This window comes from Amblyomma americanum, chromosome 9 (genome assembly GCF_052857255.1).
Source record: "Amblyomma americanum isolate KBUSLIRL-KWMA chromosome 9, ASM5285725v1, whole genome shotgun sequence".
Lineage (NCBI taxonomy): Eukaryota > Metazoa > Arthropoda > Arachnida > Ixodida > Ixodidae > Amblyomma > Amblyomma americanum.
Window position 1 is genome coordinate 152,470,135 of NC_135505.1, and position 71,621 is coordinate 152,541,755.

Consider the following 71,621-nt stretch of genomic DNA (forward strand, 5'->3'; position numbering starts at 1 on the left):
TATGTTCTCCAGCGACTGCCGCTATCACCAGATCGGTCTGATACAGCGAGCTCAGCTGACGGCAGCATCCAGCGCAGCCCCGGAATAGGGGCAACCGACCGTTGCGGAGATGGACTCATCTGAACCGCATAAAAGCACTTGCGCTAGAGCTCAATAACGTTATCCTACCTACCTACCTACATATTTAACGTGCACTGGCATCGCACAGCACAGGGGCGCCTTAGCGTTTCGCCTCCATCGAAACGCGGCCGCCGTGGTCGGGTTCGAACCCGGGTACTCCTGCTGAGTAGACGAGCGCAAAAATCACTGAGCCACCGCGGCGGGTACGTTAAAGATCCTCAGGTGGTCGAAATTATTCCAGAGCCCTCTACTACGGCACCTCTTTCCTCCTTTCTTCTCTCAGTCCCTCTTTTATCACTTCCCTTACGGCGCGATTCAGGTGTCCGCAGAGATGTGACAGATACTGCGCCATTTTCCTTTCCCCAACAACCAATTTCATTTCATTTTTTTTTCTCAACACACGAACGGGCGCATTAGAGCTGCGCTCTAAAAATACAAAAGCAAATTTCAAACTTTGGCATGGACAGTGGCGAAAGCGCACATCAGGACAGCAAGGGCGCTCAACTCATCGGAGAGCTCAACCGTCCTGGGACACGACGCACTTGCTTCAACCCAGGCCGCGTGCCTCCGAATTGTCAGCAGCTGCCGGTACTCTGGACAACAACGCTAATTGGAGTGCCACAACCACACACCTCGTTTTCTTGCAGTTCTAGATTTTTGTTCTCTGAAGCGAAATGCCTGCTTCAGTGCTCAAAAGCGCGTTCAACATTGTCGCCCTGAAATTTCTTCCGCGACAACGCGGGCGGAAGCAGGTGCGAGCTCCTAAGCTGCAATCAACGCCAGACATGGAGCTCAAAGCCAGCGAACAAAACCCCGCAGCCCGGACGCACTTTTCCTTTTTTTTTTTGCTCTTACTCTACCGACAGCTGACCAGATCCACAGGTGCGGTGTCCGTAATTGGCGCGCTCTTGCTGTTTGACAGCGGCGATGACCTTGCAGGAGTCTGAATAACCCCAGCGAATGAAGGAGCGAGGAGGCGCGCCTCGATGCCCACTTCTTGCCAGAACGAATGCAGCAGCTGCTTGTTAGCCCTTGGTTTTGGCGTCGGCCGTTTAAGTTCCCATTCAGAGCGTGTACTTTTTCGAGAGCACCAACGCGAGCTGATGGCTTACAGAGCTGAAGACGAAAGCGGGCAATGAATTTGGGAGGGATGTGCAATATGCGGAGCATAAAGAAAAAAAACACACATTGTTGCGCTGTAGGGGTACGGAGTGGCCACCATGCCAAGTGGGAAAACAAGCGTTGTTGGCAGGCCTAAAAGCACTGATGTGGTTTACAACCTCGCTGGAATAGTTGGTGCCGGCTGAGGGAGGACGGAGAGAGAGAAAGGAATTTTAATGAAAGGAAAGGAGTAGAGGTCGGCCGGTGGTGACATGACCCTGGCCTGCTACTCAACACTGGGGAAAGGGGAGGAACGGCAAAGAACGGAAATGAAGGTTGATGATGGCATAATACAATGAGTTTCATGGGTGATGTCCACACGCACACACTGGCTGGCACTCGCATCGCGGCGAGTAGACGCACGTGAAATTCCTGTCTTGAACAAACACATGTGCCAACACATGTTGGAGTAGGGGCTGCATGAAAACAAAAATGTGCACTCTCACGCATGTCAGACCGTAAACCGTGTAGGCGGTCACAGACGGGTATCCAGGCCAGTTTCACATAAAAACTTGAGCACGCCCTTCGTCATACGCCACCAATCAGCACCTTTCACCCTGGAAGAGTTTCTTCAGAGAGAGGGCGAGAGTCCAGTTGTCTCACGGTCACTTCCAGCGTTCTCCTCCCATTGGTGTAGTTCGGGCACTCGTAAAGGTGTCCAATGGTCTCTGCAGTGTGGCACTGTACGCAATTTGGGTCAGTTTCTATTCCAATCTTGTGAAGGTGTAGTGTTTAATAAATCCCTTGACGACGTATTACCCTAAGATGGCAGCTGAAATCGTGAGCTGGCGTCAAGCTTAGAGGTGCGGTCTTGTTAATGGCTCGCATCGTTCCAGTGCCACAGCATTGCGGCTTGCATTAAATGCGCCAGCAAGGCTCCATTGTCCGATCTGGAAAAGACTATTTTAATGAAAGCACCATCATCATGTGCTAGCCGAGCCTCGGCATCAGCACGCTCGTTTCTCGCTCTGCCGCAGTGGCCGGTATCCAATGAAGCTTTATGATATGTCCACGTTGAGAAGCCTCAGCTAACAAAAGCACAATCTGTTGAACCAGCTGCTCGCATGTCCTCGGTTTAAAGTAAGTTTGTATGACCTGTAATGCCGATCTCGAGTCGCAGAATATAGTCCATTGGTACGCTGACATGTCACCAATATAACGGACGGCCTCTCGTATGGCCGCCAATTCGGTTGCCGTAGATGACATTTTATGCATAAGCCGAATAAGGCATTTTCTGGCACTATCACCGCTGCAGCTGAAGAGGTGGTCGCCACGGATCCGTCCACAAAAACATGCATGGGAGTCACCAGCGCCAGCTGTTTCAGACCGACTGTTTGATGTGCGTCTTCTTTGTTTTTCCTGGGATGGATGTACGTATATACGGTTTCGGTACTGCCCAAAGTGGCACCTCCGCAATCTGGTGTGGCATGTAGTGCGTGAGCACCGCATTGCACTGCATCCAGAGCGCTTTGGAAAAGGCTTAATCTGGACGCACAGCACTAATATTGGTCAGGAGTTGATTTTGCGATGCCTGGTCAGATGCCGCAAATGCGCACGAAGTGGCTCCTGTTGAAAATAAATTCGTGCTGGGCAGCCGCGGGCTTCGTAAAATGTGCCCCATGTAAAAGTTTGGCATAATAATAATAATTGGCTTTTGGGGAATCGAAATGGCGCAGTATCTGTCTCATATATCGTTGGACACCAGAACCGTGCCGTAAGGGAAGGAAGTAAGGAGGGAGTGAAAGAAGAAAGAGGTGCCGTAGTGGAGGGCTCCGGAATAATTTCGACCACCTGGGGATCTTTAACGTGCACTGAAATCGCACACAGCACACGGGCGCCTTAGCGTTTCACCTTCACAGAAATGTGGCCGCCGCGGTCGGGTTCGAACCCGCGTCTTTCGGGTCAGCAGCCGAACGTTCTAACCACTGAACCACCGCGGCGGGTGATTTGTGAATTGTCATTTATACAAAAGCACTCAGGCACCGCTGTTCGTGGTATTTTTTTTGTAGTGACTCCTTTTTTCTTCATTATTTTGCAGGCCATTATTGAAAAGACAATGCATACAAGCTTCCACAGAAAAAAACTGAATACCACACCTGCCAACTTACCATGGCTCCATTGCTTCATGCTCGCAACCCAGAAAAATGCATGTGCAGTGATCCCAGTGCATTGTGTCTGTGTACAAAGTGGGATCGAAATGGTTTGATGTAGTTGCTTGATATAAATTTAAAGGAAAATGGGCACTGTCCTCAAAGCAGAAATGTTTGTTTATTGTACTTGTTTCGTAAACAATATAAATCTTTCCACAGGAATGACAACAGGTTTTGGAAAAAAGAGGGAATAACACCTGACATTCACAGCCGTCAAGCAGAGCTTCCGATCTGTGTACTCTTGTGATAAGCTCTTAGTAGTAGTAGTAGTATTAGAAACGCATTATTTGGACACTATAAGTTAAGTTTTGCATGGCAGATCCAAAAATACTCTTAAAGCACGAGCCTGTGCGCTTTCAAGCGCACGCAGGCCTGATAGTCTGACACCCGAGAGAACGGGTGCACTGTATCTGAGAAGACCGACTACCAGTGTCTGGTACACGTGAAGTAATGATCGCTCAGAGGATTTCCATGCCATGCACCGCACAGTGCTTGCAAGGTGTCGAGCTTTTTCTTGACCAAAGAAATGTGCTTCATCCAGAACAGGTCACGGTCTATCGTAACACCTGAGAATTTGTGATGTGTTACGTGTGGGACAATCTGCCTGTCGATTGTGACCGGATATACGACGCCATTAACTTGCGTGTGAAAGCCAAAATTACGCTTTTAGTTGCTGGCGAAAGTTCAAGCCCCTGGCGGCGCAAGTACGCAGACGCAATGGAAACCGAACGCTGCAACCTTGGTTTGCACTTGGGGACGCGTGACACTTGATGTCCGTATGCAAATGTCGTCTGCGTAGGCGGGTATCGAAACAGTGTTCGGTGCGAGTAGGACGGGGTTAGTTCCGGACCAATAGGGACAGCTGGCGGCATTATTTTGGCTGATGCTGGCGTACTCGTAAGCTATATGCATGCAGTTAGCGTCGTGGGCCTTGTCTTAAAACTGCTGTGTTGCACGTCGCTCGGTATTCCGATTGCTCCCTATCCCATAACCAGTTGAAAATTCTGAATGCTTGCGGCTTGATGCAACTATTTCTTGGCAACACAATACCAGGTATGTCACAACTTCCTTTATGTATTCCGCATTACTTAACTGTGACGTGGCGTTTTAAATAAACTGCATATACTCGCGCGGAGTGTTTCGCTTACCTAGCTGCGTGTCCTGGCAGCGACGTCAGGCACGTGAGCACTCAACTGCTCGCTGTCTTCGCAAGGAGCGAAATTCACAACTCTCGCTAAAAACACTATACTGGCCTGTAGACTTCGTCGATGACATTTGTGCTGCCTGGTGTGCCTAGCTGGGAGGCGATGACACCAGGCATCAGCGCTTATTCGCAGTGCATGCACTCACTTACCGAGACTGCGTCCCACTCGCTTTGCATCACATACTTCCTTGCGCCCAAGGGTCCTCCTGTGTCTCCTTAACACCGTTGTGCAATGTATGGCACAGCACGTACACACCACGCGCGTCGACTGGAGCTACCGCGACCAAAACGCATCCCATACACACCGCGGTAATAACTGGTTGCGGGACAATTATCGGTGGCAGCGATCGCTTGTGGCGATCCATCACCTGCCCCACGGGGGGGGATGTTGGTGTAGAGGGGAGTTGCGACGGAGTTTGTCTCCAGCACGAGCCACTGCCCCTCCTTTCCGTCACACCCCTCGCTACTCCCGCACCGCTGAAGCACCGAGCCGCGGGCTTGTACCGTATTTGCAGGCGCTGTAGCCGCTGCATCTGGTTGCGCCCAAGACCATGGTTTTTGGTCTGCAATACCAACTGCTCGCGCACGGAAATGTAGTGGACACTGTTGAATATTTTCCACACGCGGAAAGCACACGTGATGAAAACACAGGGGTTGCAGTCAGATTGTATGTCAGCCGTCATAAGTTAGTGGTGTGAAATGTAGCCGAAATTCGGCAGAGACACTTGAGACTACATGTGTGGGAGTGCAGAAGCATTACTTTCCCTGGGCACAGTGACACCCACGCACACACGCCTATGATGCCACCCGGAACGCTGTACGACGAACGGTCACATCATATTTTTGATACAAAATTGATTTTTGCGGAAAGGAAGTGGACCCGCCGCGGTGGTTCAGTGGTTAGAGCGCTCGGCTACTGATCCGGAGTTCCCGGGTTCGAACCCGACTGCGGCGGCTGCGTTTTTATGGAGGCAAAACGCTAAGGCGCCCGTGTGCTGTGCGATGCGATGTCAGGGCACGTTAAAGATCCTCAGGTGGTCGGAATTATTCTGGAGCCCTCCACTACGGGCACCTCTTCCTTTGTTCTTTCACACCCTCCTATATCCCTTCCCTTACGGCGCGGTTCAGGTGTCCAACGATATATGAGACAGATACTGCGCCATTTCCTTTCCCCAAACACCAATTATTATTATTATTATTATTATTATTATTATTATTATTATTATTATTATTATTATTAGGAAAGGAAGTGGTACAGTAAATCTCTCACGTTTCGGTGTACTCCTCAAGAGCGCCTTTAAGGGAAGAGGTAGAGAGTATGAGAAGGCATACAGTTGAAGGTGTGTATATCGTCGGTTCGGATCCCTGTCACAAGCTAGTCTCCAATTTGACCAACGCATGTTAGCTGTATGCAACGAGAAATCGTATGAGTATACATAGAAGAACTACATGCACCCATATGACTGCCTGAAATTGCGGTGTTCGGCTTGCTGTGTGCGTTATGTGGCCGCTTGGTGACGTCACCCTTTTTCCTTGTCATCGCTGGGATTTTCTGCACCACCTGTGTGTACACACACTCATGCGTGTACATGCACTCACACCTCCGCCGGCTTTCTTTGTAATTGTGCTAGTAATGCTTTCGCATTAAAAGAAGTTCAGCGCCGTCTTTGCAAGCAGACTAGAATTTTCAGTGGGTTAGTAGCGTAGCGCACCATTAAATCTGGTGCCATGACAACAACAAAATTATTTTAGTCGCCATAGTCATGTTCTAGAAACGCAGACGGTGGATAGGCATATACATGCTGCATGGACGCAGCGTGACTATGCGTATATCTTTTACCATGTGAGAGTTGAAACCGTATATACCTGAACTCCTTGTTTTATGGCGTACAGAGTTGTGGTTAGAGGTCTCTTAAATGTAGGCTGCGTGTAGTGTTTGCGTCTAAGCGTTTTCTTCATTGTCGGTTGAAATAATAAAAATAATAATATAACTGGTTTTTCGGGGAAAGGAAATGGCGCAGTATCTGTCTCATACATCGTTGGACACCTGAACCGCGCCGTAAGGGAAGGGATAAAGGAGGGAGTGAAAGTAGAAAGGAAGGAAGGGGTGCCGTAGTGGAGGGCTCCGGAATAATTTCGACCACCTGGGGATCTTTAACGTACGCTGACATCGCACAGCACACGGGCGCCTTAGCGTTTTTCCTCCATAAAACGCAGCCGCCGCAGTCGGGTTCGAACCCGGGAACTCCGGATCAGTAGTCTATCGGTTGAAATAATAATAATAATAATTGGTTTTGGAGGAAAGGAAACGGCGCAGTATTTGTCTCATATATCGTTGGACACCTGAACCACGCCGTAAGGGAAGGAATAAGGAGCGAGTGAAAGAAGAAAGAAAGGGGTGCCGTAGTGGAGGGCTCCGGAATAATTTCGACCACCTGGGGATCTTTAACGTGCACTGAAATCGCACAGCACACGGGCGCCTTAGCGTTTTTCCTCCGTAAAAACACAGCCGCCGCGGTCGGGTTCGAACCCGAGAACTCCAGATCAGTAGTCGAGCGTCCTAACCACTGAGCCACCGCGGCGGGTCTCTGTCGGTTGAAAGAATTTACTTTCCATGCTAATCGCGTGAAATGGGGCTGTTTGGAGATGTTGCCCGCAGCTCATTTCTTGAATTATGTTTTGGAGAGAAAAGCTCCACTTCCCGCATGCAAAGCTCAAGGTCAAATGTCGCTTGGATTTGGCCTCTTACTGGAGGCTCACCGCAGGTGCGGCTGTGACGTTAATACCGGTGACGTGACTTGTCGCAGCTGTTACCGCTCGTTCCGACGCTCCGACAGCTCGCTCTCGCCAATTGTGTCACGTGACTACCCACGTGATTCGATCGTGCTGAGCCAGCGCTCGCCGCCTAGACACCGCAGAGACGCGGAGCCAGAACCGGGCACCGTGACGAGTTCTTCGACTGAGCATCGGAGGCTGCTTCTAGGGACCCCTACTACAGAGAGCGTTGGCTAGAGATAAGTCGCGAAAGCGGGCTTGTCCAGTTGATGAAGACCGGGAGGTACGTCCAGGGAAGGCAACGAGAGTATCTCAAGCTGGAAAGGGTGCCCCGCCGCGGTGGCTCAGTGGTTAGGGCGCTCGACTACTGATCCGAAGTTCCCGGGCTCGAACCCGACCGTGGCGGCTGCGTTTTTATGGAGGAAAAACGCTAAGGCGCCCGTGTGCTGTGCGATGTCAGTGCACGTTAAAGATCCCCAGGTGGTCGAAATTATTCCGGAGCCCTCTACTACGGCACCTCTTCTTCCTTTCTTCTGTGACTCCCTCCTTTATCCCTTCCCTTACGGCGCGGTTCAGGTGTCCAACGATATATGAGACAGATACTGCGCCATTTCCTTTCCCCCCAAAACCAATTATTATTATTATTAAGCTGGAAAGGGCAGCGGATGCTGCCAACGTCGACTTCGGCCGCTGGTTTGGTTGCCTTTCGCTCTGTATAGCCGGGATGAGCCGAGTAATTGAGCCACAGCTATTTTATCGCGGCAGCGTTAAGGAGCTCGTGTAGCAGAAAAGCCGGCGTCGGCGGCGTTGGCCGTGAGCGAAAAATCGTCCTCCTCGCACTCCTCCTCGCAATGTACCCCACTGCCCCAACAGATAGAACGCCGCCGTTGCCCGACCAGAGTTGAGCCCTGCTGGGTGGCTAGTCCTGCCAGAGGGAGGCTAGCCGGCGCTCCCTCCCCCTCGAGCTCTGCACTATGTGGTTTGCCTCTCCGCGCGTCCATTCCACCGTATGTAGCACAGCGAAATGGGCTAGGCATCGCGCCGAACGGGGAATGGCGTTCCGTGGACTCCCTGGCAGTGCTACAACACGCTGTCGCGTTCCACTCTTAAAGACGAAGCTTAAGCGTCCTCCAATTTTTTTACTGAATGTGCAACCTACACTCGAGGCCACGTATCATTCGTTATTGTTAAAGGCATCTGCGAAAATTTCGATCATTTCGGAGTGCTTTAACGAGCACCGAAATTATTTGGAAATATCGGCTCTCTCTCATTTCTCCTTTACCCAGCGGCCACTGTGAGTGAGTGTCGAATCCGAGAGTTTCTGCCCAGCTGCTGCGGCGGCCATCTCTTCTGCCTTGAAGAAAGACATCTTGCTAAAGCCCATATCAGGTGCCCCTACGCACTACGTTCCACTATCTGCGTTCAAGCAAGCTGCAGCAGTATTACCGCACTACTTACATCTTTTATTAGGCAGTGTATAGTTTTGAAATGTCGCTCTGCATGAGACATTCTTCAATCAGACAAATGTCTCTCTCTTATTGACTAGCAAGCAAAAGGCAATCCGTCAAAAGTGTTCTGCGCTTCTACCACGGAAAGCCCTGTTTTGCCCACTCAGGCTTTTAACGTCCACCAGGGTCGTCCAGTACATCAGGTTTAATTGAGAGGCAACTGTAGAATATTGTAATGTGCTGTTATGAAAATATTGAACGTAATTGTTCGTTATTCCGAGGCGCAGCCAAATCTTTGTTTTAAAGTTTGTCCGCCTCTCGCATCGAGTTTGGCTAAGACAACCATAGATGAAAAATTGCGAACGTTTTGGCAGAGCAAAATCGTTAACAGCAAAAAAGAAAAAAATAGTGCAAGCCTTCCGAGTAGAGATCTGCGGAGATATTGACTACTATAATGGAATCTAGCGATATATAAAAAAAAGCTGCGCTTATGAACCATTTCCAGTTTAAAATGCGATTGCCCAGAATTTCTGGTTATGAGAAGATTACAATTCAGCAGCAGGCTTGGGGAAGAATGTTTGATGTGTCCAGGAGGAGGATGAGGAAAGGCAGGGAGGTTGAACCAGAAGAATAACCGGTTTACTACCCTGCACGCGGAAAAGGTGTGAGGGGATGGTGCGTCCAGGATGTTGTTCATTAAAACTATGGCCCAAAGCTTCATGGGTCTTTAAATTGTGTAATTTAAGTTTTTAGCTGCAAAAAGGCACAGTGTTATTGGAATTCGCTTGAACTTTCGAGCAAACTTTGTAAAATTCAAGCGGGGCGCCTGATCGGCAGTTCATTGGCAAAAGTTGTTCACCGCGACAGTTTCTGTGTTCGGAAATGTGCCCCGCCGCGGTGGCTCAGTGGTTAGGGCGCTCGACTACTGATCCGGAGTTCCCGGGTTCGAACCCGACCGCGGTGGCTGCGTTTTTATGGAGGAAAAACGCTAAGGCGCCCGTGTGCTGTGCGATGTCAGTGCACGTTAAAGATCCCCAGGTGGTCGAAATTATTCCGGAGCCCTCCACTACGGCACCTCCTTCTTCCTTTCTTCTTTCACTCCCTTCCTTATCCCTTCCCTTACGGCGCGGTTCAGGTGTCCAACGATATATGAGACATACTGCGCTATTTCCTTTCCCCAAAAAACCAATTAATTAATTAATTAATGTTCGGAAATGCGAAGACGGCGCTTATTAAAACAGGATCGATTCCTAACCTTAATTGCAAATGAATGGCTCACGGCTTCGCCGGACGCGTAAGTCTGATGATGACAACGCGAAAGAGCTTTTGCCAAGTAGTGCTTCGAGCCGTTTATATATGTGCGGAGGGAGCTGAACCGACGGGCTACCTCAAGGCGTAGTCCGGCCCACTAATTACACTCCAAAGGTCTGCTAATTGCCTCCCCGCTGAAGGGCGGCGCTTGTTTTTGTTCATGCCTCGAAGGTACTCGAATCAGTCATGTTTTGTGTTACCGCTGCATTTGTGTGTTTCTCGCGCTGATATAGTATAAGCACATTAGCGAAGATTCAAAGGGAGCGGCCTGTGATCGCCAGAAAGGAAGGGAGGATTGAGGACAGGCTGCAAATTCTACATATAAGCCTATTTTGGCTTAGTTATTTTGTTTTTATAGTTGTGTAAGAATGTACGTTAGTACTGTCAGCCTATTTCACTACTCTTTTGCTTCTTAACAAAAAGAAAAAAATGTAAAGCTGTTATCCTTGCACGGCACGGTATTCGCGATGGGCTTGGGTCGCTAACGCCTTACAGCGACCCCAAAAGACCTCGCACATTCGTCATTGTCAGCCCGGAAGTGTTTTCAGATCTCGACTGCCTGCAAGCCTTGCGTGAACTTTGCACAACTGAGAGCCCCTCAAAAAAGTGTTACTCATTTTTTATTGCATTTTTGTTCGTGATCATAGAGAAATGCAAAAGTAGAGAAATGACGGAAGAGCATTGTAGTGGCCGCATTTCGTTTTCTCATGTATATTTCGAGACCACGCCCGATGTCTTCAGGCGGCAGGAAGAATAAACTTGCGCTAATTGTGCGCTAAAATCAGCGACAAAAAAAAAAGAAGAAGCGTTGAGCACCTTGCTAGTGCGCACAAGCTGGAAGAACCTTGCGGAGGCTGAGTTCCAAGCCAGTGGCTAAGTGACTCTCACGGCGGTTGCGACGGTTGATGAAGTACAATAAAAAATTAAACCCAAAGCTGTTCAGATCGTCCGTTCCCGCTATAGACAAAGCGCCAGGTGTTATTTTTTTCGAGATTATGCTCCCATTTCAAGCCTTGTTCTCTTATGTTTGAACATCAGTGTATTCAATCATGGTATGCGGGGCATATTTGTCTGATAGACAGTTGCCAGTTGTAACTTATTGGAGTATATGTCCAATTAAGAAATATAATTATTGTCTAGGTACTCAGAAATATTAAGCTGTATTTTGCCGTAAACTAGAAAGTCTCTGTTCTACAACATGCAGAAATTTTGCGGAGACTTACTAGCATTTGCTGAAATCACTCGTTAAAGAAATAGTTACACTCTATGGGATTGTTTTAAGTAGTTTTCGGTTAGGTGATTAATCGTAGTCTGCGAGCACGCATGAACGCACGCACACGCATCCACACACAAAAAAATAGTGGAGTTGTGTCCTGTTATGCACAGTGCAAACCATAAATAGCCACAGGAATCTTATTGGCTGCAGAATAAAAGTTTCGCACAACTATAAACTTTTTGTCACGTACACTAGCGCGAGATGAAAATTCTACCGTTGTGTGCCATTTTTTCTGAAGTGATATATTTGAGATTTTCAAGCCTTGTTCCACAGGACCTACGTGCCCAAGAGAAAATTACTCCTATGTCTGGAGAGTGATTGCGGAATGGCCGGTGTGAACGCGCAGAGAGAGATTTTCAAGCCTTGTTCCACAGGACCTACGTGCCCAAGAGAAAATTACTCCTATGTCTGGAGAGTGATTGCGGAATGGCCGGTAGAACGCGCAGAGAGAGTTGTCGATCTGCGAGCTGAGTCTGTAAAGGGAGGAAGAACATCGCGTGTGTTCCCGCGAGCGGCGATTCCGTCAACTTCTGCAGAGGGTGAAACGCCATGCAAGATCTCTGCTGCTGAGCTCGCCAGAAGGTGACGTTATTTTTGTGAATCTGCTGTAGGCTGAGGTTGTGAGTCAGGGGACGAAGCTATCTCTCTGTGAGTGGATTTACTGGTGGTACGCACAGCACTCGACAGCAGCCATACTCCTGCCCCATAGGCATGCCATCATCTCGGGCGTGAAAGTTAACGCGGAGGTTCTCAATTACGACGCGCTTTACGGCCTCGACTGGCTCACTGCTGTAGTCTTTCCTTCTGGATGCATTTCTCTTTTTCTGTATTCTTCCCTGTTAATTGTATTAGTTTTTTTTTTTTTTTGCAGAGCTCCTCATTGTATGCGATTAAGGTGTGTTCAACTTGTATGTGACCACAGTTTTAAATTCCCGGAAACCAGTTGTCAGGCTCACCAACTGTTGGTCAACTTAGTCTGCATTTTCAACGCGATAGAGCCCGTGTCGCAGAAAATCCGGCGGCGTCGACCGTGAGCGAAAAATCCACGAAAAAACTTCAGAGGTGCAACTAGGGAGCACCTTGGTCACATCACCTTGTGGCATATCACAGTCTGCCCACCGGATTGCGAGCAAACTGCGCAGTGGCAAGTGGCAGTTAAACTAGTGATTTGTCGCGAGCGAGCAACCTGTGTAGCTCAAGCCCTACCTATGGCAGCACCTGCCATCTCAGGGGAGTGGCTCACCACTTGACCGCTGCGCCACGAGTGGTGTAATAGGTAACGTAAATTAATGTAATAGGTAACGCAGGCTAATTAGTGCAAGCGGTGATGACATATCAGTGTGACGTCATTACAAGTCAAGTGACAATGATCTATTGTGATGTCCTACCAAGTCACGTGACAAACGACGTAACGTGATGCCATGCGAAGTCTGTGAAAACGATGTAATGGGGCGTCATATCAAATCATTGTGACAACGATCTAATGTAACGTCATACCAAGTCACGTGACAGATTATTGCAAGAGTTCAGGCCATGTGACAAGTAAGCAACATGCCCCAATCTCCACCCTCTCCATGAAGGGGCTGATGAAATCCTAGCGGCGGCATCACTGGCTGTCTGTCCTCAATGTGGTGGCAGTACCTGGAGGGAAGTGGCGGAAACGAGGAAGGGTCTTGACTTCCCAAGAACATCATCATCATCCTTAATTATTAGCTGCACTTATTGCTGTTTCCCCGCATAATTATTGTCTGAGGTTTCTGGGCAATGTACAACGTTTAAAATATTCTGGCAACTGCTTTTAATTTGTTAGTGGTATATCAGGCTTCCCCGGGCTCGTAAAGATACGCAATAATCATCATCATCATCGCCAACATCTCGATGGTCAAGTCGTTGCATGATCGTTGCAGTATGTCATACATGAGAACTGGCGCGTTTACCTGCCGGAAAATCCGAATGTCAATAATGTGGACCGGATTGGGGGCACTCTTTGTCATGCGTCAGGCGCGCATGCGTAGTAATGTGGGATCCATATTGACCTTGAGAGGGGGGGATGGGGGTGGGTGAGGACCTGGTATGACTTTACATTAGATCTTTGTCACGTGACTAGGTGTGCCGGCACATTACATCGTCGTCACATGACTAGGTTTGACGTGACATTACATCGTTGTCACGTGACCTGGTATGACGTCACACTCTTATGGTGTTAGCGTTAATTCGATATGCTAAGTATTGTGTTGATTAGTATTAATGCTGTGATGTCACCACCTTCGTCGCGTGACTCGTCGGCTCGTGACTTCACATGGTGCCGCTTATTGCGGACACTTCTTTTGCGGATATGACCTTGAAACTGAGCCATCTAATATGCTTTCGCATTAATAAAAGAAGCCGCTCGCTTCTACATAGAGCTAGAAAATCAAAATGTACTAATATGCGTCTGCGTAGACATCGCATCGGAAAGTGCGTCGGCGACCAGTTTCTTTACATTCGCTAACTATTCTGAAGTCTAATGGCGAATTCCACTGGCGGATCCGAAGCAATCCGTTCGAATCGCAAAAGAGCGCCCCAAACCGCCTCGGAGCGCAGCGACCGTTGTCGACCAGCGGAACATGTAGGGCGCACAGCGGTAGTACTGGTTCCGGAAGTTGAGGTCTGGCAATTCTGGCGCCAAAAGTATGCGTAAGCAGACGTCGAGAGGCAGGCACTTCTTTCGCGATGGAACCTATTAGTCGCTTTGTTCATGTTACGCCTGAGGTGCACCACATTTTGGTGAACCTCGTAGGCAATGAGGAGCACAGTTATGCTCTAGGTAAGTTCATAAATGAATATATATCGCATGTCTGCAGAGTGCTTACGGGGCGATTTCCAACGAGGAAATTGCCCTTCGCAGGGGCAACTGCGAAATGTTCCTCGAAAAATGCTTCGAAGAGGTACTTTTCGTTGCCGCTGCTGCTTTCCGAGTGCGCGGACCCAGATTCCGACGAGCTCTCGTCAGACAACGCGAGGGCTATTGCCATTCCATACGATGCCATAATTGAGAGTTGTAACCGCTATGATGCAGGTGACGAAGACGACATACGCGCGCTCGCGAAGCAGCGCTCAGTGTCCCCGCTGACATTCCTGCACGCGCTAAAAATAACGAAAAATCACAAGTGTGTTTCGGAAGTGACGACATCGCCGACTGCAGGTTCCGGTGAGATCCGCCGCTGGTCGGCGGATCAACCTAGTGCGCTCCGTATGGAACGGAGTTGCTCCAAACGACCAGCGGAATTCTTGCGCTCGGTCCAGGTCGGCCAGTGGAACTCGAATTCGTCGTCGCGGAGCAAGAAAAGCTGCTCCAGCACGACCAGAGGAAATCGCCATAAGAAGAGTATCGTGAATACCTCCCCCTCCTCCCCCCTTCCCGTTTTCTGGTGGACAGTGTAGAAGATCTGTGTTTGTCATTTGCCGGTTCGTGCGTGAATGAGCGAGAGGCTTCCAATACGGAGAAGTACACGCGAAGTAGATTTCCCGAATATTGTCACTGATAAGCTTAGTGATAAGTTAGTGAAGCAAACTTATGAAAAAAGTGCACTCCGACGTACTGGTGGCAACCGCGTAAGGGACACCCTTGTCCGCATGCCATAAACTCTCCAAGGGTTCATCTCAGATTACAAGCTTCTCCTATTGCGTGCGCATCAATAGTGTCTGTACACACCTTATTAAATAATTACAGACCGCTTAGTGCAATTAACTAGTCATCACAATGGTACCTACACCATTTTGGCTTTCTTGTCTCACAGGATACTCAGATCTGTTTTTAACTGAAAAATTTCTTAATCGCTTTTTGTTTTGTTTGTTTGTTTTTGCTTGTTTCTGAGCTCGAGCTCACAATTTCAGGTTGATGTGAGGTTGAGTGAGGTCGCCAGTGGCCTCAGGAAAAGTGAGGTGAGGGTGTCAAAGGAGACCTCACCCTCAACTGATGAGGTTGAGTGAGGTCGGCAAATTTTATCTGAGGTTGAGGTGAGGTCGATACTTTTGAGGTCAAATGCCCATCTCTGGCCACGACATGCCATGGCGAGAAACAAAACAGTCGTCACGTGACCTGGCGCCATGCTGCTGTCATTCGCGCTCTAGCCTGCGTAATTTTAAGAAAGAATGCCGTAGAGTGTTGAAGTGCTTACGATCTCAACCTGTCTGGAGCTGCTGGATTAGGCATTTCCTTTGGGCTTCCTAGTGACTCACAGCGGAGTGAATCAGCGCGCACTCACCAGGGCAGACACGGAAACAGTAAATAGGACGGGCTCTGAAACTACTTACAATGTATCGCGCGCAAAGAGCAGCATTTGTACACCAGCTGTGACCTACGCGTAAAGACGAACTTGTTTAAGTTCCTTTAATTAACTACAAATCAGCACAAACAAGAATGAACTAAGCAACGACAAACGAGACAGTTGTTTATGCTTGTTTCATCCTATCACGAAGGCCACCCGTGGAGCGCATATTATACTGCTCTTTGCTCCAGTGAACTTCCTATATGGGCCAGCACCTCAGCGAGCCGGAGGCGCCAGTGGCGGCGGCAGCGTTGTGGTCAAGTGGAAATATTTTCTGTTCGCATTGCTTCGCTCCATCTCGCTCACACGCTTGAAGCGCACCCAAGCCAACCGTCACGAAGTCACTGTTGTTCGTGTCTGACAGATGCGCGCGCTTATCGTCACACCTTCGGGGGGCTCCCACTCGTTAAGAGCATCTTCGGCCACCACTCCCCGATCATTTTCATCTTGGCTGCAGGAACCACCCTGCACTGTGGTGGGCGGACTGACTCGCCACCCCTTCTTCGCAGTGCATACCGGAGCAGTGCTGTATGCACACTGCAGCGACGTCTTCTTCCCCTCTCGCTTTCTTTCTCTGGAATAAGGACATGCTGCGCACTAGGTGCTCACCCACCGTTGTGCAGACGGTATGCAAGTGTGCGTGCTTCGGCGGTGCCTTACCGTTTGTTGCGAAGAGAACGAGTTGACGAGCGGTGGTGGCCACACCTCGACGGAGCCTGAGATGCGAGGCCCCGTATTTTCTTCAGTCTTCGCCGACGAAGGTGTGGTGCAATTATTAGTAATAAATCAGCCGGTTACCGGGGACGAGGTGCGGTAGACGGCGGAGGCACGGAGAATGCGTACTGGCCTCATGGGACGAATTGCTTAGCCATATGGACTGTTAACACGTACTGTTGAGCCAGATAGTTCGGGCAAGCTTATATAGACATCACAATTTTCGCATTTAAAGTTTCATTTATAACCAGGAATTCTCTCGACAAGCGGGAATAATTTGGGAAGCGATATGTCGCTGACTATCTGCAGAAATTATATATGTGACTGCTGCGTGCGAGAGCGGCGGCGCGCAGTCATTCTCCCCTTAACCGTGGCCAGCCACCCACAAAAGTATTCCTCCCCCGGGCGAAACATGCATGTATAGCGGCATCGTACACTACACGGACGCACCCAATAGCAGTAGGTTCCAATAGCCGGTCACTGTGTGCAGGCAGACTTGACATTTTTCTAAGGAGCGTGGTTGAAGTCACTGATATTTTCTTTTTGCAGAATGTGATCGCCAAATACTAAAGAGTGATTCATAGACTTTGTACATTAGGCAGTTTTAATACATATGTAAACGCAAGCACTTTTCGGGACGTTACGCTGAGTGACTCCGGCGAATTTCGTTTAACGTACGAGTAAATTCAAAGATGGTTCTTTGCGTTTCTTCGGAGGGGCACAGGACCTCTACAAACGTGAATTCGACGGTGTTGAAGGAGCAGACGAATATTGATGCCAGATGATGGAGACAAAGATAAAACATATTTACAGGATGTACAAGGGCAGACTGCGTTACAAGTTGAGTCACACAGACAGTCAAACTGTAACTTAAAAGAAAATCTCACACAGAGAAACTCGACAAGACCGTACTCATCGAGCCGAGGTTAGAGTGTAGGTCTCTAGAATTACGTGCCACTGCGCAGAGCCTCTAGCTCAACTAGACAAGACTGCCCTCCAATGATTTTACATGCAGTTTTAAAGCTTTTGCAAACAAAGAAGTTAGGGCGGTTATATTCGAGGCCCGCCCTAAGCTTCGATAACCAATGGAGGTAGCCACAGCCCCTGAAGGTTGGGCCCAACTTCGAGCCCAGGGCTTGGCTAAAAAGAAAAAGAAACGCATACAAAAAACATTCTGAAATCCCTCTCCATGGGGGGGGGGGGGGGGGGGGGGGGGGGGAAGCTCTCGTCCTTATTGCTTGATGCTTTCCCCTTCCCTGCCGCACCCGCACGTCGCCTCTCGAAGGATGAAAAGTTGTTTTTCAGCTAATTGACGGGACCACTGGCTCGCCGCAGGAATGTCAGACGGCGGAGAATGCCAAAAAAAGAAGAAAAAAAAGGGGCCCATCGCGGAATGCGTGGTGGTCCGCATTCTGCCGCAGTGGGAATGCTGCCTAAGACCAAGCCGCGCCACGTGCTCGTTGTGTGCGCCTCGCATGCTTTCTTGGCGCGCTTAACAAAGCCAGGTGTCTTCGGCCGTCACAGTGGTCAATCAGCCAGTTCCTCCTGCGCCTTTGCCACTGCTTGCGGGGGTGGGGGGGGGGGGGGGGGGGGAGGCACGCAGGTAGGGAGGGGGGGGGAGAGCGTAGACCGGGGGCCCGCAGTGTCCGCAAGCCAAGGGAATAAAAAAAAAGTTACGTGTTGGTGAAGCGCGGCCTTACAGTACGCTAACGAGAACGTAAACCGCAGTAACGACATCGAGTGTTGAAGAAAATGTTCTCTGCTTTTTTTATTTTTACACGTAAGCCACGAGCCGCCAAGTCGCTTCGGGCGGTAAGCAGGGCAGCCCAGCTGTGTTACGCGCATCCACGTGTCAAAATACGCCCGTTCTGGTTTGCATTAAGCTTTGAAGTGTCGGTTCGTACCGGCGTCCTTTCATATCCCTACTGCCTTTGAGCTGGGATGGCACCCCGGTTATGCGTGGACGAGTGCCGCGACGCCGGTTTTATGCTTCAAGGTGCAGCCAGCTCAGAATCGACGCTTTACCAGATAGCATATTTCGGCTCCAGTTTCGGTTGGAAAAAGTGGACTTTCCCGTGCCCGTAAGAAATTTGGAACTGTCGAATTACGTGAGCAGCGCTCAAGGAGTGCGAGTGTCAGTGCGCGAAGCTCTGCGTATGTGCTTGCGCCGGCTGGCATAGGTGACGGGACTTTTTTATTTTAAGAATTGTTCAGGTGCCATGGTACTCGGATATATCAAGCATAACCAACAAAACAATGTGCCATATTGAACAGAAGTTCGGCTTCCTGCTCAGTAATCTCCCATGTAATCAGTGGCTGACTCCAGCTGATTTAAGGGTCACAGGCAACGTAAAGTTTTCATCGCTTCGCTTTTTTTTTCTCACGTGTCTCGTGGCATTGGCGACACGCAAAAAAGCACAAATCTTTAAGGAACGTGATGGCTACTTTTGAATGGATCTTGAATTATATGAGCAATGTCTTCCAGGTCGATTAGTGAAGTCCGTGGTCAAAGAAGTGTCTTCTGCGTAATGTAAGCTTGCTTAACAACACGCTTGCACGTGCTTTTGCAATTATTTTAAACTCTCTCTTTTGGTGGGGTCAAACTGTTTGCACTTTTTTCGAGGACTTGTATGAAGTCACCTGTGTGTCTCACTTGGATTTCCAGTGCTGAGCCTTTAACAGGTTCCTGTTATATTTTCTTTCCAGCATTTGAATTGCATCTCATTCGTGTTTTCTTATTTGCTCGTGCTTGTAAGATATGTTTTCTAGCCTATACCTCACACGCTGTCATCAGACACAGGCATATTTAAGTTCAACTTCCAAAATATATATTGTCACGGCTTGCTTGACGCAGAGGCCGGCGGCGAGCACAGGTGACGGCAGGAGCACACACAAACAGGCAGGTCCGCCAGCAGTAGCGTTGTCGTCGGCACGCGGCGATCGCGCTTCGACTTTCTCTTCGCTACAATATCTTTACTCTTATTGTTCTTTTCAACAAGCACGAAATTCTGGCTGAAGAGGGTTCTTTCTGTGAGAGCGCTCCTTTGTGGACTGTGCTGCGGGTCTCTGTGCCTTCAAAGAGCGCACAACGACGTCTTATGACGCATTTGGCAGCTACTTCACATAGTTGGGCGAAAGGGAATGATGGGTAGGGTTGGCAGAGCGTGTCAGAACTCAAGTGCTGTGGCATCAAACATGCTAAATAGCGGCATTTTATAAGCAACTTAACAGACAACTTGATTTCGTGGTTTCGAATCGCACTGAAAACTAGTTTTCTCAGATGTATAGTTTACTTTCGCCAGTTTTTCAGTGGTTTTGGACTGACAGACGGGCGGACAAAAACGCGCGTACAAGGTGGGGTGAAAATCTTGCACTTAAATTCATTCCCTCATTAAAACGGCTCTCGTGCTGTGCAGTGTTTCACGCCGACCCGAAGACGCGAACGACTGCCTTACGAAACACAACACCAGCACGCAGGCGCACCCGAACTGTACCGGTAAAGACAGACTTGCAGCCTCGCACTCACACACAGACATAAGCAGAACAACAGAGCAGAACGCAAACTCAACACAAATGCATTGACGCAGGCCAGCGTAGACAGGCACGCGCGGAAAACGTAACAAGTTCTCACGCGCCGATGCAGTGCGCATTCCTTCATGCAGAAAATCGGCCTACTGTCGGCGTCCCTCCTTGCCGGAGTAAGGTCAGCGATCTGTTTTTCCTCCGTTCGATCCACTAGCCGCCACTTCCACCGCTCTGGAACCCCCCTTCCCCCATCCTGCGCACGACCACCTGCAGCGAGCGAGGGGGCTATCTTCTGCGGTGATCGGTAGCCCGGCGAGCAGTCCCCCCCGCCTGCGCCTCCGCCGCCTCGACCGACACGACACGTGGACGCCTCTCGGCCGGAGGCGACGGAGTTCCTCTTCTGCGACCGCCAGTGGCGCTCCTGTTGCGCTCCTCCTTGGCGGCGTTTCAGTGCAGTGGTCTGCGGAGCAGCGCATTAGCCACTGGGCACCGCGAAAACGTAGCCGTGCACCGCATTTCTTCCGCTCGGCGCGCACGTCCCTGTCTCTCCGCTGCAAGAGGAGATAAAAGCGTCTTCTGGAAAGGGCGCAGCCTGCTGCTTCGGCGGATCGGTTGAGTAAGAAACGCAGTCCATAAAAGCACAGAAACCAAGACCGATGAGAGGAGTATGCAGTGAAGTGTTGACTTGCCGAGATGTTCCGCTGCTTAGGTAACGAGGCCATGATGCGTGTAAACGCAGACCGGCAGGTTATTGGGCGTCGTCAGTTAGAAATCCATCATTTTTTAGATGTTTTTTTTTTCATGAGTACAAAAGTCAAGCGACTGCTGTACTAGCGCATAGTTGGGCCAGTTGGAATAAGCAGGCGTACTGGTCACACGCAGAAAATCAGCGGAAGACACAGAGCTCAATGGTTTAGAGGAACACGGGGCAATTCACTTTTCATTTTTGTTTATGTGCTTGTCCTGTCTGTATGCAGCTCAACGATATCATCTCGTCATCTGTCCATAATATTCCAAATATTGACTGTAGCGGCACAGCAACTTGTGTATCTTGTGTAAAGCCAGAAAAACTGCATTTATACCAGCAGCGCGGTATAAGAAAAAAAGCAAATACGGTCTTGGGCGCGAGAAAAGAAGGGTCGCCCCCCCCCCCACCACCACCACCAGAAACACTGCCTAGATGAGGTGGGATACAGCTGCAAGTGAATACCATTGGAAGAGACCTTTCTGGCATTGTGAACTTAATGCGACCGTTGGTGTGGTGGGGCTGGTGCTGATAAAGATGGATGAAGCGTCGCTTTTAATGAGAACTTTTTTTCTGCCGCCCACAGAGTCATTGACCGTCATTCGCCGTGCGCTTCACAGTTCTTAGAAAGCTGCCCTGAAACGAGCTACTGCGGCTCCCCGGCGTTGTCGGTGTGGACACAAAGGTCGCGCTTGAGTGGGTCGCCACCGCAAGCTCTTATGTCGGCCTCTGTCCCACTCCTTTGTTGGTCGCGAGGTGTCCAGTGCTCGTCTTTGAAAAGCGAAAGCGGGTGTAGTGAAGCGCAGTTGTGCTAGTCACTCAAACCTACAAAAAATAATAATGGAAGAAGCGTAAAAAAATGGTTTAAAGAATTTAGCAGGAGCCAGTGCAAAAGCCAAAGTTTGTTACTGTAAGCCGAGCACTGCATACGTAGACGAGCTCACTGCCCAGCCTGGATAGTCCCCGTTTGCTCGGTCGTCACAGCCGTGTTAGAGCTGCCATCGAACCATGACTTAATGGAAGATCGCATTGCGATAAGCCATGAGCCGGCCTCCCAGACTTCAGAGGTTCTTTCTACGCTTGCTAAAATACGACTTCCCTATGCAATATGTTCCAGGCAAACGCCTTCTTCTGCCCGACATGTTTTCACAAGCCGCAACCGCCACTCCAGAAGATGATCCGGCAGGTGAAGATGCCATCGAAATCCACGCTGTGAGCACAGTGGCTGATTTTGTATGCGACTACGTCACGCTAAAGTGGCTTGCGGACGCGACTAGTAAGGGCCCATGCCTGCGTGCAGTAAGAGACGGTATATCTGTGGCGGAGAAAGCCTACATGGATCGGGGAGCTGAAACCTTTTGCCAGCGAACTTTCTGTAGTGCTAAAAGGCAGCAGCAAAGTTATAGTGCCTGAGGTCATGCTACAACGCATTCATGAAGGCCACATGGGCCTGAATAAATGTGAATTGCGGGAGCGAAGATTTGTGGCTTGGCACTGACGTTCGGCTGTAGGAAATCCCACTTCTGACGCCGTGTATCGTCTCTCTGTTGGCGACGTAATGACAGGCCGACATCAGGAAGGCGAAATCCCGTCGCTTTTATTTCGTGCTCGGTTATATAAGCCATGCCAGCCCGAATGGCGAGGGAAACGATAAGGGGCTGTGCCTTGCGCGTGTGACATGTGACGCAGCTCAGGCCGGCTCGTGGCTTATCACAATGCGATACAGCTGTGACGTCTTGTTCCTTGGTTTACATTTCCATCAGAGCACCAAGTTTGGTTCTAAGCCAAAAAAACGCTCGGGGGAATTTTGACAAACAGCTCATCAGTCAGTAGCAATGGTGCTTGTGATTGCTGTGTAAGCATATTAATAATTACTCCATGCGTCACCACTGCACAAAAGGTGCAGCCTGCCCGGCAGATGGCCGGGCAGGCCGCACCTGCCTGCTGGCGAGTTTTTGTGTGCATTGGAAGAGTCTCTGACGGTAATAAAACGCTGACATACCTGATGAAGAGTTTAGCGCCATAAATGTGTTCGGAAAGAGGCTGATATTGAAAATGTAAGTCCGCAAGAAGACAAAAAAATGCTGACGGAGTAGTCTGGGCAATATAGGCAGCAATGTGGAGACGCTATAGCGCCGGTGAATCATGCCGATGGGAACTGTGTGATGTTCGGGCTGTTGCATGCATGCTACAAGGGGGTGAGTCTTGGGATTTTTCTGCGGGCGGCTTCTCCACGTAGCCATATTGAAATAAATAATAGTTAAGTTCTTAACTTTGAGCCACAGTTCTGTCACCTATAGCAAGTCACTGCCGCCACGTGCACAAGCACCCACAATAGGCGTCAACTGCCATTGTCATGATTTAAATTTTCGTTTTGTGTACTGAAATAATTTTAGAAGGCGGGAAGGCTACCGCCCAACTGTGCGCCTCCCAGAATCGCAGAGAATCATGTGCCTGCCCTCTCGAGAGAAATACTGAGGAGCGATTTTTCTGCAAACAACTGGCGAACAGCGGCCAGTGGCTGTTTGCCGTCGATGAAGCAGGGCTATATGTATGTTTGCCAATGCCAGTTGTCAGCGCGGACCAATCAGGGCGCGACCACGTCTGACTTCCGCCCGCTTCTACAACATGGCGGCGCCCGTTTACATGGAGGAAGGAAGGAATAGACGAGAGGTGCTTACGTCGCACTTTTTAAAGCCAGCCCGCCCTCCTACTTGGCCGCCGCCTGAGCGCGCTTGCGCATGCTCAGCAGACAGTGCAGCAGACGACGCCGCTGCGCCAGCGTTGCCGTCGGCAAAGAGTTCCAGTAGTCCTTGCGGAAGCACATGACTTCCGGCGCAATTTTTCACGCGCAGCTCGGATAGCGAGGGCCTCTGCTATAGTGCCTAGAATATACTGGCTTATTCTAGGCACTATACCGCTGCTTAGTTTTCCTTCCGCCATTGGCGGGCCACTGGAAATCCAATATGGCTGCCCGAGATATGATCCGGCTGCCGCGCTAGTCTGGTTCAAAGAGCACCGCCGCCTTTTCTCGGCATCCGCGTACGACTGTTCTGGTAGTCGTCGTTCATTTTCTAACGGCTCGGCGCAGCGTACTGGGACGTTCGAGCAGCACTGCTTCGTTGTTTCTCGGCTTCTGGCAGTCTGCTCTTGCACTCGGTAGGCGATAGACGAGAACCGCAGCCATGCAAAACACAGCCGCATACGACCCGCCCCGAGAATACAAAATGGCAGCGCTTCCATGCAAGCTGGACAGCTATTATGTGAGGCGGAAGCGCCACGGAGGACGGGGGGGGGGGGGGGGGGGGGGGGGGCACTTAACGTGGTCGACAGAAAGCGATATGGAGAGGCGTTAGACGCCTTCAGCAGGTATCGTCTCTCTGGCGGTTCCGGAAGCGGCCGCGTATACCGTACGTGAAACCAACGTCGGACTTGCCAAGGCATGACGCCCTCCAAACAGCACCATATGCACGACTTTTGGAGTTTTTAGCGATGATTACGTGACAGACGGAGCAGTAACGGTTTATTAACGTGGACGTAACCTTGTCTACCGCCTCCTCCCCACTTCCCTTTCACCAAAAAACAGATTTATCTCAGATGGCAATGCGGGAACAGGGACAACTCTGAGTCATGCTTGTACGGCATCCAAGCTGTCATTAAACGGTTCACCTTGGAAAGTTACTGCTTTTACTCGATGCCTAAAATGAACTTGGAGGCATTTACGCAACAACAGCCACCGAAAAGTGACGATCGGGGGCCAAGGAGCCGTTACCGTAGTCGGGGCAACGCTCCGCGGGAGAAAGCCACCTGGCCAAGAAAACGAGGCGGGCAAAGGAAAAAAGGAATAAAAGCGACACCCGAATGACGGAGGCAGGTGATGTCGTTCGTGCGCCTGGCACACGCTGGCTTTCGCATTTGGCCTGCACGTCATTCTGGGGGCGCAGCAGGAAAAAAACTAATTGTGTGCAACGCTGCGGAAGCCAGCGAGAAGCTATGGTCAGGTTTGCAGATGTGCACCATGATGTCCAGCCCCTATGGCGCCAGAGTGTGGGTTTATCGCTTCTGTACCAGGTCACAAGGTGTACAACTTCAACAAAGCAACACATATGCAAGGATATCTGCAACGATGGCTAATCGCTGGAGCCTTGTGGTGTGACAAGTACAGAGTTAAGGCATTATGATGTAGCGAGCTGTGGCGTATTGCTTGACGCACTAGCTGTTCTTTTACTGCCAGTGGACGAGTTCTCATCTTCATAGCTTCTGCACCTTATTACAAAAACGTTGTGGACGCATAGGCTCCTGAGTATCCGATTGCGTTGTTTTACGAGCCAGAGCAAAAGTATGAAAACACCTCATGAATGAGTGCAGTAAAAGTTATCTGCATCCGCCCGTAATTTCTAATGAATGCGTTGTATGTTTGGCTTTCGTACCTCAGCTGCGCAGATTCCGTTGAGAAGTACTTGCATTACAGCTCGCACGGACGCTTAGAAACGAAGATCGTTCGCTGTAACCATACGTAAATTCGAATGTTTCGCTATTAATTGCAAGAATGCAGCGCAATCACGGAAGCCTTTATTAAAACATGAAGAATAAAATGGGGGGGGGGGGGGGGTGGAACGGATTAAAAATCATTCTGACAAAATGAGTGTTTGTTAAAGCGTCCGTTGGTGAACATTTCTATTCTTGCGTGGACAGACAGCCCGGTATTTTACTACATGGCAGCAATAACGGATGAGAAACAAGCCTGTTCTTAGTTCACGATGCTCCGGGGGTTTTATTTATGGGCTGCTTGGTCTACGATACAGGCTGCGCAAGCACTAATCCGACGAGTGCCACGCTTTTTCTGTCCGCATTGTGTGTCGACCTAGAGCGAGCGGCACTGTCCGTTCTTCGTCGGCTTCTACCTCGCAGAAATCCGTGCTTTCGCAACGATTCCAGTGCAGCAAACATTATCTGTAGTTTCTGATGACAGATAACACAGTAGACAATGGACTCCATCCCTCCAGTCTTCCGCAAGGGGTGGGTTGACTCGCAGGCCCCCTTCCGCAAATTATACTCAATCGCCTTTCACGTTTGGGGAAAGCATTTTCTGCAGGGGAAAACAGAAGCGGGAGCCGTTTACTGCTAATGCGGTCACGCCTCACAGTTTGCGCGAAGATCGTTCGCTTGAGTTCATGTAAACAGAAGATCGTCGAGCTGGGATTACCTTGCTCAGCTGGGTCTCCTGACCGACTTTCATGTAAACGAGCCAAGTGACACTGCGTATGTTGCACCTGCCGCGTGCTACGTGTGGCGCCTGAGAGGCGTCTCGAAGCATTTCAGGCGTTTTCCCGACCACGCGTCCCACCCGATGAAAGCAACATTGTATTTTTCCGCCATTGGCAACCACCTTTCTCATTGCGCCCCGCGCTTATAAAGGCGTGCGCTTTCACTCATCAATAAGCAGTTGCAAGTCTGTGCCTGTGGGGCCGTTTTTGTTTCTGTTCTTAGTCCTATCTCATTCGCGCAGTCCTACCTCTAACTGACAATGAACCGACTAGCCCGCAAGACGTTCTACTAAAGGAACATCGTTCAAGCGAAGTGGTCTTCCCTACAATGTGCTCTCTATAATGTGCGGAGTCATTGCAGGCAGCCATCAGCTTGTGTTCAGATAGCAAGAAGAAATTCGCGCTGGACAAATGATGAAAAACTGTTTCAGACGACATTAACATCATATATATATGGGAACGCCAATGTTTCAAAAATGGAACATCGAAACAAAATTAATCATCCTTAGTCACACTACATTTGGCCACTTTTTTTTTTTTGGGGGGGGGGGGGGGGGGGGGGGGGTGGCGGTTATTCTGCAGAAACCATATGCGAATTGCCCGTAGGAACTTTCATATTGGAAACAGATTCATAGTGCGTCGGTTAAGCGTTTACAGGAGTAGGGTTCCTCGGGACTGCTGGAATGCACTCTGAAAAGATGGAGAGATAGAAAGGAAATAATTCACGGAAATGCGCAAGATTACATGAAAAAAAAAGAGAGGGTACACTGAAGCTCCGCCTTAAGGGTTTGACGCAGAATATTTAATCGGTTAATGTCCATATATGCGGAATCGGTCAATCTCTGCTTTACATTCAAACATCCGGCGGAGTCCATATGCCACTCCTGGCCCAGCGGTTAAAGCTGTGCGCCACTGCCCTGCGTTGGCAGGTGCTGCCACCGGTATACGACTTGTGCGATGCATGCAGGTTACACTTCGCGAGCAACCTCTCGTGACCAACCATGAACTTAACTGCCACAGTTGGCAGTTTGTTCACAATCCAGGGGGCAGGTTGTGATGACATCGCAGCGTCACGTGAAATAAGTGGGTCAGACTACCACCTAGGTTGCTTCTCTGGAAATTTTCTGTGGATTTTTTGCTCAAGGCCAATGAGGCCGACTTTTCTGCGACACAGAACCCTTAACGTGGTCGCGTTAAAGAGCAGTGCATCATTTCGGAGAGAGGGAATTACCACGAGTTCGGATGCAGATACAGAGTGATATAAAAATCTAGGAGCTCCATGCTGCTACCATGACCACCTGCATGGATCAGTAGTTGTTCAAGTTTTCTAATTGATGAAATAATCGCTCGGGATATTGCGACCCTTATGGAATGCACTTTGAAAAGCTGGAGAGTTAGGAGGAAGAAAGTTAAATAAATATGAAAGGTTGCAGAAAAACTGAGCATAATGGTGGGAAGACACCTTTAGGGTGCGGCTGCTGTACAACGCTTTTTAAATTGTCTGGAGCCCGATAGGCAGGCCGTCTGTAGTTCTTGTCGCAGCCGATGCAGTTCAATCGCCTCCCATCAGTCACGGCGAAAGGATCCGAGGCAGACGTCCTTCGCAGGCACAAGCACCCCGCCAGCCCAGCGGCAGTCGGTTCGCCACGAAATAGCAGTGCGCGCCGAGAAATCATTTTTCTGCGCCATTGGTCCCTCGGCGGCCACCGAGAGTTAGCGACGTCACGGCGCAGGCGGCTTTCATTGGTTGGAGGCTATTGACCAACCTTGGGAAGAGAGCTAGGGGCTGGCATCGATCCCCCAGCTTCGTTCTCCGAAGGGCGAAATGACGGAGTGGGCATAGTGCAAAGAAGCCAAGATAGGAGGCAAAAGAAAGAGGGGATGCAGCAGAAGACAGAAAAAAAAGATGTGTGCAGGCAAATGAAATCCTGTCTTACAGATTTAAAAGCCGCGAGAACAAAGCTGAGCAACGCCACTTCTGCGTCGAGGGGCGACACAAGCAGCAAACAAGGAACGGTTGAAGGAACGATCGTATGATTGCTCCGCCCTGTACCGCCGTATTGTAGGCAGAAGACGGACGTGTTTTGCAGAAGCAAAAAAAAAAAAATAGGGGGAAGGTAAGGACGACGAGGACGAAATAAAAAAAAATGAATGAAAGGCAGAAAGCCAGAAAATGAAAACAAAAACTACAGGCACACGAATGTCTGGCCCTTAAGCGGCCGCAGTGCGAATAGTGCGAACTAAAGCCGCGCTAAAAGGAATGAAAGATACTAAAAGTAGAGCAAAAGACAGAGGGAAAAAAACCGCGTGAAAGGAAGAACAAAAAAAAAAGTAGGAAAGAAGGAGCTGCTCGAAACGGCCATTGCAGCAGCAGCAGCAGCAGAATCAAACAAAGCCGCCAGCCAGACTGCCCGCCTGAGGCTAATTCTCCCATCCAACCGCTTATAGCGGTTCTCCATGTCGCGTGCCCCGCTCGTGCGGCGCGGTTCCAGTTGGGGGGCTGTGCGACGGAGGGGGCCGGCGAGGTGGGAGGGGGAGCTTTGACGTCACGGAGCCCCGCCTTCTGGTTTCGCCTTTCCCTAAACGGGACCCTCGCCCGCCGCTGGAGCGTGCGGCGGCACTCAGACGGTGTCTTGCACCCCTCGCAGCGCGGATGGCGAGCGCACTGCCTAGCCCGCCGTCCAGCGACGACCTGACGTCGGTGGCCTTTTTCAGCCGCGCCGCTTGGACTACCACCACCACGCTGCCGGGTCTGTGCCGGAGGTGAGTGTGAGGCGTGTCTGTGACGTCACAGGGACAATTTCACCACGCGTTGTGTCGTGTGGAGGTGACATATCTGGCGCTATCGCCAATCACGTGCCAAAACCTAGACAATGATAGTTGGTGTCTAATGGCTCAGGCTGCCGCTTATCTAAGCTGACCAACAGCAGCAACTACGCGGCCGAAATCACCTCTAGTATTCGGCTAGTTTTCAAGAAATGTAGCAGAAGCCCGAGTAACTACTTTTTCGTGATCAACTCTTATGGGGTAACAGTATTTCATAATTGGTTTTACAGGGATGTATGTATTAATGAGATTGCTACGCAGGTTAACTTCATGCAATTTTGAGGAACGATGGCCCTCTTCTTTGAAGAGTTTTATTGATAACTAAGGTGCCAGAGCGGCGCGAAATGAAAGAACGTCCGAGCCATATAGGTAGCCATATTTTTCGCCGGTTCCTCAGGGTTTGGGGTATTATAGAAACTTCAGCATGCTCAGAAAGGAAGCATTATTTACACTTTACCTATATTTCATGGAAGCTAAGATGCCACTACGCTATGAACGAATCTGTAGAGCACGTTGGCCTCCCAATGTGCACTATGAATGTATTTCGACAATTGGAGCTAAGTCCTCCTTACTGTAGCATAGCCATGGCGTGCTCGCAGTAACGGCAGACCAGGGAAGCAGCAGCGTAGTCAGTAGAACAAAAAATGGAACGTTTGTTCACAGGTGTAGAGCGTATTTATAAGTAGCCGAGTGGGAGGGAGACAGGAAGTAGCACGTGTTAGTAGTGATAGTCCAAAGCTCTGAAGGATCGCCAGATAAGGTGATAAAAGGTGCCAGATAAGGTGATAAACACTTGCGAATAATTGTCACGTAAGAGGACGACACAGGTGTATCAAGCACCCAGAACGTTCGCAGTAACGGCAGACCAGGGAAGCAGCAGTGTAGTCAGTAGAACAAAAAATGGAACGTTTGTTCACAGGTGTAGAGCGTATTTATAAGTAGCCGAGTGGGAGGGAGACAGGAAGTAGCACGTGTTAGTAGTGATAGTCCGAAGCTCCAAAGGATCGCCAGATAAGGTGATAAACACTTGGGAATAATTGTCACGTAAGAGGGCGACACAGGTGTATCAAGCACCCAGAACGTTTTTCCTGATTTTCAAGTGCCCGCGTGTGGCACTAGCGACAAAGAAGCATTGATTCAAAAACTTTTGTTTCTTGAGCAGCCCTTCCTACCTCTCGTATCTAAATGGGAAACTGCTATAGCATTATTTGCAGGCACCAGATGTGCGTGCGGCATATTTGCTGTGACACGCGCGAGCAGCTCGTGCCAAAAGATTGCATGCTAAGGGTTAAAATAATTCTGCAAGAAATTTATGCCAACTACACATCTGCTTTCACACTAAATTCAACGCATGTTCGTGGCAAATTAGCAGATATATCGTGACATAAGCGTATAAGGTGTATAGGAAACATGTGTATGCACGTTGCACACTTCGTCTCACTTTGCGAACAAGCTTGTTTTCGTGGTGCACCATTTTCGATACAGTCACACGGTAACGTCATTGGTACCATGCGATGATTGTAAAATGGCTTCCGCAGAAACGTGTCAAAGGAACAGAAGTCAGTATTGACACAGTCGTTTGGCTTAAAGTAACTATTTACGCTTCGTCCTTCCAAGGAGGTACTGTTTCTCTTTCGAGCGCATTCGACTGAAACGTGAGGAGGAGATCAGTATACGGGAGCAGTAACCTCAGAAGGAATTTTTGGAGAGGATTTCCTCCCCTCACGGTCGGTGTGTGCTCAAGATGGCTGTTCATCTGATGATTTTTTTTCTTCAGTTTTTGAACGTCAAGGTGCAGTGAAGGCTAAGGCCCGTTTCACATGCTGCGAATTTTGCCGCACCGACACTGCGAATTCGGTGCCGCCGCTGACGCCGCAATGTGATTGCCGCTCAGTCCTTTCACATGCAACGCATAGCCTGCGAATTCGTTCGGTTGTGACAACGGGGTTGCTAGATGTCTGCTTATCCAACCTGTGAATAAACGCGGCAGTAATGCAACATGGAATGTGTTTGTGTTGTTGTAATCACGCGCACTTTTAGATACAAGGTAACATTTCGTATCTTTTTACGAAAGTAAACAGTTGTGAATTATTCGAAAAGTACATGCTGGCCAAAGCCAAGTCTGACGGGGAGCCAAACAGTGGATGCTCCCTATTGGTCAGTCGTAGAGTGAACACACCGACGCTGTGAATGAATACCAACCGGACGGAAATCGTTCACAAGCCGTCTGCGGCAAGAGCGGCGGCCCTCTCCAGCCACTGATCGAACATTCACAGTGTAGGACGGTGAAATTCGCAGCATGTGAAACGGGCCTAAGGAGCTTGAGTACTTCCTGCGGCGCCCCACGCCTACGTACTGCTTAAGACATTGTCTTGCGCTCGACATTTGCGTTCCTTCGGGATTATAACTAAGCAGCAGGCTGACAACAACATGAGCTGGGAAAACATGTGCTGTGTCTGTTTTAGTGATCAAGTCTGCTTTTCACCGTTTAAAGAACCCGATTCCGTGTTGGCTAGCAGCTTGTCGCAAGACAGTGTAAAGTGTCCGCTGCGTATACTTCAACGCTTCAGTGTGTACCGTTCCAAAGGCATGCGCATTTTTAAGCGGCTCATTGTTCAGACACAACGCTGCTGCCTTCACCGCTGTAGAGGCTTGAGAAGAGGTTAGGATTACCGCGAAAAGGGCGAGCCTCATGCTTAATCTTCATCGAGGACTGCGAGGTTTGGCCGCTAGAAGCCATTTAACAACGTCAGCTGCAAACGGCCCGAATTGTTAGCTGCAGTGAGCATTTTGATGACAGTGTGGCTCATTTGCATACCATTGTCAGCTCATATTTTGCATGTGCATGAGGTGTTCACTGAAGGCGCGCCACGGCTGGGATCGCTTCACGCATGTCAAGTGCGCTGTGAGGTATACCCCGCCTATCGATCGTTAGTGATCCGTGACGTCTTTGCACGTTGTTAAGTGCGTCCACTTTTCTTTGTGGTACGCTCTGTGTGCAGGACGTTTCCAGTAGTATTCATTTGCGCCCGGATAAAACTGCGCCGCCTGTTCTGCTGGGCGGCCTTGTGCCGCAACTGGACAGCAAAACAAGCCGGCAAGAACGTGGACGACTTCCAGCTTTTCATCTCAGTCGCGCGGGCCGTGGAAAGACAGCGCCTGATTAATTGCCCAAATTCATGCAGGAACTCACCGCGGTTGTATCCCGCGAACTGCTGAAGCTTCACAGGCGCTGTTTCAACAGAAAGACAAAGCGTCATAACAGAACGCCCAAGCAAATGCTGTCATGCGCTCGCAGCACAAACCCAAGCAGAATGTTTCGCAGTTGTAGCGCTGCTTCGGACGTGCATGGCCCGGACTCTAGCAACACTGTTCGCAGTAATTCCACTAGGCTCCTCATTAACACGCCACTTTCACTAGACAGAGATAAGTTAAACTAGCCAAACGAACAGACACGTCAAAAATTGCCCATCTGTCAAGAAATGGCACTCCGCCTGTCGGCACCCTCTTGAGCTTTACCGCTTGTCAAACAATTGCGCGCTGTCATAGATTGGTCAAATGTTTAGGGGAATCCCCCAAGGCGGAGTAGATTTGTAATAAGGGAGTAATTACTCACTAGCATCCAACCAAGTGCAGCCATACGGCTACAAAGGAAATTGTGGCATTAATGTGGAATTAAGTAACACCTAGACGTCTCTAGTCACTTAAAAAATTTCTCGCCGTGAAAAAAAAGAGTCCCTGATCATCTATGTTCTTCTCGTCCAAACTGCTTTTGAAATAAGTACCCTAACCTTCAGCGTGTTTAGCGTGAAGCGAGGATTTATAAACATACCGCAACGAATTTATGATGCTTGCTTAGCTGCCTGTGGTGTGTTTATTATAATTCCCGGTAACATTATTTTCTTCATGTGAATGAATAAATGCAATACTCAACATTCGCAAAAGTGCAAACCTAGCAGTGTGTATTCTGCCCGTGTAGACACTGAAAATAGCCTGCCATCCAGAGTGCTGAAAGCAGCAACAAAACTTCAAGGTCGACATGCGGATACGCGCGTGGCTGGCCTTATGAAGACTGGCGGCGTACTGTTTGTATGCAAGTACTTATGTGCTTGAAACAACATTTTTAAAACTTTTGCCATCCTTTTTACGTAGGAGCGCAGCTTCGCTTCGGCTGCTGAGTGTGTTGAAACTGAAGATGTCGAGATGAATACTAGCGTTGTTCACAAGAAATGCAAGCCAACAGGCCAGACTTAATTGGAGTTCATTGCCAGCTATTGCTGCAGCACCAACAAGAAAAAATTACTTCAGGAACTTAACGTGCGAATAATGCGAAAACATTGCTGGCCTATTCCTTTTCAATTATAATTCAATTCTGTTCTAATTCTAGTTCAATTCTTTTCTATTTCTATTATAATTTCAGCCATTACTGGTTAGCATTTTGTATTTTCCTGCCTTTGATTACATCAAACTGTCTCGACGGATCGCGAGTTCATTAACGGCGCGCCACTTTTTGGGCGACATCGCGTTGTCGCGTTGATAAGCCGTATAACTCTTTAAAAGTAACAAATTAATGAAAAACGAGCTGTACATTGCCAGCGTAAAAGAAGTTTTGCAAAGTAGGGCTTAGTAACGTAAAGAATGCAGTACTCAGATGAGAGAAAGAAGTAAACTAAGTTTACAAAAAAAAAATTGGAAGGGACAAGAGTATGACGCGACATCGTATAGTGCGTTAATTGCCATATATGCAGAAGGTCATTCTCCACTTAACATTCATCGATTCCTGCGAGTCCTCATGCCTCTCCTGGCGCAGTGGTAAAGTTGTTAAGCGATACGCCGCTGCCCTGCGATGGCTTGTGCGGCCAAGGTTGCTCTTCCCGAACATTATACTATCCGGCGGGCAAGTTGTGACCGCAAGCTCGCGTGACCTAAGTGGCCCTCCCGCCGCCTAGGTTGCTCTCTGGGCGCCACCTGCCAGAGTCATGCTCGTGATTTTTCGCTCACAACGACGCCGACGCCGGATTTTCTGAACAACGGGGCCTTTAACGCAATCGCGTTAAAAGCGACATGCAATCTTGGAAAAGTGTTCAGAATTTTATTGAAAAGGTACAGGTATTTTTGTAGCGAGAGCTACACTACGCCAGCTATTGGAGCCTTCAGCGTGGCACCCCTTGAGCTCCGTGGCGGCACCGTGGCCTTGGTCACGTGGTTAGTCACGTGGTGCGGAGCAGCCGCTGCTGCCGGCGGCGCGGCGCGCCGGCGAAACCTAGTGTTCCTGCTCGTATACGCTCCCTGCGGGAGTATATACAGGAACACTAGCGAAACCGAGCTGCAACAGCTGTGCGCATGCGCCGTGTCGAGTGGGGGTGGAGGGGGGAGAGAGTGTATCCACGTCAAGGGACGAATATTAAGAAGGAACGCCCAGCGAAACGGAGCGGCTAAAGACTGACTTTGCAATTCGAGTGAGCGAGTTCCACTCGGCCAGATGTAGCTCTCGCGTCACTCCACGTTTAACCAGAGCTAAACCACAGGCATCATGCGTGGTAACGTTACTCGCAGTACTGGGGAGTTGTTCCTTGGTAGCTCTTAGCTATTAGTGTCGATGGCGGGAAGGTTATGAAGAACGGAGAGACGCAGTAACATTCATGGATCGAGGCGAAAGGAGGGACAAGGAGCGAGTCGCACCACGAGGCTCCGCATTAATTTGCGCCATTGGAGTTGTTTGGCGTGCGCCAAATGAATGTGTTGTGTTGGGTTTTATGGCACATAGCTAATTAATCATTATTGAAAAGAAGTCTTAAAAATGAGGCTGAAATCCGTGTATCAATAATTCGATTGGACGCAGCTGCTGGCCTGACTCTTTCCGTCTGCTGTTGCTGAGAGCCCGAGTTCGACAACTCGACATCCCACAGCTCAGGCGTAGGGTTTTGTATTTGAGCTACGTTTGTATCTTTTTTGCGTGCCCATACCATGTGCTTTAACTTTGCTATTTCATAGCGAAATTGGCAGTTGCTCTCGTAAAGGGTGTAGTACGTCTTATTCATGACGTAATTTTATTCATTTAATGATGAAAGGATAATTGATCGTATTGGTTTGAAGTCTACTGGTGGTCACTTTGGTTTCTTTTTTTTTTTTGTTAGCAGTTTGTGAATTTGGGTGTATACATCGCATTGCACACTGGAGTCTTTCGCAGTCTGGTGTGGGTCTTTTTTAATAATGGCAACGAGTGGGCGAGTTGGTTTTCCACTCTGACAGTGAAAAGCGCTCAAACACGACAAGGACGACAGAGTAAGAGAGACATATGAAGCGCTTCGTATGTCTCTCTTACTCTGTCGTCCTTTTATTTTAAGGGCGCTTTTCAAGGTCTTTTTCCAGTAGAAAAGCGCATCGAACATCAAAGCACAAAACCTCTCTTCGCAGTAGCCTTGGCTTTGGCTGTCGACCGTGCTCTCCAGAGACGCCGGACGACTCGTCCAGCCGCGAGTCGGATGGAATGTGCTCCCCGAGTGCTGCTAAGGAAGTGGATGCCTGCACCACGGTGACGTCGTCCTCGACGACAGAGACGTCTCCCAGGTCAGCGTACAAGCACGTTCCCCACCGCGAGAAGCCGCCGCACCTTGTGGCCAGGAGAAACGCCCGCGAGCGGCGCAGGGTGCAAGCGGTGAACAACGCCTTCTGCCGGCTACGAAAGTGCGTGCCCGTGGAAAACAGAGCCAAGAGACTGTCGAAGGTACGTCTGTCCCTTATGCCTGCGCTGCCGAGGCAGTATGCTGGAAAAATATCTGCAAGCTCAGCCGACCAGCATGCGGTGAGAATGCCGTGGTGCAACTTTAGCGTCACAGATAAATAATAATAAGGCGTACCTCCAACCGACAGTTGACGTCATGCTAGCCCACATATCTGCATTTGGCCTAGCTCATTACCCAAACCAACGGACATTTTTTTCAATGCCAAATTTGGTTGATAAACTTTCCTGATTAGATCAGGATTGATTACAAATCCGTGTCGTCCACAACATAACAAGCAGCTTTCGCAATGTGCGCGTTTAGCGCTGCAAGATGGTATACTCAGGCACATCCTATAGTCACGCAGCAAAAATAAAATAATTTTCAGCGCCAGCTCGTTTTGCCTGATGCAAATTGGAGCCTTTGCGTTTCTTCGGTGGTCGCGTCTGGCTTTGCACTGAGGGTTCTCACAGTACAAATCAGCATCTCAGGCAGGTCGCTTTGCTTTGAGAAATAATTTGCGATATGTGTTTTATGGGAAGCTGAAAAATGGTGTATTCTTTTGCAAGAAGCGGCCGCCGCGGTGCCTCACTGGTTATGGCGCCCGGCTGCTGACCCGAAAGACGCGGGTTCGATCCCGGCCGCAGTGGTCGAATTTCGATGGAGGCGAAACTCTAGAGGCCCGTGTGCTGTGCGATGTGAGTGCACGTTAAAGAACCCCAGGTGGTCGAAATTTCCGCAGCCTTTCACTACGGCGCTCCTCGTAGTCTGAGTCGCTTGGGACGTTAAATCCCCATAAACCGTAAACCAATCATTTGCAAGAAGCGAAAATTAACAGTACCCTCATAAAAACGAGGGTTAATCATTGCTGATAACTTTACATTTGTGCTGCCTGCACTGTACGAGATGCTCAAGGCACTACATGTTGTACATTATCAAGGCCGAATTTAATGAACGCGTGAAACACATTAATCTGTGCCCAGGCCACAAGCCAGTGTCGGCAGCTTTGCGGCCAAATAGAGTGCAGCGAAACTGCTGTGGATTGGATTTCGGTCAAATGTTTTAGGGAATCCCCCAAGGTGGAGTAGATTTGAAATAAGGGAGTAATTGCTCATTGTTATCCATCCAAGCTCAGCCATACGGCACAAAGGAAAGCTACACAGCTTTCTCAGAAACTTCGTAGTTAAAGAAAAATTCGTCCTGCTCCGGGGTTCGAACCCGGGACCTCCGCTTCACCTGAGCAGTCGCTCTACCAACTGAGCTAACCGGGACCAACACTGTTCCCACTTCGAGTTATTGATCAATTCGCTCTCGTCCTACAATAAGCTTGCCGTCCCGGTTAGCTCAGTTGGTAGGGCGACTGCTCCGGTGAAGCGGTGGCCCCGGGTTCGAACCCCGGACCAGGACGAATTTTTCTTTAACTACGAAGTTTCTGAGAAAGCTGTATAGCTTTCCTTTGTAGCCATATGGCTGCGCTCGGGGGATGTCAATGAGCAATTACTCCCTTGTTATTGGATTTCCAACTATAAATGCTTTTTCTGCCTAAGCAAAGCTGGTGTTTTTAAGGCACGTTGAAGTGGTTTGCTCTGAACGGCCTTAAAATGCCCAGCTTTCTTTCACATGCACCGAAAGTTCCAGTTCACAGGCATTTCGCATTTCTCCACTATTGAAATGCGGGCGTTGTCGCAAACCGCGGACGCAGTCAATCAAACCCGCTCACTCAAGCCATAAGCATGCTGAGCCACTGCGGCAGGCACAGAAGGATGGTTCCGATATGTGGAAGCGGGAAAAGGGAAAACTGACAAACGAAATCAGCAGATAATGAATGTATTGTGGTGAGCAGACAAGGTTGTTAAATGCTAACCGAGTGTAAAAGGCAATGTGCACGTAGTTGACTGTCTGTGAAAAGATTAGGTAACTTCTAGCCGTGAAAACGAAGGCTGGAGAGCTTAAAATAGCTGCGAGACTCCTTGCGCTAATCCTTGAAATAAGAGAATTTTTATGTCCTGTTTACAGAAGTCGCAAAATCTGTTAGCGTGGCTCTCGTCCCATTTAGCGACGGTCGCCAATGAGCGCTCCCAAAAAGGGGCGCGCCCAAAGCGACTCGCTATGCTACGACGAGCAAGGCACCATATTGCGTTGTATAAGAACGACTCTAGTATTACACATGCTTCGGTTTTGCTATGAGTATGATGCACTGATTCTTTGCGAGCACCCTTACGTTCAGGAGCTCATTTCTTGGTTCCATCAGTTAAGGCCTTTAGCCGTGCTGCGGTCTTTGGTATCCTTGCACGATTAGTGCGCATTTTCAACTGTGTTTAGTTGTGCCGAGCGCACAGTAGCTGCTTACATGAAGTACGCACGATAATTAAATATGTGTATTCCATCAGGTCAAGACTCTTCACAAAGCCATTGAGTACATCCAGGCACTTCAAAAACTTGTAGAAGAGGCAGACAATTCCCTGACGCCGCCTTCTGCGCCCGAAGGCATGTGTGCATCCAGCACCGTGTACCAGGAAGCGTCAGCGCCTGTCTGCGACAAGGAGAACGATGCTAGTCAGCGGTGGATTACATTAGAAAACGTGAGCATACTTCGATGTTTCGGCGTTGCTTTCGCCGAGAACAATTCATTCCTGGTAGAATTTATTTGTTTGTTTGTTTGTTTGTTTGTTTGTTTGTTTGTTTGTTTGTTTGACAAATGTCCTGTCAAGTCGTAGACGGAGCAACCTCTGCGCTTACTCACCGGCTCCTTTAGGCACTCGAAAAGAATGAGCCGAACCTGCGACTGTCGCATACTGCCAGCATATGACAGGGACATGAATGTACGCTTATGTTTCGGTCGATGATACAGACACTGGAGCAAAAGAAGAGGACGGATCGTTTTAAATTTCAAATCATAAACTGCCAGAATGTAACGCAGCCACTCAAACCCTAGAACGCGGAACTAAAGTGCAATTAGAGTTAAAGATCTTTGAGTTATTATTGAAGCTAAAGTGTACTTTTTATTATTAAGCTTCTCGAACGAAGCATGCTTGCTGGCAAGGTGCACCTGGTGTCACAGCAGCTCTAGGCACTTATTTTTTTCTCTTAATTTTGTGTACGCTGCTCAAATAGGATGTAAAGTTGGGCGAGAACAAGACGATATGAACAGAGATGATCTAGAATGAATCATGGGCAATGAGCACCTCTGTTCGTTGTTAGTCTCAGCGACTTCAACCTAACTACAGCTCAACTTGATTTTCTTTGAAAAATTAGCTACTTCGACCGCAGTACTGAATTCGAACCGCTCTGAATGCGAAATAACGCGAACTTGTTAGTTCAGGGCTGCACTGGGCCTCTGCGTGCAAAAAGTCCTCTGATCGAATGGTAAAGAAAGGAACTGGCCTTAAGTCTACTCTGCTCACAAAGCTAAAACGCGGTCTCATTTTTTATGTTTTCAGATTTTCTCTAGTGATTTGGCTCTGTGCGAATCGATGTGAAAGGTTTCTAGCGCATTTGTACTTGCCTCACCACTAAGTAAAAATGATTATGAAAAGTGGAAGGGTGTCGCAGCGTTCATGTAAGCAAAAACAAGAGATCTCGCGAAGCAAGCTGATGCATTATGTTCCTACGGACATATCGTTCTGTGTTTCCTCTTCCACAGGCATCTGCGTGTGCCGGAGAGAGCTATCCACCTGCTTACCTCGACTTTTACGAAGATTACGGCGTCGCATTTGCCAGCTGACTTCCTGTAAAGGGCCTTTGAAAGCCCAGCCAGCCCGGTGGCGCAAAGATACCTCGGCGCACAACATGATGTAGCGACACGCACTTTGTGAAGTTTTCTATTCTCAAAAGCTGTTAATAAAATAAGTGTGCATGCGTGTGTGTTCTAGCACGAAGTATATAAGCGACTGTGTTGAAGAAGAACACACAAAGGACATCGAGCAGTATTAAGACTGGTTGTGCAAGTTATCCCAGCTTGTGGCATTTTGTTTTGTTGTTAGGAAAGAACTTGTAACGATACTCGTTTTCTGCATCGTTGCTTTTTACCTAAGTCATGTCTAAACCTCAGTATGGGACGATAAACGGTAGTATCTGTGAAGCATGACTGTGCTGCCAGCCTTCAGGGATTGTACTTTGAGGAGGCGCTTTTCGCCAATGGTCCCAGGTGCCGTTCAGAACTTTGATTCTCTTTTCTTTTATATTTTAATTCTTTGCTTGTATGTTCTGCAGACGCGATTGTTTATGGTTCTACTCAGAAATGTTCCTGTCAGAAAGGCATTACAGAGTTGTCCTAGTCCCGTCAGTTTTTTTTTTTTTTCTGTTCAAGTTCGCTCTACATTTGTTTCATTTTATTGTGTTGTACATACCCTTCCGTTTTTTTTTTCTTCTGATAAGAGTTGCAAGATCCAATAAAACGTTATACAAAAGCCTGTTGTTGGGATCCTTGCTTGCGGCGAGTTGGGAAACAGGCCTTACGGCCTTCAGCAGTGTCTTTCATTGTGGTTCACGTCACAGCTATAGTAATCTCCTTGCGACGATTTATATAGTCTTGCCTCCGCGTTTATAATAGAAACCCTCAAATAGATAAGCTAGGCGGCATACCATTCGAAGTTAATTCTTCATTATGCGTGTATTGAACTTAAAATCACTGGTTTATGTTTACTCCACGATTGCCCTTGACTGGTTAAAGAGAAGGAGAACCATTGATGTACTGCATATTTTACGCCACTATTATACGCCATTGTTCTGCGGCAAGAAACTTAAGTGTCTTGCCGTAGAATAAATCAAGAAATCATATTTTTTTGAATATCGAATCATGGGCTTTCTTCAGCCCCCAGTTTTTATTTTTTCTAGAATTCTGGAAATTCTTCTTGGCTCATTTAACTTCATTTCAGTCACGTAGAAAAAAAAAATGCTGGTGGGTTAGCTCCGGGCCCGTATTCCGAGTTTGTGTCATAATAAAAAGCGTCATAATCTGCCCCAGCAGCTGCACCTGATTGGTCGAAACGCCGGAAGCGGATGTGGTGGTTCGGATGCAGCGAAAAGGGTCGAAGAAATCGGACGGTGACGTCAGACACATAGCGTGCGCTCCTCTAGCAACAGATGCTCAAGGACAGCCAACATGGAGACGCGCTCTGAAGCGGAGCCTCTCGCTTCGAAGTGAACTCGTCGATGTTACTGCATTTTTCGCACGTAAACTGGCTATAAACTGGGTACGGGACTTTCGCTTAGTCATATCTTCCCTATAACAAATTGGATGGACGATAAATTTGGCCTCTTTTCTTATTTCGCTGGACGATTCAGTAGCTTCTAGGTCTAACGAGCTCCGGTTTGTTGTTGAAATTGTTCTCGTCATTCAAACTGGATGGCGCCACTATCACCGGAGTTGTCTGCGTATGTAGAAGGATGTAACATAAAGTAAAATGACCCGAAAAATACTTGCGTTTACTGCACGCAAACGTGCATTTCCTATTCTAGAACTCTTTATTAGCTGTTGACGCGTTCTGCATCATGATCATGTGTAATGTCTTCCAGCGTGAAACCACTCATGAGCACGGACGGTTTGTCGCCAGCGACGCGCTGCCACACCGAAGCGTCTGACATAGCAGTAGTAGTGGTTTATTGAGATAATAAAAAGTAAGGATGCGATTTTTGCTAGTCCCGGCACCTGCCATCGATACTGAAGCACCTGAGCTGCGGAAATAAAGTATAGCAGGCAGAACAGAGAAATGAAATGAAAGAGGTGAGGGGACAGGAAGAGTGGACAGGGGGAGATGTAATATACACAAACTATTTACACAATAAGAAATTGTACAGGTTGCGCGCGGGATTAGTTCATGATGAAGCAGCGATTGACATGCCAGAGGTGGACGAAGTTTTCATAAGTTCGCCATGGTACGAAGCGCAGGCATGCCCACACTGACGCCCGAAAACTAATTTGCAAGCTAACTCGCCGCGGTGGCTGGCTCAGTGGTTAGCCCGGTCGGCTACTGATCCGGAGTTCCCTGGTTCGAACCCGACCGCGGCGGCTGCGTTTTTATGGAAGCAGAACGCTAAGGCGCCCGTGTGCTGTGCGATGTCAGTGCACGTTAAAGATCCCCAGGTGGTCGAAATTATTCCGGAGCCCTCCACTACGGGCACCTTGCGGTTCTCAATAGCCGCGGTGGTGTGGCTCTGCATTGAGCTCGCGAGTTCATAATAATAATAATAATTGGTTTTTTGGGGAAAGGAAATGGCGCAGTATCTGTCTCATATATCGTTGTACACCTGAACCGCGCCGTAAGGGAAGGGATAAGGAAGGGAGTGAAAGAAGAAAGGAAGAAGGAGGTGCCGTAGTGGAGGGCTCCGGAATAATTTCGACGATGATGATGATGAATAGGATGACAGGTGCCCAGTGTGCGTGGGATAGACGAGACGCCTCGACCACCTGGGGATCTTTAACGTGCACTGACATCGTAGAACATCCGCCTCGCGTGCAAGAGGACCGGGGTTCAAATCCTGGTGCCGCGCAATTCTCCACCGGGTTTAAAAAAAAAAACCGCGTGTCGATGGAATTGCATAACCAGGCCTGGAGTGCGGCCTTATCTCGGTGACCAGAACCGACAACGCACTCTCTCACCAGAACAGGATTTGGCCACCCTGGTGTAGTACTTGGCCACAACCTTCTATGATCAAACCAATTAACCCTCGGCCCTCAGTCCCCAGCGGCTGCAGAGCAACTGACCACGGCGGCGGTCAGACCTGTGACGCAGCGGAGGGTGCTAAGAATCTCTGGCTCCGGACAGGCCGCCATTGGAATCTGAACCTGGCAACGTTTAACGCTAGAACTTTAGCTAGTGAGGCTAGCCTAGCAGTGCTGTTCGAGGAACTAGCGGGAATTAAATGGGATGTGATAGGGCTTAGCGAAGTTAGGAGGACAGGTGAGGCGTATACAGTACTAAAGGACGGACACATACTGTGCTATCGCGGGTTAGAGGATAGACGAGAACTAGGTGTGGGTTTCCTCATTAATAAGGATATAGCTGGCAACGTAGAAGAGTTCTACAGTATTAACGAGAGGGTAGCAGCTATAGTAATTAGGCTGAATAGGAGGTACAAGCTGAAAGTGGTACAGGCCTACGCACCCACATCCAGCCATGATGACCAGGCCGTTGAAAGCTTCTATGAGGACGTAGAATCAGCAATGAATAAAGTAAAATCACAGTACACTGTACTGATGGGTGACTTCAATGCGAAGGTGGGCAAGAAGCAGGCTGACGACCACGCGGTAGGTGACTATGGGATAGGCTCTAGAAATAGCAGGGGAGAGTTATTAGTCGAATTCGCGGATAGAAATAATTTACGGATCATGAATACCTTCTTCCGCAAACGAGAAAACAGGAAGTGGACCTGGAAGAGCCCCAATGGTGAGATTAAAAATGAAATCGACTTCATACTATGCACTAAACCTGGCATCATTAAGGATGTGGCCGTACTCGGAAGGGTGCGTTGCAGCGACCATAGAATGGTAAGGTCTAGAATTAGCTTAGACTTGAAGAGGGAACGGAAGAAGCTAGCGAAGAAGAAGACCATTAACGAGTTAGCCGTAAGAGGGAAAGCACAGGAGTTTAGGATAGCGCTGCAAAACAGATACTCGGCTTTAACTGAGGAAGATGATCTTGATGTTCATTCAATGCACGATAACCTGACATCAATAATTACGGAGTGCGCAGTAGAAGTAGGCGGTAGGACAGTTCGAAAAGATACCGGGAAGCTATCTCAGGTGACGAAAGATCTGATTAAGAAGCGCCATAACATGAAGGCATCTAACACTACCGATAGAATAGAACTAACGGAGCTATCAAAGTTAATAAATAAGCGCAAGGTAGCCGACATAAGGAAGTTTAATATGGAGAGAATCGAGCATGCTATAAAGAACGGAGGTAGCCTAAAAACAGTGAAGAGGAAACTAGGCATAGGTAAAAACCAGATGTATAACTTAAGAGACAAGCAGGGCAATGTCATTAGCAATATGGATAAGATAGTTAACGTAGCCGAAGAGTTCTACACAGACCTGTACAGTAGCCAATGTAATCAGAGCGCTAATGAGAAAGACAGCAGTAAGACAGCAGTGCACAGCAATGCGTCATCCCGCCAGTAACGAAAGATGAAGTAAAGAAAGCCTTAGAAGCAATGAAAAGGGGAAAAGCAGCTGGGGAGGATCAGGTAACAGCAGATCTGTTGAAGGATGGAGGGGACATCGTGCTAGAGAAACTAGCCACCCTGTATACGCAATGCCTTATGACCTCGACTGTACCAGAAGCTTGGAAGAATGCAAACATTATCTTAATTCATAAGAAGGGAGACGCCAAGGACTTGAAAAATTACAGGCCGATCAGCTTACTATCCGTTGCCTACAAAGTATTTACTAAGGTAATCGCTAATAGAGTCAGGGCAACGTTAGACTTTAATCAACCAAATGATCAGGCAGGCTTTCGTAAAGGATATTCTACAATAGATCATATTCACACTATCAATCAGGTGATAGAGAAATGCGCAGAATATAACCAACCTCTATATATAGCTTTCATTGATTACGAGAAAGCATTCGACTCAGTGGAAACCTCAGCAGTCATACAGGCATTGCGTAATCAGGGGGTAGAAGAGCCTTATGTCAAAATACTAGAAGATATATATAGCAACTGCACAGCTACTATAGTCCTCCATAAAGTCAGCAATAAAATTCCAATAAGGAAGGGCGTCAGGCAAGGAGACACGATCTCGCCAATGCTGTTCACCGCATGTTTGCAGGAGGTATTTCGAGGCCTTAATTGGGAACAGTTGGGAATAAGAATAAATGGAGAATACCTAAATAATCTGAGATTTGCTGATGACATTGCCTTGCTGAGTCACTCAGGAGGTGAACTGCAAATCATGATCAACGAGTTAGACAGGCAGAGCAGATCGATGGGTCTAAAAATTAACATGCAGAAAACCAAGGTAATGTTCAACAGCCTAGCAAGGGAACAACAGTTCACAATTGGCAGCGAGAGCCTAGAAATGGTGACGGAATACGTCTACTTAGGGCAGGTAGTGACAGCTGATCCGGATCATGAGAGGAAGATAACTAGAAGGATAAGAATGGGGTGGAGCGCATATGGCAAATTCTCGCAGATCATGAGTGGCAGTTTACCAATTTCCCTCAAGAGGAAAGTGTACAACAGCATAATCTTACCGGTACTCACCTACGGGGCAGAAACGTGGAGGCTAACGAAAAGAGTTCAGCTTAAGTTAAGGGCAACGCAGCGAGCCATGGAAAGAAAAATGATAGGTGTAACGTTAAGAGATCGGAAGCAGGCAGAGTGGGTGAGGGAACAAACACGGGTTAATGACATCCTAGTCGAAATCAAGAGAAAGAAATGGGCTTGGGCAGGGCATGTAATGCGAAGGCAAGATAACCGCTGGTCTTTAAGGGTAACGGAGTGGGTTCCAAGAGAAAGTAAGCGTAGCAGGGGGCGGCAGAAGGTTAGATGGGCGGATGAGATTAAGAAGTTTGCAGGCAAAGGGTGGATGCAGCTGGCAAAGGATAGGGTTAATTGGAGAGACATGGGAGAGGCCTTTGCCCTGCAGTGGGTGTAGTAGGGCTGATGATGATGATGATGATGACATCGCACAGCACACGGGCGCCTTAGCGTTTTTCCTCCATAAAAACGCAGCCGCCGCGGTCGGGTTCGAACCCGGCGAGTTAGCTTGTAAGTTAGTTTCCAGGCGTCAGTGTGGGCATGCCTACGCTTCGTACCATGGCAAAGCTACGAAAACTTCGTCTGCGAAATCTCCGAACGCATCTATGAAGAGAAACACAGCAGTAAGATTTTCTTTAGCTCATCCCTTTTATTTATTGGCGGCAGAAAAATTAAACGCCTATCAGCGGCATCACGCTGTTCTTGAAGTACCTGCATAAAAGGAATGAAAAAAGTAAATTACCGTCTGCACAGTCGTCCGATAACATGCACAGCCGTCCGATAACAACGCCAACTTATGTTCAGCGACGTTGCAGACGCCAATTCGTCACGACGTCTTGGTTCAGCAGGGTACGGAGCGCGCATTGTACAGCGAGTAAGAGTATGCCACAAATTTTCCTCTGCGTTCACTTTTACCCTCAAGATAAATGTAAAACGCCGTGTTATGTGAACAAGCTAGCTGCCTTTTATTCACCATAGGTGATCGACGGCCGTAGCTCGCCTTCTGTCACTGCAAAGCCATGCGTAGTTGCGTTCAATATTTTCTTCTTTAAGTACACCTGCGGCCTTTACGGTGCGGAAAAGAGTATGTGAACTATTGTTTCTGTTTGTTGAAGTCCATTTGGCAAATAAAGAAGCTTTCATAGTACCCCTTTACAGTGTTATCCGATGGGCAACTAAACTTGTGGCTGAATATTTCTTCTCTCATTGGTCTCGTCCCATTTGTCGGCAAAGAGCGCCGCTGGACGTTTCCGTGCGGCAACCGCAACGCAGCGACATCCTGCCGCCGCTCACATTCGCAACCGAACCCACATCCGCTTGCGACGTTTCGACCAATCAGGTGCGGCCGCTGCGGCAGATAATGACGCTTTTTATTATTGCACAAACTCGGAATACGGCCCCTGGTTAACCCTGGTCGAAAGCGAAAAGCTGCATCTCCCTGGCTACGTTTGTGGTGGAGCGACCGGCGGTCTCCACGGCAGGCGTCGCATCGATTACACCTAGCGTTCCGCTGAACGCATCAAAGTGCACCGGCGTTTTATGCAGAACCCACTTCCGTGACTTGCGCATGCGATGCCGGCAGACGCTTGACCGAAGGTCAAGGTCAAAGTCGGGATAGTTGGTGTAACAGCCGCTGGTGTCGCTGCTATAGCTGACGTCATTTTAAGCGGGTAGAAGTAACCAAGCGAAGGTTGTCTGATTGGTGGCTAAAGTCAAGACGAGTAAAATTTCACAAGTCATGGCTAAATGACTCGAACCACCGCCCGATTTAAAGGGTTCAGCTTCATCCATCCATGCATCGTGTCGAGCCTGATTACCACCAGTTATGCTCATGGTTTGACCTCTAGCTACATTCAAGGTCAAGCTTGCGGCCCCGCTGACAGTTCGAATAGCTGGCGTAGTGAAGCTTTTCGCTTCAAAAGTGTATCGCAAGTGCTGAATATACGACCGTGGGGTCATAACAGACCCGGCATATGGTTTTTAGTATGGCTCTCATTGAACAAACGCTATTTTGCGAGAAAGATAACATATTTAATATCCTGACCATAACTGTAGCTTAGAGCAGTAATTATCGTGCAAGGAAAACCTTGAAGGCGTTTTTAGTTTGCTCAAGCTCGTATCACTAAATCCTTTTTTTAAACTTATATTGATCCTCCAAGCTCTAGCTTGCACTGTTTCTGCTTGCTGGTCATAAAAAGCCAGTTGCCGATTTCTTCGTAACACGTCCTTGATCGTTCACCACTGAAAAAAACTTGGCCTTTTCCCTGGGTGCCGTAGGGACCATCCTCACATGATGCAACTTCTGTTAAATACTGCTTACTGATGTCAAGGTGTCTAGTGTACTCGCGCTGAAGGCAGAGCAAGCCCTGTTTCATAGTTTTAATCATTATTTCAATAAAAGCAAAACCGTATTTATGAACAGGCCTCTCCTTATTCACTCGTCCGGCACTCTAACGACCTGTCCTTGGCATCACTCTTTAGGATATGAAAAGAATGGTGCACTCTCTTTTGTTGAAGAACAAGGGCAAAAAGATTTAGTTCGGTTATGCTCTTTACCGAAACTTTAAAAAAAAGGGCAATTTTATCAGGACTCCCAAGCAAGGAGCATGCACAAGAACCAAGCTCAACTTGGAGCTAACTGGTGCAGATTCAAACAGCACAAACTGGGTAAAACTATAAAAGCGGAGTAAGAGAGCACACGTACAGTTTCAATAAGAAGAGCCTACTGTACAAGAAATTAACTGAAGCAAAGCATGATGTTGGGCTTGTCGGCGCAAATTCATCACAGTGAAAAACTGCGCCAACTGGACAAGACACTAAAGAAAGCGAAAGACACAGCTAGCGTGTGCTGTTCCCAAACAGAATATCCGCACTGTAATATAAATGAACTGCGGCAAACACAAGTTCGGCTGGTTGGTGCACATTCATAAAGGTGGAAAAAAATCTCAAAACTCTACGCGGCACATAACAAAGAGGAGTAAACCACACGTGTGGATTGCAAAACAAAGAGCCCACTGTAAAAGAAATTAATTGCAGCGAAGCAGAAGTTCTGGCTAGGTGGCGCAGTTCAATATGTGGGCTTTTCCCAGAAACGTAGGAACGCGGGGACAGTGATCGGCAGCCGCGTTTCCTTTTTCTGCAGCTGTCTTCGCGGGTACAATGACTCGCCCTCAGGAGGGTGGGTTGAAAGGTATACCGGAGGAAAGCCGCCTATGTCGTAGAGCCCCAACCCCACCTCCCGCACTTTATCTGGGACCCCGGGACGTGCGCTTAGCAAACAGAGGGCCTGGGCGCCATTGTTGAATAGCTCCCGCCAGCAAGGTAGAGTTTGGGTCCCTTTCCTAATTTCGGAAAGGATGGCGAGGCCCATCTTCCGTGAACTAAGGGCAGCGATCGGGAGAGGGTGTGGGTCAGAGAAATGCGTGGATTGTGAGCGCAACCCCTTTCGGCTCTTTGTATGGTTTATGTTTATTTCAGTGCAAGCTTGTACATATCGTTCGTTGCCAGTGGAGGTGACGCATATGATTCAGCGATTGGGCAGCTCAAGTTGAACAGTTGTCAGCTACTAGTCACGGAGTGCCTGCCGTCGATTGGTCAACCAACTCGTCCCCAAAATTTTGGAAAGTTGATTTAAGCAGGAGTTTTTGTGCGAAAGCGGTGGTCTAGTAGGAGGGAGGACAAACTTGCGGAGGTCTCCGGCTTAATGTGTAACCCGCTGTTGGAATTTATTTTCATTGCGCTTTTACCTGAGTGGCACGAAAAAGACATTAGAGTCGTCCTAGAATGCATCACGGACGAGTCTAGGGTCTTTTTGCTGTCACCGAAGTAAAAGCGCGGCGAAAATAAATTGAAACAGCGGAGCGTGTTGGCGCCCGGTTGTTCGCGTTTCTTACCATCGAGGTAGTACAGTCTTAAGGGTAAATTGTCATCTGCGCATTGCAACATGTCGCTGAGTCACGAACACAGCGACATCATCACCAACAGCTCCAACTGGGCAAGATTCTAAAGAAAGAGCAAGAGACCACGCGCACTGTTTCCAAAACGAAGAGCTGACTGTACAAAATCAACTGCAGCAAAGAACAAGTTCGGGCTAGTTGTTGCAGGTTCATAACGGTAGAAAATAGCGCAAACTGGGCACGACACAAACGAAAGACTAAAAGACCACACGCCTTGGTTTCAGAAAGAAGAGCCGATTGTACAAGAAATTAGCTGTAGAAAGCAGAACTTGGTGTTAGTTGGTTTCGGTTGGTTTATGAGATTTAACGTGCCAAAGCGAATCTGGTTGTGAGGTACGTCGTAGTGGAGTTGTTCAGATAACTTCGACCTCTTGTACTTCTTTAACGTGCACTAACATCGTGCGGTATACACTGCCCTCTAGCATTTCGCCTCCATCGAAATGCGACCGCAGCGGCCGGGACAGAACGTGCGTCTTTGGGGTCAGCAGCCGAACACCACCTTGCCGCAGCGGTAGCATTGAGCTATTTGGAGCAGATTCATAACGGTGAAAAGCAGCGCAGGTTTCCGCTTCGGATTTGTGTCTTGTTCAATTCGCACTGCTTTTTGTCATTGTGGAATTGCAAAAGAGCTACAACTGGGGCTAGTTGGAAATGCATTCTTGGAGGTATTGGTGAGCGCTACCAAAATACGCGCTTTGTCCTGTGTGTTCGTCCCTTTCCGTATTTTGGTAGCGCTCACCAACACCTCCAAGGGTGGAATTGCAAGCATATATCTCACTGTCCCTCCCTAACCAACATAAATCCTAAACAAAAGTTTGTCCTCATGTGAAGACACCAAGGCCGAATGGGTTAATACAGGCACCTCTAAATCCTTAATCTAATCCGAATGGGGGATTCAAAAGCCGGAAGACCAAGTTTATGACTAAAACTTTTTTTAGCGCTTACACGTGTTTACAAACACTGGAAATATTTTGAGAGCACAGCATCAAAATGCAAATAAGAGAGCTTACAAGGACGTCTCAAATTTAGGCATTGAAATTTCTACCGACAAAGAATTTAAGTTCCAAATGGATGCGTTCCGAAATGGCACAGCGTCTTATTAAAGGGGGCTATTAAAAAAATTGCTAAGTAGACCTATGTAGGTCAGAGACTAATTTTCAATTTTTTTTTTATCTTTTTCAGATGTTAAGTGTTCTTCATATGCTCTTGAAAAAATTCAGCAGCCGTAGCTTAGCCCCTGGGCGCGCAAATATTTAAAGTCACAAATGCTGTTCCTAGAATTAAGCTGTCAATACTTTGGTATAGAGAACTTCAGTTGAAGCACTTTGACCCGAAAAGCAAGCTCTGTAAATATAGCTATTTGCTCAACACCCGGAGCTGTGAAGAAGATGGGCTATCATTTTATCTCATTACGTCTATTATGAGTGGATCACGCCGTCTGGTAAGGGAGGCTCTGCAAACATGGCAGTTTGACCTATGCCACCGGGCGACTAGCTTCAAGGCCATAAAGCGACCAAACCTACATAGACCTGCAAAAAACACCGATTCCTGTCTGACACTTCAGCAAGATTAATTAACTCCATTGAAAGCACAAAGTGTCAGGTGTTGCCACCGAAGAAAAGCGCGAAAAATACGGCGGCAAGCAGAGTCTATGGCGAGGGAGCATATGTGTGGAGAATGAGAAAGTGGCGCCAATTACAGTATCCTTCCGGAGCAGGCAACACGGAACCTGTTATTTCGTTGAACCTGCAAGACATTCCAGCGCTCGTCGTTCATGGTTTTAACTATATCGCTGGTCACGTTGCAGCTGAGCCTTACGGCATTACCAGGGGTCAATTTATCGCCAGGGTGTTGCGCAGGTTTCCCCAGCAGGCGAAGAGCAATTGATAAAGATAATTAAAGATAATCGTTTGAAGGGAAAGGAGGGTGCGGATCTATTTATATGTTTCTTCACGTTTTCTTTGTGCGTGGTGCGGTGCTGTAAACTTATGGTTCGACTTGGGCATCTCATAAAAAGGTTTCCAGCAGACATTAGAGTAATTAAATTGCTTTAATAAATTTACACTATCTAAACTAGTTCTCTCGATAATTTGTGGCGTATTTCTTTGCTTTTCTGGGCTGGTGATTTGGTATTGTAATGAATTACTTTGGAGCAATAATCTCAATGCAGAAGTAATTAATTACTACTCGCTAAATTGCTTTTGCTGAGCATTCAGTCCATGCTCCTCCTTGTTCCGCCATACTCTGGCCTCGCGTTTGCGGGGATGAGCGTCTGCAAAGCAAGAAAAACGCAATAGCCAGCAATAAATAGCCAACGCTCCAGCGAAGCGGCGCACGGGGACGAGAGACGATGTGCGCGCGGGCATCAGCGTTGCCTTGGTGTACATACGACTGCTACGCATCTTGCAGCACCGCGTACGGTCGCACACACCGAGGCACCGCAAGGCCACGACCATGACATGCCGTGCTGCACCTTCCCACAGACGCACTGCGAGTGCGAGTACTTCCCTCTAGACTGCTTCATGTACATGGTCAAGTAGCCGCACTGACAGGAAGTCTCAAATGACATTTAACAAAATTGGTTGTGAGTTTGAGGGAAAACTAGATTCTGTGGCAGGATTTGAAACCTTATTTTTAACTCGACGGCAACACAGGCGACAGCGTCACCGCGACATGCTATTTACTTTCGCCAGCGTGTCTCTAAACGAGTCAATTTTGCTGCATTTCTGGTGCATTTACGGGAAGATGAGCGTGAAGAAACAATCTGTGCACTCCCGCTGTTTCCGGGTACGATAAATTTTACGGAATCAATACCGTAGGACCATATTACGCATTGAACGATGAACTTGCGATCGAAGAGTGATGCGAGCAATTATATGAAATTTTGCGATTAAGTTGACCATCTACGTCAGCAAAGCGGCTGCTCGATGTACTAGGGCTACCTCTCTTCAAAGGGAGGCAAAGTTTCCGACGCCCACTTTGAAGCTCAGTGGCGGTGAAAACAAACAAATCTGAAAAATTTGCACGAACCATGCGCAATGCGCCACTTTCTATGCGTCGAAACTAAGAAGTAATTCAAAAGCAATTTTCATTACTTTTGGGGAGTAATTGTAATGTCTACTTTTTGAGCAGTAATTTGTAATATGATTTATTTGCTTGTGCGAAATTTCTAAGAAAGCAATTATTAACGTAATTAAATTACTTAAAAATAATTTTGCCATGTATGGTTTCCAGCTATATTGCTAGGGGATGCTAAGAGGTAGAATTTGTTATGTTGTAAGCTAAAACAAAAAAGCCAGGCTATGACAAGAATTCAGAAGGATATATGAGAGGAGTAAAAATATATAAAAGTGCTTACAAATATTGTGAAAATTGTGTCGGAAAAACTTATAGGAACACTTTATACATGTGTTAAGAAAAATCACTTATGAGCACGCGTATAGACGCTCAGAGCCGTAAAACTTTCGCTGTTAACGCACGAGGGAAGTTCAAATGCCAAAGCGCGCTCCGTATCATTCTGGCTGCGCCTGCATATGCCACGGGGGGTCAAAATTGGCTGAAGGCGCAATTGGGGAGCCTAAGAGAAAACTACATTTTAGAACAGGGCGACTAGAAGATTCCGAGGATATTAAAACCAGAACCAACTAAGAGACGTACATTTTACACGTGCACTACAAAATTGTACGGTGCAAGTTCAAAAACTATTGCACAGTAGGCACGAAATCAGTAAAAAAATCACATAAAATTTTATTTACTAGAGCATGACTACACTAAACATGAATATGCCTGTAAGAGAGGGAGTAGACTGTCTTTTAGTGCACTCCGAGAGTGCGCTAGCTCACTCCCTTTTCTGACCTTTCTGTGTATAGCGTACAAACAATGCACCGCCATTTCCAAAGCCGAGTGACAAACTCCCCAACCTCATTAGGAAAGCGTACATATAAGTAAAATCGAATAAAAAATTTGGGGCCACTTAAGCACTGCCTTAAGGGTATGGCGCGATAGCTTAAATGCTTAATGCCCATATATGCGGAATTAGTCAATCTCTACGTAACATGCATAGATCCAAGGGAGTCCTCATGGCACTCCTGGTGCAGCGGTTAAGCTATGCACCACTGACCTACGATGGCAGGTGCTGTCACAGACGGTGCGGAGTTTGCTCGCAATCCGGTGGACAGCCAGGTTGTGACCGCGCCACAAGGTTACGTGACATAGGTGGCCCACCAGACTCCTTGTTTGATTCTCGAGGGATTTTTAGCTCGCGGTCAAGACACTGACGACACCGGATTTTCTGCCACACGAGCTCCTTGACACTAATCGCGTTAAAAATATCCCCTCAGATTAACACTACCGGGGGGAAAGGAAAAGTATGTGGTACGCTTCTGCCCTCCAAAAAGGCATTACACTTTTAACAAAAACCGTTACTAGTGCAGTGCACCAACTGTCACGGGTTCCGCTACCTGCATGCGCCGACACTACGATGCTAACAACAACCGACTTTGAAACTGCATGGGCGCTGAAAACTAGGGGAGCATGGGACGTGTTTTCTGAAAACGGCTGTTTTGTCCTCCTGACTTTTTACCCAAGTGCAGGATTTTTGGACAGCAAGTTTGGTGGAAATATTGAAGGTCCATTCTTCGGATACGTAGCGAAATCTTTCAAGTTTGCCCATCGCACCCTAAGAGCGTTCAAGACTGGCGTAGAGAACCAGTGGAGAACGTTTTTGACGATAGCAATAACTGTAATAGCAAAAAAGTGCAAACCTGCCGAGGGGAGATCTCCGGTTATATTTATTTTTGTAGTGAACTTTTTCGATGTATGAAAAAAAAAAACATGCGCTCCTAAGGAAGTTCCCATTGAAAAATGCGCTTGTCCAGGATTTCTGGGTATGTTGAAGAGAAAGTCGAGTAGAGAAGCTACGTTGCGCTGAGCGAATTACGCTGGCGTGAAGTGACCGCGGTGACGCGTCAAGCGTGGCCCGCATGGAGCGTTTTTTGCCCGCGAAATCGCGTCGTGCGCCCGACGCCCGCGCCGGCGTCGACCAATTCACTCCCGCATGGTCAGCAGCCGAGCGGCGTTTCTTTGCCCCCCAGTTGTGCTATGCGCGCGCCCCCATCCATACTGAAATCAGACGGATGCGCAGGAAGCGAAGTGAAGCTGCTGGCTCTCGCGCGCAACGCGCGCTCCGGCTTTCACTGGCCCTTTGTCGCTGCCCTCTCCCGTCGGCGGCCGCGGCGTCGACGTTTTTTTCTGTTCCGCCAGAACCCGACGATTTGGCAAACACATCCTCTCCGGCGCCAAAAAAAAGAAAAAAAGGTTCCGATGCCGTCGACGCCGACGAATCGCCCGGAAAAACGCTCCATGCGGGCCACGCATCAGACGATTAACTAGGAGTTGAGTAGAAGTTGACAGCTGTGCGGTGCGGACGCTTGTTTCGGTGCTCTTCGGATTACGCGTGGTGACCGGGACCTGACGGACGGACGACTGCGAGAGCGCCGTGCCTACGACAAATAGATGTTTTCTTTCCTTTATTATTTTGAGAGTATATATTTAGGCTAGCTATATTTAGGCTAGCCCTCCACTACGGCACCTCTCTCTTCCTTTCTTCTTTCACTCCCTCCTTTATCCCTTCCCTTACGGCGCGGTTCAGGTGTCCAACGATATATTAGACAGATACTGCGCCATTTCCTTTCCCCCAAAAACCAATTATTATTATTATTATTAGTGGTAGCGGCGCGGCTAAATGATGCCCTGAATGGTGAAGCTGCAAAAGTAGGGGGAAGATTAGCGGAGGGTGTTGAGGATTTAAGAGCGATAGCACAGCAAGTCCAGATCTTGGTGTGCACAGTGCCGGAGGTGCAAAGGTGGAACGGAGAAGTTGCCAAGGACGTTGTGGGTGTTAATCGAGAGATAAGGAAGTTAAGCCTGGAGAAATGCTTTGAAGTGGCAGACATAAACAGGGAAGTGCATAGAGCATAGTTTGTCAGGGGCTTTACACGAGATGACATCCATTTTAATGGAAGGCTAGGAGCACTGAACGGCTGGCGCCTGGCAGGCCGGGCAGTAGCTTTTTAGGGTGTCCACTGCGGCTCAAGGTGTCGGGGTAGGTAGAAATCAAAGTAACCAGTGTAACTATGGCAGCGCCTGACCCCAGCAAAACGGCCGCTAGGAGGTCCAGGAAGAAAACTGCAAAACAGGAATTTAACACCAGCATCAGGTACATGAACATGCAAGGCGGTAGAAAGAGAGCGAAGTGGTTAGAAATAGAACAGCAGTTAAAGGACGAAGGAACGCGCTATGCGAGACACATCTCAAGGATCTAGAAGATCCACTGTTTATTGATGGCTACGTCCGGGAGGGGAGAAACAGAACAGCAACGGAAAGGAAGGAAGGAAGAGGAGGTATGCTGATACATCAAGGAACGAATTGGCAAAGAATAAAGTCACCTTGCGAAGAACATGTCAAGGTATCAGGTGCAATTGCCGGTAAGAGGACATGGCTAGGAATAGTTTATTTAGGGACAGGGGACAAATGCAGGCAAGAAAACAGGGATCTAGTTGAGTGTTTCAATTATGATATAAAGCAGTTTGGAGAAGGTGCCGATATTATTCTGCTGGGTGACACGAGTCACATTGAGGATCTGGATGGATACACAGATTATAACGGGAAGTTGATTCTAGACATCTGTGAGCGACTCAGCCTAGTTATTGTAAATAGAGAAACTAAGTGTGAGGGACAAATCACGTGGAAATCCCAAACGACCATTGACTACTGCTTAATGTCGCAGGAGCTGTAAAGCAAGCTCGTAATAATGGAAATAGACGAAGAGGAGAAGCACAGCCTCGGAAGTGATCATAAGCGTATCAGTCTACAGTGGGGAGCCCTGCTCAAAAGAGAAATGTAGGGAAGTCAAAAAGAGTACGCAAAATTAAATAATGAACAAATAGCGCTAATAGCGGCCGGCATAGAGGATGCAATAGAGAAGCATCCCATGGAAAAGTGGAATTATAATCAGTAAGAACTGTTCATTAGTACAAAAATAAAAGAAGTAAAAGGAGTAAACCGCTGGAGAGGAAAGAGGAAGCCACGAAGTAAGTGGAATAAGGAAATTAGAGAGGCCACCGAACAACAACGGTTGGCATCACGGGAACACAGAGAGGCATAGAGAGCGCAGTTATCTGAAGAGGAAATAGGCCAAAAATGAAAATTTTATCGACAAAAGAAACACGAAGTGCAGGTCCTCATCCAGGCTAAAATAAAGCACTCCTCTGATCGTAGGCTGGATGAAGTTCGCAATACAACTAAAGGGGGGCCAAGGGAATTCAGGAACCATATAAGCTGGCTGGGCAAAGCGAATAACAGAAAGCAGGGACAGATTCACGATGCCGAGGGAAAATGTTTAGAGGGAGCTGACGCTGTGAACTACATTTCATCAGTTATAGCTGAGTCATTTAGGAAAGACGATAGGGTAATCGCCCCAAATGAGGGAGTAACCCAGCACAGCACAACAGAAGACAGCCAATCTTAACTGGAAAAAAGGCGGAAGCAAATGTTCCAAAATGCACGTCCGCAGGGATAGACGAAATTCTAATAAAGCTAATTACTGAACTTGGCCCAAGAGGCACGGAAACGCTGATAAAAGCATTGCAGGCAGTCATAACAAATAAGCAAATTCCGCACAGCTGGAAACCGAGTGAAATGAATTTGGTTTATAAAGGGAAAGGCGATAAGACGAACATAAAATCTTTCCAACCGATTACGATAACATCAGTTATAAACAGGGTGGCGATGCAGGCGGTGAAAATAAAAGTGCAGTCATGGGTAGAAAGTAATCGAATACTCGGAGAACTCAGAACGAGTTCAGAAGTGGTAGGCGCTTAGATGTTTTCCTGTTCGTGCTTAAACATAGGGCATTGTGGGGGCGCTACAGGTATGAAGTACTGAGAGGTATTTGGAAAGGAATAATGGTGCCGGGGCTTACTTTCGAAAATGCGGTTCTATGCTCAAGGGCAGAAGTTCATTCGAGATTAGAAGTAAATCAGAGAGCTGTTGGAAGATTAGCACTAGGTGCCCACGGGGAAACCACAAACGAGGCAGTACAGGGGGATATGGGCTGGGCATCGTTCGAAGCACGGGAAGCTCAGAGTAAAATACTATACGAAGAACACCTGAGGAAATTGGCCGATAACAGGTGGGCAGCAAAGATATTTAAATACGTATACAGAAAGAGCGTTGACTCACACTGACGGAAAAAAACTAGGAAGCTAACCAGTAAGTATGCCAGACACGCGAACGGAGAAAGAGCATTAAACGACAGGTTAAAAACGCGGAAGGTAAAAATTAGATAGATTCAATGGAAAAGAAGCATAGTGTAGAACTATATCGATACTAGAAAAGTCAGATCAGGAAGGAAGTGTTTTATGACAACTCACGAGGCAGTGTCCTACTCTTCGAAGCTAGGTCAGGGTGTCTGAGAAAGCGCAGCTATAAAGGCAAATTTAACGAAGATGACGCATGTGCTGTGTGTGGTAAACCTGTAGAAACAATAGAACACCTCATACTAAAATGTGATGGTATCCATCCCGATGTCGATGCAGGCACAGTCTCTCTTCTTGAGGCCCTATGGTTTAGAGATAACAATAGTCATGTAAATAAATCTGCAGTGGAAATTGGCAAAAAGCGATTGGAAGATTGGTGGCTGAAAAGCAGAGGTGTGACATAACGTTAAAAGTGTAGCAGGACATATTTAAAGAAAATGGCGAATTTTAATAACTTAAAACACAGTTAAATAAAAATAAAGGGGAAAAGAAGCTGAGCATGGTGGCAACTACCATCACCACGTTTCAAAGGGGACGCTCCTACCTTCGATCCATTCATCCATATTGTGAGTATTGTTATGTGAATAAGTGGATAGTTTTTCTGGCCTATTTACATGCTGTATTAAAATTGCCTCTCAATTTCATTTTTTAACGTAATATTCGACTGCACTGTCGTTGAAATTCCTGCCGCTACTTCTGCGTCTCCGACTGTTGCGCAAAACACATTTGCCACAAGGAATCCTCGCACGCCGCATTTTAAGCAGAGCGTATACAGACCTCGCCACTGGATACCATCACTTTTAATTCATTATGGTTTGTATCTATTTAAGATGATATCGCACCCCAACAGGGGGAGTCAAAAGCCTACGTAGCAGGAACACACTGCAGTGCGGGCCGAGAGCGAGGCACATCTCCACAGACGCAGTCGACGTGCCTTGAATTCGGGAGGCTGCGTACGTGTGCCTGCCGTGCGCCCCACGCACGAAACGACACCACCTGCGAGAAGCAAAATGGCGGCCGTTTATTCCTTTCTTGTGTTACTTTTAATGGGCAGTGCAGGTGCAAGCGCTGTCAGAGCGTTGCCACAACGTCTCGTAACGGTTCCTTGCCCTCAAGGGCGGCACTTTTGATTCTATTGACTTTTGATCCCTCCTTGTCGTTTCGCCCTGAGAGCCGACAGACGGTGAAGGGAAAGAACTGATTTCTAATGCTCTTCCCATTTGTCGCGTACAGCCGTGTACACTGCAGTCACCACTAGCGGTGAAGTAACAAACAGGCATGCTTCTGTTCCGTCCAACGCTTAAAGTGGTGTCTCCTATGCCTATTCTCATTAGGTATGTTTATTTTTATTGCGCGCCACCACTGCCAAAGAAGAATATACAGCAGGGTGGAATCGTTCCAGCAACAGTTCGCACAGGTAATTTCTCTTAGCGCGTAAAGGCATCATTTTTTACTGAAACAAACAACATCACGCGTAATTGTCCATGAAGCGCGCTGCAAGATGTTTCGTACAATGCGGCATTTTAGGCTTCGCTTTCTTTAAGAAGGCTCCGCTGGTAAGACTCGTGTGAATTAAAAGCTCTTTATAAACAAGCAAGACAGATTCAAGCAAATGGAGAATTACCACAGTAAAATGCAGAGAGTAAAATTTTCATCATTTATTTTTGTACACAGGAACGCTTCTGCAGGAATGCTTGCTGCAGGCGCACATTCAAATAATTGTTCGGTATTCGGTAATTCACGCACTAAACGTTGCGGTCCTCATCAGTTTTTTCAACACCGTATTCTTCTCGTTATCATAATGATCATCGTCATCAGGAGAAGGGCCCCTCACATTGAATTCCTATTATGCTTGTCTTGCTCCAGCAGCAGCAAAGCTGACAGAAAATTCTGAGCGTGGCAAAGAAACTCAGGTGATCTAAATTAATTCCAAGTCCTTCGCTTCCATCGTATCCCATGCGTCACTCTGGGACGTTAAGCAGAACAATTTAAACTGCCGCCGCGGTGGCTGAGTGGTTATGGCGCTCGGCTGCTGGCCCGAAAGACGCGGGTTCGATCCCGGCCACGGCGGTCGAATTTCGATGGAGGCGAAATTTTAGAGGCCCGTGAACTGTGCGATGACAGTGCACGTTAAAGAACCCCAGGTGGTCGAAATTTCCGGAGACGTTCACTACGGCGTCCCTCACAGCCTGAGTCGCTTTGGGACGTTAAACCCCCAGAAATCAAATGTTCCATGATTTTGCATCTCACACTTGTTAAAGAGATGGAGCGGTAGTTATAAGGGGTGATTCTTTGTTACCTGATATGAAGACCGGAACAGCTTTCCTCACCTTCCAATCGCTGGGTATGCTACCTGTGGAAAGTGATTGTGCAAAAAGTTATAATAGACACGTCGGAAGCATGGCGAGTATTTTTGAGGAACTTGGGGGTGATTTCATCAGCACCTGCAGAAGATGGTATCTTAATATTTTCAATAATACATATAAAGCCGTGCACAGAAAACATGATTGAAGGCATATGCAAACTCGTGTTGGCAGTTGCGGTAGAAAGTTGCATATTAGTTTTGTGTGTGAAGACGGATGAGAAAGCGGTGTTAAAAATATTTGCACATTAAATACCACTGGTCATCTCGCCAAGTGGGTTAGCTAGTGTGATGACCGGAGCCTGTTGAGGTATTAGCACTTTCCAGAACTTCCTCGGGTTATTTGTTAGGATCTTGGGCAGGTCAGTTTGGAAAAATGCGCATTTGTCATTACGGATAGATTGCAGGTATGTGGATTCGGCTGCGCAATATTTATTCCAGGCGCATGCGCTCGGGTTGCGTTTTGCTGCACGGAAAAGTATCTGCTTTTTGTTTTCCGGTGTTTTCAAGAGCTTTGAAAACCATGGTTTGTTGTGACTGGCACGAAATGTGATGGTGGGAATTAACTTCGTGGTGAGTTCGGCAATTTTAGTTTTGAAAGTAGGCCAGTTTTCCTGAAGTGATCGATCAACAAAACCCGTATCAAAGTTTGGAAAGAACGCCGTCAAGTGATTATTAATTTCTTCCTAACTCCCTCTGTCATAAAGGCAAATTGTTTTATGGAATGTTTGGCGCGATTACGGGATGACGGTGAAAGTAGCGTGTAAAACTTTGTGGTCGCTAATTTCGCGGAGGTAAGTAAGCGATGATAAACTTTCTGGGTGATTAGTTAGAATAAGGTCCAAGATGGAGGATTCATGTGTGACGCGTGTGGGTTCAGTTACTAACTGGGTCATATTGAAAGTTCAGTTCAGTTCAGTTTTATTCCTTAAAGGCCCCCATTTCAGGGCGTGTTACATAAGGGGTGGGATTACATTTGTAGTGAGGAAAACAAACAGCGATGGTAATTTAACATTGAAGGTGATCTGGTACGCTTTCTTGAAAAGCAGATGTTGAAGCGATGGCGACGATGTCATGGGGTAGGCCGTTCCAGTCCGTGGCTGCTCGAAGAAATAACGAAGCTGAAAACGTAGTAGTGCGTGATAGTGGGCGGGCAACTTGAAGGGGATGACTCGTGCGGTGAGATATGCGTGATGCGGCGGCGATATACGGTGCTTGATTGAGAGAAGAATAAAAGAATTTGTGATAAAGGGTGAGGCTAGCAATGCGACGACGAAAAGAGAGGGGTGGCAGTCCCGGATGTAGCTTTCAAGGATGAGACACTGACGTCATATGAGTATGAGGAATGAATGAATCGGGCAGCACGATTCTGCACAGTTTCCAATGCGGTGATTAGATATGCTTGTTGTGGGCTCCAGATGGGGGAGGCATATTCTAATTTGGGTCTTATAAGTGATTTATACGCGAGCAATTTAACATTTGGTGGGGCAAGACGAAGGTGACGTTTTAGAAAACCGAGTGTTTTGTTTGATGCTGAAATGATGTTACCAATATGAACCTGCCATGATAGATTAGAAGAGAGGGTGACTCCTAGATATTTATATGATTGTACTTGCTCAATCTGTGTGTTAGAAATTGAATAATGAAAGAGATATGGATTGTGACGACGAGTGAAGGACATGAGTTTACATTTAGTAGGATTGAGGGACATTAGCCAGTTATCACACCAATTTAGTACGTTGTTAAGCTCTGTCTGAAGAGTGTATTGATCGTGACAGTTATTAATGGTGCGGTAAATAACACAATCATCTGCGAGAAATCGAATACTACAGGAAACATGCAGGGGCAAGTCGTTAATATATATTAGGAATAGGAGGGGACCGAGGACAGAACCTTGTGGGACCCCTGAAGTAACCGGGAGAGATGTAGACAGATGGCCGTTAAGATAGACTGACTGAGAACGGTTAGTTAGGAATTCTTCAATCCATTTGAGAGTATTAGGGGGTAGGTTCAGCTTTGAGAGTTTTAGTAATAGCCGGCGGTGGGGAACCTTGTCAAAAGCTTTGGCGAAATCAAGAAAGAGGGTGTCTGTCTGCATATTACGGTCTAGATTAGTGTGCAAGTCGTGAAGGAAAAGTGCTAGTTGGGTTTCGCAAGAGAGGCCCTTACGAAACCCATGTTGTGAGGGGTGAAAGAAATGGTTTCGGTCCAAGAAGTTCACGATTTGTGAGTAGATGACATGTTCCATGATTTTACAAGGCACACTAGTCAATGAAATGGGGCGGTAATTCAAGGGCGAGTCTCTGTTACCTGATTTGTAGACTGGAACGACCTTCCCCGTTTTCCAATCAAGAGGCAAAATTCCTGAGGAGAGTGACTGTGAGAAAATGAGACATAAATATGATGCACAAATTGATTCCACGTTTTTCAATAGTTTTGAATTAATCAGGTCCATACCAGCTGATGATGAAAGTTTCATATTACGAATTATGGATGAAATGCCTTCTTCGACGAACGTGACTGCCGGCATGGGGGTTTCTAAGTTAAAGGGTGGTAATTGTGAAAGTGCGTTGGGTTCGGTATTGAACACAGATGTGAATGCATGGTTAAATATTTCTGCGCAGTCATGGTCAGTCACTGCTTCATGTGAATCATTCGTCAGTTTAATATCGGGAGGATGTGTTGGGTTTAAAACTTGCCAGAATTGCTTGGGGTTTCTTATAAGTAAGTTTGGTAAGTCATTGTGATAAAATGAGTACTTGGCGTTACGAACAGAAAGTAGGTATGATTTTTCGGCCTCGAAGTATTTTCCCCATGCGGCAGGCGTGTCGTTTCGTTTGGCGGTACGAAACAATCGTTTCTTTTTGTTTTCGAGTCGTTTTAAGTGCTGGGTAAACCATGGTTTATTGCGATTAGTATGAAAGGTAATCCTTGGTACGAACATATTAGTGAGATGGTTTAATTTGTTCTTGAATATCAGCCAGCTTTCATGAATTGAGCGAGTGTGAAATGCGGATACGTATTCAGGAAAAAAGGTGTTAAGTTCTTCAGTTATTGCATTATAGTTACCCTTATCGTAGAGGTGTATCGTTTTATCGGATGTCTGTTTTTGAGTCGAGGTAAATGAGAATAAAGCGTGCATGACTTTGTGATCGCTGATTTCAGGAAGGTAACTGATGGATGATAAATTCTCGGGGCTGCTTGTTTGCTGATTCTGTGTTGCTGATGAGTGTGTTTGCTGATTCTCGTGAGACAAGGGTTGGTTGGGAAATTGAGTGAGGTTAAAATTTAAACAGACATCGATGAAGTTCTTCGCCTCTGCATGACACGTTATTGTGGAACTAGCTATGTTCTGCCAATCAATATCCGGGTAGTTAAAATCACCAAAAAGAAGAATACGGGCATTTGGATATGTGAAAACAAGTTTATGAAGGATGTTGTTCAGATGACGTGGGAAGTCTGGACTAGTCTGGGGGGGCCTGTAGCAAACGCCAAGCAGAATTGTTACGGGGGGAGCGCGACAGATGAGCCATATGGCTTCAATGTCGGATGCGACGTCAACAACAGAGCATGATATGCCTCGATGAATGGCAACGAGAACACCGCCCCCCCGTTTGCCTTTCCGATCGTTTCGATACACTTCGAAGTTGGGTAAATCGGCCAAAATTTCCGCGTCCGTTACGTCACTACTTAGCCAAGTTTCTGTTAGTATTAGTATGTTGCTTCCGGATGACGACATGATGTTTGATATGAGTTCGCGCTTTGGAAGAGGACTATGGATGTTAGTGAATATTATCGAAAACGAGAGAACATTGTGCGGTGGAGCGGGTCGACGATTTGTTAAAGTTTTGTGACGGGGCAATTGCTATGCTATTTCCTTAACGGTTTGGGATGATGCGTCAAATACATAGCGTTTTGAGCCGATGTGCAGGGTTTTGAAGCGCAAAGAGTACTTGTTAGAATTGGCTTTGGCAAACACTAGTAACTATTTACGCGCGTGTCGAACGGTGCGGGAAAAGTCCTCTCCAATACTGTAGTTTGTGTCTTTTAATTTACGGCCATTTGATAACAGTGCGTCTTTGGTTTTATGAGATAGGAATTTTACGATTACGGGACGAGTTCGGTCGGCTGAATGATTTCCGAGGCGATGCGCTCTTTCAATGTCGTTAGGTTCCAAGGTTATATCAAGATTATTGCGGCAAACATCAATGACTAGTTTCTCTGACTCAGCCCACGTTTCAGCGCTAGCAGGGTCAGGGATGCCATAGAAAATGAGGTTATTCCGACGTGATTGGTTTTCCGCGTCATCCAGGCGTGTTTCTAGTTCTTCAATCTTTTTAGCTTGGTTGATTGTGGTTGACTGCATTATTTCAATATCGTTTCTGAGGTGAAGAAGTGTTTGGTAATGCGCTTCGAGATCGGCCATTCGTTTGTCTAGGCTTGCTATGGTTTGATCTGTTGTGTTCAGCTGTGTTGTGAGGCCCTGTATTTCCGTAATCAACAGGGTCTGTCCCGCGTTTAGCTTCTGTAGTTCAGCGAGTACAGCAGCGTTTCCCTCAGGACCAGGGTTAGTCTCAACGTCATCTGATAGCATGAGCAAGGAATGAATTACGTGAGCACACTCAACGGCAATGGCGACACAGCAGTGCGGGCTCGGAAACTGCACCAAAATATAATTACTGGATTTTTTAGCGAAGAGGGCATACGATGTACTACTGACCTGCATCGCAAAGGTAAGCGGATTAGGTGGCTGCGCTGTGGTGCAGTCACCGAGCCCACGAAGCGGTGTCAGCGGGTGAAGCTCTTTTATACATGTTGGCATTGTTGCTGATGTCGATGTGGCCACCCATGGTACTGTGATTTCCGGTGTGTGCAGCTCCTCTGGCGGCACATCCAGTAGGGACGAGCACTCGTCGGGCGGTAGATGGCAGGAGCCCGGGTCATCCCCAGTGTACGGCAGTGCGCACACCGATGACGCCCCCGTAGACAGGCCTGCCAGGGACGGCAGCAGCAGGCTGGCAAATGCGAGGACGGTCGTCTGCATCGCAAAGGTAAGCGGATTAGGTGGCTGCGCTGTGGTGCAGTCAACAAAGTTCGCCATTTCGGTGTTCCCTGTTGGTGTTAGGTTCAGCCAGTCGATGCATGGGTAATTAAAATCACCGAAAAGAAGAATGCGCGCGTTGGGATATTTGCCAGTTATTTGATTTAGACTATCGTTGAACTGCGAAGAAAAGATTGGACTACTGGAGGGGGGTCTGCAACAGACGCCTAGTATGACGATTTGTGGTACAGAACGACAGATTACCCATAGTATTTCAAGCTCCGACTGGATGTTAATAACACATCAAGGTAACAGCTGGTTAGTGGCAATAAGAACACCTCCTCCTCGTGAGCCCTTGCAGTCCTTGCGAGAAACGTTAAAATTCGGAAAATCAGCTATAGCTTCCAGATCGCTGATGTCGTCTGCTAGCCATGTTTCTGTTAGTACGAGTATATTGCTGGCAGATGATGAAACAAGGTTACAAATGTGTTCACGCTTTGGGAGGAAACTACGTATGTTGGTAAAGATAATAGAAAAAGAAAGATTTGGCAGTTTACCGCGAAGGCTTTTACAAGGAAGATTAGTAGCGCGACGATAAGTCGTATGCTATGAGATTTCATGTACTGATTGTGATGACTCGTCGAAGGAGGCATAGCGTTTAGAACCGATGCACAAGGTTTTGTAGCGCAAGGAAAATTTAGTGGTAGTAGTTTTGGAAAACTTTACAAGGTGCTTTCGCGCTTCTCGGACAGGGCGTGAAAAGTCCTCCCCTATATATGCTGCAATCGATGCCTTTTAACTTACGGCAGTTTGAAAGAATCAGCTCCTTTGTTTAAAAAAAATGACAATGGCGCCCGAGACGGTGAGCCCTTTGAATTTCTTTGGGGTCAATGGATAAGTCTAAGTGATCACGGCATAGGCGGAGGACTGTTTCTTTAGATTCGTGGTATGTTTCGGATGCATTCTCATCTTTAATGTTGTAAAAAATTAAATTTTTACGTCGCGAGCGATTTTCGGCGTCATCCAAACTGGCTTCTATACCTCGAGTCATGATACGTTTCAGACTGATTATGATTCATTAGCCATGAATATGCGTATTGTTTGTACAATTCTATACACCTTATGTTATTTCAGTTGTAAAGTGTTGAGTTATGCTATGTTGCAGAAGTGCAGATTCATGCGTCATGACTATAGTTTAGTTATAATAATAATAATTGGTTTTTTGGGGAAGGAAATGGCGCAGTATCTGTCTCATATATCGTTGGACACCTGAACCTCGCCGTAAGGGAAGGGAGGAGGGAGTGAAAGAAGAAAGAGGTGCCGTAGTGGAGGGCTCCGGAATAATTTCGACCACCTGGGGATTTTAACGTGCACTGACAACGCACAGCACACGGGCGCCTTACCGTTTTTCCTCCATAAAAACGCAGCCGCCGCGGTCGGGTTCGAACGCGGGAACTCCGGATCAGTAGTCGAGCGCCCTTTAGTTATAGTGCCAGTACGCAGAAGGTACTATCAAGCTAAACTGGATCCAGGACCGCTGAGCTGCTATGCTGAAAAAGGTTTGTGGCCAAAGTCGACTCCTAGAACCTTGCATAAATGAAAATCTTGATTAACCGGCGTATTTTCAAGGGTGTTTTAATCTGGGCAAGGGTAATGCTTCCTTCTATTTCTATATATACACCCATATAACATTTTTAATTTACTAAGATTATTAACCTGCAATCATTTAAAAATAAACATGGAACATCATGACAACAATATGACATATGCTATCCAAAAACATTAGCTGTCTAAGGCGAGAATTTGGGCCTGTTGGTCTCCCATGAAAACAGCTAGCTCACGAAACGGTACGAGAGAAGGATACACCACGAGCGCTACAAACAACAAACGCTTTATTGCAACGAGGCAATGAATAGAAAGGTTGCACACGCATCAACAAACAGAAAACAAAGAACCGCAACCGCGGCAGTCAAATGGTACCAGCTATCTAAGAAGGCTATCTCTTTAGCCAGCAACCTAACAGAAGCAGCACTAGCACAATCTGCGCCTCGTTTGCTGATTGCGATGGCTTCTATAATCTGCCGCGTGAGTTGTGTCCTGAGCTTCGTCAAGATTTTGCAGTGACGCTGGTCTGGCTCACACGCGCCTTCTTGGCTATCACGGCAATGCAGCTTGAGGTTGCTCTTGGGGGCCGAGGTTCTGAACAGCTCAGCACGCTCCCTCAGTCGGTGATTCTGCGTCCGTCCACACGCGCTGCACTTGCGATGACTATTGCTCCGTTGGCAATCTTGGTATTCGGGTGCGGGGCTGGGCTGAGGCGCCAACGACTTCAGCGAGCCGGGGTGCTCTCTCATGCGGTCATTAACACACCTGGCTGGTTTGACCAGTGTACGACCGGCCTCATGAGAGCGGAATACCAACACCACACCTTCCTCGCACGGTATGAAACGGGTGCGATGATTTTTACGACATTCCGCCTTCTTTTGTTCTCCTCCGTTTACTAGTTGGCATAACCCTTAGGCCAGCTTGTGCAGTGCGGAGAAGACCACTCGAAGACCAGTCCTTAGGCCAGCCTTCTTATGCGCAAACGCGTGGACGCAGGCGACCACCACCACCGGTCTTTTTTTCCTTTCCTTTCGTGGTCAGTTCGCCACGCAATTCGGCCAAAATGTTTTCAGACATGCTGCGAATAAGGTGCTCGGGGAATCCCGCTACCCGAGCCGGTTTACCTGGGCTTGATAGCTGGCTGTCAGTTCAGGGCAACAGAACCTGTTGAGGGCATTTTTCATAGCAGAGATGGCTGTACCGCGGTTAACCAGTTTGGAGTGAGCAGAGTGGTAATTAAGGCACGAAGCCTTTCTGGGAACGGGGCACATGTAGACCTTTTCACTGTTCACAGCTTGATTAAGCGCGCGTGCGTGCGTGTTGGACTGTGTTGCGCATGCGCAGTTGACGCCTCTATGAATTCCGCCAATCAGAACGCTGCTGGCACAGTCCCGTAGAAATATTGTTGCGCTCAAAACGGCAAATGGGAAAATATCTATACCTCCAGCACATATGGTCCTCCTTGATCATCAGTAATGAGTCCAGAAAGCGGAGTTTTCGGGACGCTCATGCCTCTAAAATGAACTAATCACGCGCACAACCTGGACACATTACTTATTGTGTAAATAGTTTGTACATATTACTTCTCCCCCTGTCCTCTATTCCTGTCCCCTCACCTCTTTCATTTCATTTCTCCATTCTGCCTGCTGTCCTTTATTTCCGCTGCCCCAGCTCAGGTGCTTCAGTATCGATGGCAGATGCCGGGGCTAGCAAAAATCTTTTCCTTCCTTTTTACTATTATTTTAATAAAACCACTACCACCACCACCACGCTCATGGGTTATATCCAAAAGCAGTGAGTGTGCTCTTGAAAACGTCCAACGTAGGCGTGAAGTATGCTGCGGCATCATCCTTGCAAGGTTTGAGAATGACCAGGAACTCTACAAACCTGAATACTCTGGTGATGTGGACTCCATGAGTGCAGCTTAAAGCTTTCGGTCGAAGTGGGCTAGTAGGAGGCCGCTCACGATTGGAGCCAGACACAAACCAATGCAAACACTCGCCTTCTAACCGACGTTCTCGTTGAAGCTGATGATCGTTGACTTCAGGTAGAAGAACATTAGTTCTAGGAAGCTGTTCACGCTGGTGCTGCACGCGTTTTGAAACTTGATGCAGCCAAACAAGCCGATACCATCGCTGACCACTTCACATATAGCAGATGTTGTGGAAGCGAGTATAGTTTTTTGACATCAATAGAGAAGACATAAGGTCTTCCTGGATTTCCGATCTCTTCCGAAAACTCCGAAGCCTGTGGACTTCTTAGAAAGGATCGTCCACCTGCAGCAGTGAGTTCTGCAAGTATCTGTCCAGGTAGAGCTGCCAAGAGCCCCGTTCCGAGACGATGGCCCTAGACGGACATCCTTCCTTGTGAGGCTTATCTGTAAAGAAGACTTGCAGGCTGAGGTCGCGGCTCTAATTCATGGCTGAGGCCAACGTCGTGAACTAGTTGGAAATTGGCAGCTTGCCGTTTCATCGTCTTAGGTGATGCATTTACCAGTGTCCAGAATTTACCAGAAATTCCTTTTTGAGACTTGCGATTGTAATCTTCTGCCGCGAGGACAGCGAAACCGCCTTCGTTGTCAGACTGCACCAACTTCAGGTTCGCCTGTTTGAACGAGGCCGCCGCATTGTGGATATCAAGAACTTCGGCCCCCAACAGCAACCTCACGCTGCATTGCCATGATAGCCAAGAAGGCACGCGTGATCCAGAACTACGTCACTGCAAGATCTTGAACAATCACAGGGTACAACTTACGCGAGAAATTATAGAAGCCTTAGCAATCAGCAAAAGAGGCGCAGATTGTGTTAGTGCTCCCTCTGCTAGTTTGCTGGCTAAAGAGACAGCCTTCGTAGATAGCTGCTAACTTTTGACTGCCGCGGTTGCTGTTCTTTGTTTCTGTTTGTTTGTGCGTGTGCAACCTTCATATTTATTGCCTCGTAGCAATAAAGCCTTTGTTGTTTGTAGCGCTCGTGGTGTGTCCTTCTCTCGTACCGTTTGCGCTAGCTGTCTTCATTCGCTTGCTATTTTTGCTTTAAATATTTGCATGCACAGACGCGTTATTCAGGGCCACCGCTTATTTATTTGTGGCGCTAAAGTTGCCGCACGGCGTAAAACGTCTTGGCACCAAGGAACGTTATGAAACTCTACAAAAGAGCGTGAAGTGCGGTTATGTGTATAAAGTTACATAAACTGCGAGCGTCAACGTGTTCCTGGACATGCCCACAGTAGGTGGTGCACAGTGGTGTCGGAAGTGGCTGCTTCGCAGTAAGGGCATTTTTCCGGCACAGGAAATTTCTCACTTCGCCACTGGTGGCGAACTGCAGGCGTAAGGGCCACTCCAAACCGCAGCCGCCACAGAGAGACCTCCTCCACCGGTGACAGGTTGGGAGAAGGGGGTAGCGTAGGTACACGGGAGAATAGGAGCACGTGTACGCTGCCTGAGGGAGACTGAAGATGATGTTAAATGCGTCAGAAGTGGATCTGATGGCAAAAAGGCAGAGGGTACGTCTGTTAAACGAGAACGCATGCCAGCTGTGATGTCATGGACATCTGTGCTATCCTGATCCCAGTGGGTGAGCACGGGCACCGGGTAGGATTGACAAGCAGCGTGTATGGCCTGGTGAACCCGAAGGGTACCACGGACTTTCTTTAGGTGCTTCAGAGCTTCTTTGGAATGAGTAAATGTGTGCACCTGGTCATAATGAGGGTTGACAGGTAAAACTGCTATGGCATTTAAAAGCACTTGCAGTTCGAAGGCAAGAGGAGTACAGTATAGGCTTGGCGGCTGTAGAAGGTGGGGTTGATTTTGATTTGATTTGATCTTTATTCAACATCAGGTGATGTTGGGTGCACAGGCAAAAAGCTAGAAAGGCTTGACTAGGCCAGTGCACCCATTCTTTTACAGCAGGGGTGGCAAATATTACGTTACACAACATGAATACATGCATCGATAAAAATACAGAGAGAAGGCAATGGAAGATTACACAGCATATGTAAGCCACTCGTAGACACCATGTTTGCATTATCAGAAAAAAGCAAAACATAAAACGGTCACTGTCGTATTAGCAAAAAAATTAGATACATAACAAGCATGACTAGTTAATAAAATAAGTACAAGTGTAAAACACATACGTTATCCAAGTAAAGATATCGCGCAATTTTGTAATAGTTTATTTATGGTAGTTGGCAAGGCGAAATTTAGCATCTGTTTCCCATACTTGATACGGCATTTGGCAACTTTCCAGAATTCAGGATGACGTGTGGGGTATGAACCTATGTTTCTATTTAATTCGGCTAATTCAGCCAGGGTTCGGATATGGCTTATGACATTTGAACTGTAACATCTGCATAACCTAAAGCCATACATGGAGTCCACACGAGTAACGTTTAGTTATTTGAATAAGTCAGCTGAAGGATATTGGTATGGCACTTTACTTATAATTCTAATGACACGTTTTTGCAAGACTACCAACTTGTGCATGTTTTCTGCAGTTGTTGTGGCCCACACTAGGATGCCATAGTTAATCAAAGATTGGAAGAGTGATTTAAAAAGGAGGGTATTAACGGATGTGGGGAAAGTTGGGCAGTAGCGACGTATAAGGCCGATGGGGCTAGATAATTTACTGGACAAATGTTCAATGTGTCTATCCCATGGCATGTTTTCAATGGAGTAAACTCAAAAAGTTTTATAATAGGGTACAACTTCCACTACATTTTCGGTGAGCAGGAGGGGCGGAAGTTCAATATTTGTGTTTCGTGTGTGAAATATAAGTGTTTTTGACTTATTGGTATTCAACCTTAAATAGTTGTTACATGCCCAGTTGTTTATTTGCGAAAGGGTGCCGTCCGCACGAGCCTTTAAGTCTGAGCATTTGCTTCCCGAAAAGAACATTGCTATATCGTCTGCATATAATATGTATTTGTCAGGTTTACCTATGCGCACAATATCGTTAATTTATAACATAAAAAGAAACGGACCAAGAATACTACCTTGGGGAACGCCTGTAGTCACCGTTTTAACATGTGAGAAGTGTTCATTTATATCAACAAATTGTTTGCGGTGCTGTAGATACGATGTTAATAATGACAAAGCCTTACCACGAATCCCGTAGGAGTTAAGTTTCTGGAGCAATATTTGATAATTAACGAGATCAAAAGATTTGCTGAAGTCAAGTAAAATACCTAGTACTATACGTTTGTTTTCAAATTTATCCAATATAAATTCTTTTTTAGCGAGAAGGGCCAATTCTGTTGATCTGTTTTGTTGAAAACCATATTGCGACGGGCTTATGTTACTGTAACGGTAGGTGAAGGATGTGAGTCGCTCAAGAATCAGTTTCTCAAAACCCTTTGAAAAGACTGGCAAAATTGAAATGGGACGATAATTTGATAAGTCGTTTCGGTCACCTTTCTTATGTACTACTGTCACTTTGGCGGATTTCATGCTCCCTCTGAGATACAGATGTTAAAAACGTAAGCCAAGCAAGGGGCGATTACACCTAGAACATATTTAACGGGCTTGATCTGAATTCCAGATGCATCGGAAGATTTGCTATTTTGTAAGGACATAAATGCAGCTATTA

General features: G+C 47.6%; 1 protein-coding gene, 2 non-coding genes and 1 pseudogene across 4 annotated transcripts; 2 read left to right on the forward strand and 2 right to left on the reverse strand.

Moving 5' to 3' along the window:
- Positions 1-3,149: 3,149 nt before the first annotated feature.
- On the reverse strand, positions 3,150-3,221 carry TRNAS-GCU (transfer RNA serine (anticodon GCU)). Its single transcript has one exon. It is a non-coding gene; the product is annotated as a tRNA-Ser (tRNA).
- Positions 3,222-28,604: 25,383 nt separating this feature from the next.
- On the forward strand, positions 28,605-39,959 carry LOC144104899 (achaete-scute homolog 2-like). 2 transcript variants are annotated; one of them, XM_077638133.1, is made up of 4 exons: positions 28,605-28,769; positions 35,250-35,559; positions 37,945-38,136; positions 39,198-39,959. In XM_077638133.1, the coding sequence occupies exons 1-4, from the start codon at positions 28,660-28,662 to the stop codon at positions 39,276-39,278; spliced, it is 693 nt and encodes a 230-aa protein (XP_077494259.1). In that variant the 5' UTR covers positions 28,605-28,659; the 3' UTR covers positions 39,279-39,959. The 2 variants fall into 2 exon arrangements, with proteins under 2 accessions (XP_077494259.1, XP_077494260.1); XM_077638134.1 differs by having other exon boundaries at positions 35,253-35,559; positions 39,198-39,941.
- Positions 36,888-36,961, forward strand: TRNAT-GGU (transfer RNA threonine (anticodon GGU)). Its single transcript has one exon. It is a non-coding gene; the product is annotated as a tRNA-Thr (tRNA).
- A 23,299-nt stretch (positions 39,960-63,258) lies between the features above and the next one.
- LOC144103219 (uncharacterized) lies at positions 63,259-64,215 on the reverse strand (annotated as a pseudogene).
- Between the last annotated feature and the right edge of the window lie 7,406 nt (positions 64,216-71,621).

Excerpts from the sequence above, each read along its gene's own strand:
- LOC144104899 (XM_077638133.1), top strand. The coding sequence starts at position 28,660 with ATGGCGAGCGCACTGCCTAGCCCGCCGTCCAGCGACGACCTGACGTCG. Across the intron at positions 35,560-37,944 it reads GAGCCAAGAGACTGTCGAAG|GTCAAGACTCTTCACAAAGC; the intron begins GTACGTCTGTCC and ends GTATTCCATCAG. Across the intron at positions 38,137-39,197 it reads GGTGGATTACATTAGAAAAC|GCATCTGCGTGTGCCGGAGA; the intron begins GTGAGCATACTT and ends CCTCTTCCACAG.